This window comes from Neltuma alba, unplaced genomic scaffold (assembly GCF_004799145.2).
Source record: "Neltuma alba isolate B1F8T4 unplaced genomic scaffold, ASM479914v2 tig00012963_pilon, whole genome shotgun sequence".
In the NCBI taxonomy this organism is placed as follows: Eukaryota; Viridiplantae; Streptophyta; class Magnoliopsida; order Fabales; family Fabaceae; genus Neltuma; species Neltuma alba.
This window is the reverse complement of record NW_021637322.1, coordinates 92689-164777: the sequence shown is the minus strand read 5'-3', so window position 1 is coordinate 164777 and position 72089 is coordinate 92689. Positions and strand designations below refer to the sequence as shown.

The following is a 72089-nucleotide window of genomic DNA, read 5'->3' as shown; positions in this document are numbered from 1 at the left end:
CTGGATGTGGTAAGTATAAGACATCGGAAGGAGGATTTCTCTTTTTAGTCGAAAATATAAGATATTTGAGAGGTTTGTTTAATTTGGTGTATTAATTTTGTCTCAATTTTTATCCATATTACAAGCAATCCACAGAAAAAAAATAATTTTCAAAGCTTGACTTAATCATTTAACAGGGATGTTAAGATGGGCTAGAGAACTCAAGACAGAACTATCTGGACTTCATTGATAGTTTAGGCTAAAAGCCCATTGAATTACACACTTGACCGAACATATTTGGACCTCTATTTATAGACATTGGACCAACGGTCAAAAGTCTTACTTAACCTCCTAACAATCGAGATAATTACAATAATATACAGAACACATATCTTAACACTCCCCCTCAAGTTAGGGGGCAAATAAGTTCTTTGTCCCTAACTTGCTAAGTAACCTAACATGATCTTGTACTCCAAGTCCCTTTGTTAGTATGTCTGCCTGTTGCTCCTTGCTCTTCACGTGTTGGAGGCTTATGATTCCTTGCTGCAATTTTTCTCTTACAAAATGACAATCGATCTCTATGTGCTTAGTTCTTTCGTGGAAAACAGGATTGTTGGCAATGTGTATGGCAGATTTACTGTCACAGAATACATTGACAGGTTTCAGTCCATCTACATGGAGGTCTTCCAACAATCTAGTGACCCAAACCACTTCTGACACAGCATTCCCTAAGGCTCTATATTCTGCCTCAGCTGAAGATTTTGAAACGGTATTTTGCTTCTTGGATTTCCACGATATAGGAGATCCTCCAAACTTTACCACATATCTAGTGACTAATCTCCTAGTATCCGGGCATGTCCCCCAATCTGAATCAACATAACATTCCAGCTTGTTTGACTTAGATACAGCAATCATTATTCCCAATCCTGGACTTCCTTTCAGGTATCTTGCCACTTTGAGTGCAGCATTGTAATGAGATCTCCTTGGTGCATTCAGAAATTGGCTAAGGGTCTGCACAGAAAAACTAATGTTAGGTCTAGTAACTGTAAGATAGGAGAGCTTACCTATTAGTCGTCTATACATGGTTGGCTATAGAATCAAAGGATCATCAGTCTCCTTCTTGGGTTTACCATGTAATCTGATGTTCTGCTCCATAGGTACACTAAGCGGTTTAGCTGCAGTCAAGCCCATTTCAGACAAAATATCCAATGTATACTTACGTTGGTTAAGAATTATCCCATGCTTTGACCTAGCTACTTCTATTCCTAGAAAATATTTCAACTCTCCTAGATCTTTAATTTTAAATTTACTGTGCAGCAGTCGTTTTACCTCAGCAATACTATCTAAATTACTGCCTGTAATTATTAAATCATCTACATAAACCAGCACCAAAATAGTTTCAGAATCAGATTGTCTAACAAATAGATAATAGTCATAGAAACTTTGCCTAAAACCACCTTGTAAAAGAGTTTCAGTAAGCTTCTCGTTCCATTGCCGTGATGCTTGCTTAAGGCCATATAGGGACTTAGTTAATTTACAAATCTTGTTGTTTTCAAATTTACCAAGTCCCTGTGGAATTTGCATATATACCTCTTCCTTTAAATCACCTTGGAGGAAGGCATTATGCACATCCATCTGAAAAAGTTCCCAAGAATTCATTACAGCAATGCTGAGAACAATACGAATAGTTACCATCTTAATAACAGGTGAGAAAGTTTCAAAGTAATCTATCCCTTCTTGTTGGCTATACCCTTTAGCAACAAGTCCAGCTTTGAAGCGCTCAATGTTTCCATTTGAGTCATACTTAACCTTATAAACCCATTTGCACCCTATGGGTCTTTTACCTTTAGGCAAATCTACAATCTCCCATGTCTTATTATCCCCCAAAGCTTTTATTTCGGTTTGCATGGCATCAATCCAGCGTTGGTCCTTTATGGCCTCTTCATAGCTGCAAGGCTCAGTGACACTGTCAATGCTAGATAGAACATGCTTGTAATTAGTAGAAAGGTTAGAATAAGAAAGAACAGATTGCATAGGATATTTTACCTCCCTTTTACCTACTGTTTGTGGTGTTTGAGATGTACATGCATATCCTATCAGACCTTTGAAACATGTTCCAGTGCTGGATGTGTAATCTTTCATCCAGATAGGAGGTTTTCTGCATCTAACAGGTCTGTTCTGAGGTATTTCCCTTTCATTTGGAATGATGGGATCACCATGCTCATCTCCAACAGTGTCTTGGTGGTCAAAAGAGGAAGTATCTTGCCTGAAAGTAATAGGCAGAGGAGCTTCTTCATCATACTTGTGGCTGAACTGCTCTAAGGGATCAATCATATCATTATGAGGAGCTCCCCCTTGATTGAGACCTGCTGCATCTTGAAAGGGGAACCTAGTTTCATCAAAGATGACATGTCTACTAACACAAAAATTATGAGATTGGAGATTATAAAGCAAATAACCCTTTTGAGTGCCAGGATAACCCAAGAAAACACAGGGTTCAGATCGATTTTGAAACTTGTCTTGAATATTTAAATTAGTGGCAAAGGCCAAGCAACCAAAAACTCTTAAGAAAGACAAATCAGGTGGGTAACCATATAATAATTCAAAAGGAGTTTTATGACCTAAAGTAGAGGAGGGAGTACGATTGATCAAAAAAGTTGCAGTTTTAATAGCTTCCCCCCAAAACTTTAGGGGTATACCAGATTGGAATAGAAGGCTCCTAGCAACATCCAATAGATGGCGATGCTTACGTTCCACAACACCGTTTTGTTGTGGGGTATAGGGACAACTAGTCTCATGTATAATTCCTTTGCTTTGCAAATAATGTTGTAATTCAGCATTAACAAATTCTAAGCCATTGTCACTACGAATTTTCTTAACAGTAGAAGTAAACTGAGTATGGACATAGGCAAGAAAATTCTTTAAATGATAAACAGTATCACTTTTATTAACAAGCAGAAAAGTCCAAGTACAACGTGTGTAGTCATCGACAATAGTAAGAAAGTAACGATAGCCTTTGTAACTGGGCCTTTTATATGGTCCCCACACATCTACATGTATCAGATCAAAACAAGACTGAGATTTAGAAGTACTGAAAGGGAAAGGTAAGCGGGGTTGTTTAGAACGGGCACATATGATGCACTTATCAGTGTAAATTGTAGGAACTTCCTGTCTAATTTGATCTAGATGCTTGAGTTTATCTATTGGTGCATGGCCTAGACGTCTATGCCAAATATCCTGTGCATGCCTAGCAGAAATACTAAGTGTTGTATCTGCCCTTCTAATCCGTTCAATGATATAGAGTCCATCATGGAGTTTACCAATCTCCCTCGTCTGTCCACGAATGAGATCCTGCAATGTGCAAAAATCAGAATAGAAAGAAACGATAAACTCCTTCCCTGCTGTTAGACGAGATACTGAGATTAAATTATAACAGCACCCATGAGCATAATAAACATTGGTAAGAACAATATTATCTAAAATTTTGACTGTGCCAACGTGAGTGATGAGCATGCGACTTCCATTGGGTACTTCAATCATTTTTATAGGACCAGTGTATCTATCAACCGTATCAAACATATCAACACTATTGACTACATGACAGGTGGCTCCAGAATCAAGAATCCAATGAGATTCACAAAAGGATTTAGGAAGAGCAGCAACCAAACCTGAGAAAGTCTCATCAGGACAGTCAGTCACATTTACGGCAATATCATCTTGTTCCTTTCGAAGAAGTTTAAGAATCTGATCATACTGCTCTTGTGTGATGGATGCTTGTTCAGGTCGGAGGACAGAAGTAGAAGGAGAGGAATTAGAAGTATGAACGGTAGTAGATGCTTGGGTTTGCTTTGATCGGAAATTAGGAGGGAAGCCCACAAGATGATAACAATGATCCTTTGAATGTCCCTTTCGGTGACAATAAGTGCATTCCTCCTGTGACCGTCCTCTGCCCCTTCCTCGGCCTCTTCCTTGTCGACCGCCCCGTGCAGCCATGGTGGCATTATCAACCGGTGAGGGGACAGGATAAGACGAAAGTTGCTGTTGAGACTCATCTTGACAGATAATAGAGTATGCTTGATTAAGGGAAGGTAGAGGAGTTTGGAGTAGAATTTGTGTTCTGGCTTGATTATGAATCTCGTTGAGTCCGGTAAGAAACTGAATGAGGCGTTGCTGTTGAATCATTTGGGCATATTGCTGTGTCGTGGAACACTGACAAGTGGGTTGGGGGGCGATGGCGTCATACTCATCCCATAAATCTCTGAGCTTGGTGAAATATTCAGAAACATTCATGGCGCCCTGAGATAAGGAGATGGCGGCCTTGTGAATTGCAAAAATGCGCAAGCCATTAGCCTTATGAAAACGTTCCTTCAAGTCAAGCCATACGGAGCGAGCATTATCGGAAAAAATGATCCCAGGAGCGATCTGCTTGTCAACCGAGTTAAGGAGCCAAGAAAGGACAATAGCATTACATCGGTCCCAAATATCTTGGTGTGATGACTCTTGCTGGTGGCGGAGGCAAGATCCATCAACGAAACCAAGTTTATTCTTGGCAAACAATGCTAATCGCATGGATCTACTCCAAATTTCGTAATTCTCGGTCCCCTTTAGAAGCTGGGGAACCAGTGTGAGGGATTGGGTGTCGGAGGGATGTAAATATAAGGGATGTGTGAAATCAATAGTGGACTTGGTGGACGGATGGGTTGCTTCTTGATCTTTTCCCATGGTTGAAGAAAAGAAAAATAAGAGGGAGGAAGATAGCAGAAAGATGATGAAAAGGGATTAATCTTTACCAAAGAACCAATTAACTTCTGGACGATATCTTCAAGAAAATCCGTCGTGCAAAAAACTGACAGAGCAAGACGGCAGGATACCTTTTGAAAGAATGCTTCAAGATCGATCACGAACTCAAGCCATGAATTGAAACAAAACGGCGAGGGCGATCCTTCACGGATGGGACTCCAGTGCACAGCACGTTGCTGTGTATTCCTTTTCCACGACGAAGGCGTCGTGATTGACTAAACAGACTGATAGAGGATTACTCTGAATCAGGCTCTTGGACCTCTGGCCTGAACAACCTTGCTCTAGATACCATGTTAAGATGGGCTAGAGAACTCAAGACAGAACTATCTGGACTTCATTGATAGTTTAGGCTAAAAGCCCATTGAATTACACACTTGACCGAACATATTTGGACCTCTATTTATAGACATTGGACCAACGGTCAAAAGTCTTACTTAACCTCCTAACAATCGAGATAATTACAATAATATACAGAACACATATCTTAACAAGGGACAAACGTAATGAAGAAAACTAATTTTAACTCTCTTTTTTGGTCCAAAAATTTTAACTCAGTTTTTAGGATGCGTGTAACAATTAAGAACTGGAATATTGTGGATATAAAGATCAGGCACGGAAAGAAAAGAAGGGTGAGAGCATAATGCATCTTGATTTGGGTTATCCTTCATCTTCTTCTTTGTGCTCGACCAAGAGAATCCGGTCATCATCGTCTGCTGAACCGACAAATAAAATATTTTTTTAATCTCAAATACTATAAGACATCAATAGTTCAATACTTACCTCATACAAATTATGGAGTATTTTAAAAGGAGTCCACATTCTAGAAGATAAGTTATTTTGCAAAATGTTAGGAGTAATCTTTTGAAATTAAAAATGTCAACCTTGGAAAGATCGAAAATTTAATGGACCCATCGATAATTTGTCGATCGAGGCATCAATAAGTTTTGTTGCCAGTGAAAATTTAATGACAGGATATAAAATTAGAAGGTATTTTTATACATCCACTACCTCATTGAGACAGATCCGGCGTGCATTGTACAAGAGTGCACACCGATCCCCAACTACTGACGTGTGCTTCTTTGGTTGCAAATTTCTTGGTGCCCGCAGGTCCTGATAGTGTAATTGCCTTCACCACTACTTCATTCAACATTTTATTTAATTCTGCGTTTGGGTTTACATCGTCTGACTTTTCTGGACTTCTAATTGTGCATAATTTACATCTGCTGGTTGTAATAATCCCGTCAACTGTAGGCTGTTGGTGTTGGGTGGAGAAGAAAGAAAGATGCGAACAGCGGAGGAAGCACTGATCATACCAGATGATTGCCTCTTTATTGTAGGGACAATCTGAGGCTATTCTGTTTGTGAGAAGCGAAAAGAATGTTAGGGTTGAACTGGTAGGAGCTATTAGAACTGAAGCTTTTATTAATTGTTCAGTTGTGGTCATAGTAAGCCGGGATTTCTACTTGAGAAGAAGCCAGATTGAAGTGGTTGAGAAGGAGATACCAGAATGGCAGTTTCAGAAATGGCATATCCATCTTCCTGCCCAATGCTTCTTCTGCACGGGTTCCGGTAAATCAAGTGAACTAACTGGTAGGGATATATGTTTAGTTTTTAAAAATTTTCTTCAAGTTTTGGTTTGATCCCTTAAATTTACAAATATATTTTTAAGTTCCCTAACATTAATGCTATGAGTTTCATTTAACAGAACTGCTAACTTGGCAGATTTAAATGGTAATCTTATAATTAAATACTAACAAGGCATACTTTAAATTTTAATTTTCTTATCTGATTATTTTTATTTTAAAATAATTTTAAGTATTTAAAGAATTAGCTATCTGATAAAATTTTAAAATTTTAAACATCTATAAAAAATGATTATATTAAAAAAAAAAATTTAGAGCATGTTCTGTGAATATTGATCACAATATCACTATTTAAATTTATTAAGTCAACGTTATTCATTAAATGAGATTAACAATGATAATATTAAAAGACTAAAAATATATTTCTTAAACTTAAGGGGTTAAACTGAAATTTCAGGTAAACTTAAAAAACCAAATGTCTGTTTTAATCAATAATTATTTATCTGATTCTAAATGTAAAATTCATTTTGTAATATAAGTTTTATATTTAAAATTAGAGGATTATTAAAAAAAGTTGTGCTATTAAAAGGGAACAAATTAAAAGAAACGAGTCATTATAAAGAGCACAGGGGGAGTGGGGCATTCGAGTCCCCCACCCGGCTTTCACGAAACGTAAATTTCCCAGTGATTCCCGTTCTTCAAAGTAAGAGGAAGCTTTGATGATCTGGTCATCTCAATTTCATGAACTAGCAAATCAAAATTTCATGATTGTCAGGATCCCATGGGAGCCACTTTAGGCAACCTTCCCTTTATCCCCCTTTTCAACAACTAACCCGCTTTTAATTATTTTTATGATCTTATTTATAAAATAGAAAGAGAAAGTTTTTTTTTTACTTTATTTATAAGTTATTTTATTAAATTTATAACATAAATATACTATTTTGTCTTTTATTTATTATAGGTTAAATAATTATTTTTTAAAAAAGTGTATATATTAAATAGGGGTCGAAATAAAAAGTTGTTATATTTTAATACACAGTTAATGCAGTTTAAGATTTTTCTTAGTCTATGTGAAACATATTGAAAGTATCTTATAAATAAGAAAATAAGAGCATATAATTTCCCCTACTATGTATAACTTGCTTTTTAATAATATAATCTCCATAACTAACACGCTTCTATTTTGATAATTACTTTCCACGGCTAACATGCTTTTAATTTCCACCACCTCTAGTCTCTTTTAAAAGTGGAGTCATTCTTAACGGAGTCTCCGCACTGCGTACTTTTTTAATCCTTAAATATTTTTCCGGTCCGAAAAATCTTGAACATTTATTTTCCAATAGATATTTGAAAAAGTCTACGGAATGTGGAAAATATAGAAATTGAGTTCGCAAGCTCAATCCATTAAAAATAGTGGGTTGGATTGGCAAAATGAACTAATTTTGAGACAAATATTTTTAGCTTGCACATGCTAACCTCTTAAATTGCTATGAATTAGCTCACTTTTTTTTTTAAAAAAATCTAAAATAATATTTTTATTTTAATATAAATTTATTATTTTTATTTAATTTAAATGTGCCTTTGATTGTTGTTAAGAAGTTATTCTAAATTTGATTTCTCTCTTTCTTTATTGACTTATCATTTATATATTATAATAAAATAGTTATAAAAAATAGATTATATGCTTATATTCACAAGTTTTGGGGTTAATTTAATTATATAATTTTATTAGATAAAAAAATTTAAATTAAAGTTCATAATTTAATTTAAAGACTTCAAAACAAATATTTGAAAATGTAAAAAAGAATTTAAAAAACACGGGGTGGCAGGCTAACTCATGAATCCGCCCCATAAAGATGTGGATTTTGGAGCCCAGCCTATTAAAATTGTGACCCGCAGCGAGTCAACCTATATTATTGGTCCACACAGTACAAACACGTCTCGAGACAATTTTGACGGCCCTTTTTTCATGTTTTCTTCAAAAACCAATTTTATTTTTTCATAATGCTTTGATTTTTTGGGTCCAAACAGTTTTTCATAATCTAACAATATAAACATGTGAGTTTCTCAAAAATCAAGGCTATAGAAACCAACTCGCTTATACTTTTGTCTCGAAGAAGCTGGGGCCTTATTTCCAACCCTGACAGTTTTTCATAATACTATCTCCTGTATTTAATATAAAAACTAGTTAACTAATTTAAGTAGATTAAAAAATTTATTAAGTTAGTTATTGATAATAAATAGGTATTGTTCTTTCTAGAATACCTTTGCTAAGCAAGTGTATTAGCTAGAACTACCATTACTGCAATAATTATCTTGAAAAAAATAGATAAATATGAAAGATGAAGTAAATTGGGATCTTACATTTAGATTCAAAATAAAGATCAAACAAACTTTTATATTAAAAACTAGAAGTAGTATATGTGATTTAATTCGCGGGGCTTTCTACAAAAGTTCCTTGCTCTTCTTGTTGCATGAAATTAAACTTACTTATAATTATTATAATAAATTTAACAACATTATTAAATCAATAAGAAAAATAAAAATAATGCTGTACTTTTTTAGCCCCCAGCTTCATTCGTTATACAGATACGGCATCATCAGGAAAATTCCTAGCTGATCTTGATTATTTGCCTACCTCCCCTTTGTACAATAATATCAGCCCTAATTTTTTTCATTTAAATATAAAATTTGAGTAGTATTTTTTATGTATCTTGTGGGCATGAAACATGGTCAAAATTATTGTAATTAAATTAATTCAGTTATATGTGAACATTTTTCATAAAGTATTAAATGCATCAAAGAAGATGCTTGCATCTTCAGAACAAAAATTAAAGATAAAAAAGGCTAGGTAATGTAATATTTATATATCTCAGTAATAATTATTATTAATCTCACTTATTCTTTTTAAAAATACATATCACCCTCACTAAGCCTCACGTCAGATGTATATTTTAATTATTATACTATATTATAGAGAAAAACTTAACAGAGTATTTTATTTAACGAGGTTACTCAAATATGTCTGACATGAAATTATCATCATAAACAATAATATCTAACTTTTACAAATTTAAAACCCTTTGTAATAATATCTATTTTAATACAATAATTATCACAACACACAATTTAATTTGATTCGCTGGCAGATCTTATGGGTATGTCCGTATGTGAGCATCAGAGATTTCGTCTGTACAAGGTGCTTATCTATTTATTTAGAAATTTATGCACTAATGGGATTGAGTTTAGCTAAAAGAGCTAATCCCCATAATGTGATAAATCAAATTTTGAATCTCTTCTAGTAGATGTGTGCACATTTTAGTACTCGATAATATTTCAAATAAGATTATTTCTAATAAAAAAATATCAGTACCTCGGGAAAAAAAAAGAAATTTATGTATTTAGTCACAGGAATGATAAGATCAGATATAATGATATGTTAATCAGTTGCGACTGTAAATATAAATTATTGAATGCATATCTTAAAAAAATTAAAGGAACGAGATCTTTAAAATTTAAACAATCAAGTCAGATACAAACTTTAAATTTTAATTATTTTCAATAGCTTAAAGCACAAATAGCGTAAAAGGACTTTGTTTTTTTTTTTTTGGGAACAAGACAAAATGACATCAAATAAACAAGTTTACAGAGTAAAATGACTTTGCTGTCTCTAGAGAGAAACCGTGCACCACCGCGGTAGGTTTTTCCAATCTTTAAAAGAGTTTTGAGGTTCATTTTTCAACTGAAATGGAAAATTTTACAGAAACGATGGAACAGCTAAGGAAGCAAAGGTTGGTGGGAAACAATAAATAAAAGCAAATCTTGACTTGCTCTCCCCAGTTTCATTGACTTGCGTCGACGAGCTTCTCTTCGTCGATCCGCAAGCTTCTTTAGATCCGCCTTCCGTTTCGTCCCACCTCATTTCCTCCTTTGCATTGCATCTTGAGTGTTTTCCCCCAAATTCTGTATATTTGATATGTTTTACTATTGTATTTCCTCGCTTTGGTAAACGTTTGAGTTCGATATGAGATTTTGGATCTTCTTCGATCTCATTGGATTCCAACAACAAATTGAAAAGTCTCCGCAAACAAATTTAAATGCCTTGAGTCAACCTTCCCCATCATCAACCATCTCTTTCTTTGCCAGCCACTGCAATATCTTCTCTCCCTCATGAGATCAAAGATTCTCCCCCACTCGCCATTGAATTGAAATATACTGAATAAGAACTCCACAAACTATAGCTGATACCTCATTCCAACACCGCTAACACATCCTTCACCCTTACCATGACGCCCGTGGTCATGGCTTCCCACAAAATTTTGTTGCTCTTGTTTATCAGCTGCCTCTTTTCTCCGACAATTGAAGTACAGGTCACTTATCTTTACCACAACTGCTCTTCCAACAAAACCTTCGCTGTCAATAGTGCTTTTCAATCGGACCGAACCAAACTCTTCTCTTCCTTAGCTTCCGCCAACACCGACTTCTCCAACGCCACCGTCGTCGGTGGCGGCGACACCGTCTACGGCCTCTTCATGTGCCGGGGTGACGTCAACCTCTCCATGTGCCACCAATGCGTCGTCAACGCGACCCAACGATTATCTTCCGAGTGCAGAGTTTCGAAGGAGGCAATAATCTGGTACGACGAGTGCATGGTTCGCTATTCGAACCGTTCCTTCTTCTTCACCGTCGAAACAAGGCCTAGACTGAGCCTCTTGAACACCGGCGAAGTGTCCCAGCTGAGCTTCTTACAGATATTGTTGAGCACGCTTAACGTGACGGCGGACGAGGCAGCTAACGGCACTAAGAAATATGCCACAAGGGAAGCAAGCATATCTGGGTTCGGAACTATGTATTCTCTACTTCAGTGCACGCAGGACCTGTCATCCCAAGATTGCAGAACTTGTCTGACTGCTGTGATCGGAGACCTCTCAACATGGTGCTGTTTGGGGAAACAAGGAGGAAGAGTTCTATATCCCAGTTGCAACGTTCGCTATGAGTTATATCCTTTTTATAAGTCTGATGATCAGCCAGAAGCGACGGCGCCTCCACCGCCTGCACTCTCTCCTCCAACAAGTTCTTCAGATCCTCAAGGTAAAATTCAACTTATTAGTTAAAACATTTTTTTTGTTTGCTGAACGCTTTTCTGATTTTTATTTTAAAATGCACATTTGGGTAAATCTATTAAAGAAAAGAATTATGCTGATTTTGGCATCAAAATAAATTTTAAAAAAATAACATGACAGCTGAGGAAAATTGGATCTAATCAGAATGAGAATATGATCCACCGGTCTTACGGGATACAGATATGCAGTCAATTATCACATGATGTCAGGCAAAAAAAAAAAAATTATCACATGATGTCATCATTGAGACGTGGAAGTATATGATGTTTTTGACTTTTTGCAGTTAAAGCGAAAGGTCAGTCAACAAGGACTATTGTGATAGTTGTGGTTTCTTCTGTTGGTGGTCTGGGGATTTTTTTGTGTGTCGCCTACTATCTCTCAAAGAGTCTAATCAAGAAGAGACGCACCGCTCTTCTCAGACAAAAATACTGTAAGCAATTTTCGTTCTCGGACAAATTTTTATTTACTCATAAAATTTGACTTGTCCAGAGAGCTTTTGTATCGATGCTTTTACTATTTTCTGTGTCTCTAGTTGGAAATGAAAGCAATAATTTAGAGCCTCTACAATTTAGTTTGGCCACTATTGAAGCTGCAACAAATAAGTTTTCGCATGAAAAATGTTTAGGCCAAGGTGGATTTGGACAAGTTTACAAGGTAACACATGTCATCGATATAAATGTTAAAGATAGACACGCACGCACACTTGTATATATGTTTCTTAACTTTTAATCTAATCATCAATGGTTCTAGGGTGTTCTTTCAAATGGTCAAGAAATAGCCGTCAAGAGACTTTCAAAAAATTCTTGTCAAGGTGGAGAAGAATTCAAGAACGAGGTTGTATTGATTGCCAAACTACAGCACAGAAATTTGGTGGCCTTGCTTGGATTTTGCATAGAAGAACAAGAGAAAATCCTTGTTTATGAATATGTTCCGAACAAAAGCCTCGACTACTTTCTATTTGGTTTGACAATCTATACCTTCTTTAACTCTTATTGAAATTTGTAGTTCATGCTATCTAATGTATGTTGGAGTTAATTGTCTATACTTAGATTGCCTTTATTTTGTCTCTCTACATATAGTCACTCACAACAACTTAATGTCCAGGTTCCCAAAAAGGCAAAGTATTAAATTGGGTTGAGCGATGTAAAATCATTGGAGGAGTTGCTCGGGGAATTCTTTATCTCCATGAATATTCTCGTCTTAAAATTATACATCGTGATCTCAAACCAAGTAATATTTTATTAGATGATGAACTGAATCCAAAAATATCAGATTTTGGCTTAGCCAAAATGGTTGCTATCAACACAAATGAAGGAAGTACAAATAGAATAGTTGGGACATAGTAAGTTCGTTCTAAATCTTTTCTCTTTAAGCTCTACATCTATTTCGATATAGTTGAATTGAATAAAGAAAAATAAGTGTTCCTAAGTTGAGACTGAAAAATTTACATCTCAACTAATGTCCTTATTATGTATTGCATAGAAACTTTATTATTGATTTCTTTTTCTAGTGGTTATATGTCTCCAGAATATGCAATGTACGGACAATATTCTAAAAAATCAGATACTTTTAGCTTTGGAGTTATAATGTTAGAAATTATCAGTGGAAAGAAGAATGCAAGTGGTCTTAGTCAATCACAACATGCTGATGGCCTATTGAGCTATGTAAGTTATGAAAATGTTTCTATATATAAAAAGATTATTCGAACAATATTCTATAACTTTATAAAATGGTGATAATTAGCTTTACTTGATTGCCATAGGCCTGGAAGCAATGGAAGGAGGAAAAGTTGCTGGATATATTAGATTCGAATATAAAAGAATTTGGATCATATAATGAAGTGATCAAGTGCATCCAGATTGGTTTGTTATGTGTTCAAGAAGATCCAGATGCAAGACCTACAATTGCTGCGGTTGTTTCATATCTTAGCAATGATTCCATTCAACTGCCATTGCCACAGGAACCTGCCTTCTTTTTACACGGTGGAATGGGGCCTCGTACCAGTGGAAGTAAGGAATCAGGCTCGACCATTGAAGTGTCTATGAGTGAATTCTTTCCTCGTTAATTAGTACCCTGTTTTCATTTCTTCTTTTTCTTCAACACCCTACAAGAGACGAGCATTCTCATTTTACGCACAAAAATTGAGATTTACAATTTATACTGTACGTACGCTTATCCATACTATTTCATCGTAATTATTTAAAGGGACAAGTGATATTTTCCATGCATGACATTAGTTTTTATAATGTTATTCTAATCATTTTTTATTCGGTTTTTATTCTATTCGACAAAATAACAAAGTCCTAAGGCTCTCCATCTGGCACTTCGGAATCTTGACACACAGAATGGAATGGAACAACGATTCCTTGTTGAAGATGTTTGATACATGAATTAAATTCTCTAGAGAATCAGATTTAATTTCAGCTAGAAGTCTTGAAACCCAGCCAATTCCTCCCTTCCGACGATGGAATCAAGACCTAAATGTCCAGAACTCTAGCCAGGTGTTCTTGTTATGATTGGAAAAAGATTTATTAATAATATTAATTTGTTTTCATTCGTGGTTACGATTCAGAATATAAATGCAATGTTCGAATTCTGAAAATTCACAATATGGCCTCTTGAGCTATGTGAGTTGTAACAAAAAGTATTTCTTTCATATTGGTATTTCTTATGCAATCATCATTATATCCCAGCCTTCAGATACAAGAAAAGAATATTTATCAATATCGTAAGTTAATAAAGGAACTCCATCTATATAGTATAGCCGGTCCCAAACCCAAAATAAAAGAGAAGGGTTATGTTATGTAAAATCCTGTTTTACAAACATGGATTGTAAGTTAATAAAGGGATGACAACCGATGATTCAAGCATGTTGTTATGCAGGCTTGGAAGCAATGAAGAAAAGTTTTTCACGATTGGACTCAAATGAAAAAAGGTTTTGGATTATATAATGAAGTGACTAAGTGCATCCAAATTGGTTTTGTTGGGTTTAAGAAAATCCAGATGCAAGGCCTTGCGACGTAAGCTAGTGGGGACTTTCGGGTTGGTTTCTTAGAGACTAGCTCTTAGGGGTCCTTTTTTCTTTCTGGAAAACGATGATATAGAACCATTCAACAGCGCATAATTGAGAAAGTAGGCAAAAGGACATTAAACATATAGGTGCCGTAACTGACTTGTGATCGAGCTTGGAACTTCCCCACCACTGGGCCCCTATTCCTGTCAAAGCCAAGAAAATATCTGAGTCTCAGAGCAGTTGGTTATAGGTTAATTAGTTTTGCAGTTAGCAAAGTCCATTTTGATGGCTGAAGAGGGAATGTTACCACTGGGCCCCTATTTAATGTTTTTATGTGTTGTAGCTTTGAGTGATGGATACAAGTGACGTAACTCCTGTACTTGGTCTTGAATTTGATAGTCTAGAAGAGGCACACCAATATTGGGTTCGCTATGGTGGAAGAATAGGATTTGATGTTAGAAAACAAAATGTTAACAGAAGCAAGAAAGATAATTCTATTAACTATTACAAGTATGTTTGTTCAAAAGAGGGAGTTAGAAAGACGGACAAGAGAGATTTTAAAATTAGAAAGCCTTGGCAAGAAACAAGAACAATGTGTGAAGTGAGAATGATAGTTAAAAAAGTGAATGGAAGATATAAAGTTAGTGAACTTTTTTTGGACCATAATCATCCTTTAGAACCCAGAGAAACAGTTCACATGTTAGCATCACAAAGGAAATTACCAAAATCACAAGCCTATGCTTTGAATGCTGCTGAAGATGTTGGAATTATGCCAAAAGCATCTTTTAATTTAATGAGTAAATATGCAGGAGGGAAGGCTAATTTGGGGTATACCCAAAATGATGTAAAGAGTTATTTAAGATCAAGAAGGCAACGAGAAATGGAATATGGTGAAGCTGGGTGTCTGCTTCGTTATTTTCAACAACAATTAACAGAAAATCCTTCTTTTTTTCATGCTTATCAGATGGATTCTCATGAACAAATAACGAATGTTTTCTGGGCTGATGCATGTATGTTGATAGATTATGTTTGTTTTGGGGATGTCATTTCATTTGATACAACATATTCAACAAATCGTGAAAACAGACCACTTGCCATTTTCTCAGGTTTTAATCATTACAGAGAAGTTGTGATATTTGGTGCAGCTTTATTATATGATGAGACCATTGAGTCTTTTAAATGGCTTTTTGAAACCTTTTTACAGGCACATAAGAATAAAATGCCATTTACTGTATTTACTGATCAAGATGCTACAATGGCACGATTATTAGAAGAGGTAATGCCAAATGTAAAGCATAGTCTATGTACATTTCATATTAATAAAAATGCAGTGAAACATCTTGGGAACTTAATGAAGGATAACTCTCGTTTCTTGAGTAAGTTTAATTGGTGCATGTATCATTGTGAGGAAGAAACAATGTTTGAGGAATCTTGGAAAGCATTATTAGAAAAGCACAATGCAGTTGATAATACATGGTTGATGTCGATTTATAATTTAAAAGAGAAGTGGGCAGCATGTCATATGAAAAACTCGAAGACTCTTGGTATGAGAAGCACACAACTCAGTGAAAGCATTAATTCATTTATAAAAAAGTGCACAAAACCTGATATGAATATCAATAAATTTTTTAAAACTTTTGAACAAGTTGTTGTGGAAAAACGGTATAATGAATTGAAGAGTGATTTTAACTCACGACAGAAGTTTCCAAGGTTGATTTTGAAGAGTTCATCTATGCTTCAACAACTTTCTCAAGTCTACACTCCACCAATTTTTAACTTGTTCCAACAGGAGTATGACTTACGTGATGCTACATGTATTAAAGAGAAGAAAGAAAGAAAGAAGAATGAAGAGGCTGATGCTATTGTGTTTGATTATGTGATTACAAGGGTTGACAAAAATGGAGAGTGGAGATTGACATATGAGCCATCAAGAGAAGACAAGGAGCCTAACATTACTTGTAGTTGTAAAAAGTTTGAACAGTGGGGAATATTATGTTGTCATGCACTAAGAATATTGTATGATCAAGATGTCAAGCGACTTCCACAAAAATATATTTTAAAGAGGTGGACAAGAGAAGCAAGGTGTGGTGTGGTGTATGATTCTAAGGGAAAGGAAATTGAAGTTGATCCTAAACTAGAATGCTCAAATCGATACAGGCAATTGTGCCCAATGCTTATAAAATTAGCCAATGATGCATCTGAATGCCCAGAGGCATTCTCTATGGTTCATCAAATGGTTCTAGAACTTAGTAAGAAAGTGTCTGAACTTCTTATTAAACATTCGTCAGATGATGTTAGTAGTAAATGTGTTGTTGTTGATGATGATGGTAAGAATGAGGGTGAAGGAATTGGATTCAAGAAGAGGGAACGTAAAAAGATTGATAAAAGTTGGGTTGAGAAGCCTAATCAGAAAAGAAGAACTAGTAGAACTTCAAAAAAACCGACTAATAGGCCTTCACAATGTTCAAAGGTATAAATATTTTTTGCTGTCCTATTTCAATATGACATCATGTTTTTTAATGATACTTTTTTTTTATATTGTTACAGGAAACTGAAAATACATTAGGGGTAGTTAGCCTGTCAACCCCAGTGCAACATATTCCACCTATGTCAAATACACTGGTGCCAATGCAATATGGTCCTACTATGTCAAATGCACTGCTACCAATGCAATATGGCCCCTCTTTGTTAAATGCAACAATTCCTATGCAATATGGCCCTCCCATGTCAAATACAGTAGCTCCTACGCAGTATGGTCTTCCTATGTCAAATACTCTAGCATCAATGCAACATCATCCACCTATCTCAAATACATCAATGCCAATGCAACATGATTCATTAGTCTCAAAGACGCATGGACTAAGCCAAACCACATTCACAACATTAATGATGGTGAGAATGTTACATTTCTAGTTTCCAAGTAGTTTATTTGAAATTTCAAACATGTTATGTTATTGTCATTTTATTTTTGCTTGTAGGCTCAAATGGACCATGATGTGAAGTCACTTGAAGCACTGCAATTTAGTCAAGCATTTGTAAAAGGTAAATCATACCACCACATGAAAATATACCGGAAAGGTCAAGATAATTTTTCTCAATAAAAAAATTCAATTACATGAGAATTGCTTTACATTTCTACATATAACTATGTTGCAATATGTTACAGATACAAGCTCAGATATCAACACAAATCCCAAGATATGAAGTCCCCATGTCAACTCTACTTTAGCACTTCTTCTTCCAAGCTCAACTTTTCTGGTCAAGCTAGCTCATTAATTTGGTGTTCGTGTTTTGTTATAATGTTGCCTCTTTTTTTTTTTCCATACTTTGTTGCAATGCTGTCTTTTTTGCTCATTCTTCTGCATCACCTGCAAGTTTATAAGTAATATTGCGACAATATCTTTTAGGTGCTTAAAAACCTCCTGATGAGACAATTGGCTTTGAGAATTATCTAATTCTTTATTCTTTTCCTTAAAAAAGCCCATCTTCTAAAGAACTCACTATCCACCATTAATAATCAACACCACAGGCAATGGACAGAGTAACAGTTTTGTTGTCATATTACACACAACAAATTTGGGGGAATAAATCACCTCTATTTTCAAAATCTTCAGTTCCATTACCTAATCATTGCAAACAACTACTTAGCATGTCAATCGAGCTATGGACAATCCATCAACAAGAAATTCGCATTTTCTTTATTTCTTTAAACTATTTTCTTAAATAGGGGAGTTCTTATCATAAATCAGCAAATGAATCTCAATTGTCAATGGTAGAATATTCATCACTTCCTTTTCTATTTACAAATAGAAATCTGGCCTGTAAATAAAGTAATCACCACTCGAAATAAATGTATTCGAAAGGTATTCAAAAAATAAGATTATAAAATGTATTCAAAAAATAAGAGTTGAAGAGCTTTAAGTCAATACAATTCCGCCTGGGCTGAATCTTTCGAAAGGTATTTAAAAAATAAGATTATAAATGCATCCTCCATATGAGGCGGTGAGGGATCAAAATTGTAGAAGAGCAACATGTGGGTTCACGAGATTTGAAGCATTTCTAGTTCAACCTGATATCATATATTGCATGTGAAAGATGAGGTAACTAACCTATGGTTGGCATTCATCGACTCCACCGGAAAGTCGCCAGATTCAGCTGCTTTCCGCCGCGGTAAGGCAGGGTCAAGTGAAAGCCCCAAGCGCCGAAGTGCGTCTTCGCGAGTGAAAGAGAAAACCCACGTCCGAAGGCAAAACGCATAGTTGTGTTAAAGTGTGTGTTGTGTTTTTGGCCGTAGATGAAATAAACGGTTACGATTAGAGAAGAGGATGATAAGAGGATGGTAAAGAATAGGAGACGTTCCGCGCCGGCCATATCTCCATCGGTAATTAGAAGTAGAGTCATTCTCAATTAATGGGGCCTTCCCATTCACATGGAAAATTTAGAAAGCAAAGCGTCGACTTGCGTCAGCATTCGTCATCATCAGTCAACCAGGCAGAGGACGTTTATGCCTCGTTTGGTAACACTCAATTGGAGGGGGAGAGAAATGGAAGTGGGAGTAGAACCCCATTACTTTTGTGGGTTTTCGGGAGAAGTTGGTTCTTTAGATATACTCAGAATTGAGATAGTTCCATGAACGTAAGATTTTCTTACTATTTTATTTGTATCATCGGTTATGTTATCAATTGACAATTTTGCTCATCACGGACTATATGAGCCATATTTCATCTCTCTTCTCCCTTCAGACCCAACTTTAATTTGTACGTTAGTTAATCTTGGTAGCTGATGTTGAAAGTTAATTAGCAGGGAGTCCGTTAAATTATAAGCCACACTATATTTGCAAGACTTGTTAACATGGGATGCATAACAAATTCTAACGTATTGGCTTAAAGCTAATTCAATATATTGTCGGGAGCTTTTCTTCTGAACCAAATCCCAAGATCACTCGTCCAAGCCACCCAAATGATTGAGATACTTTCTCCCTGCAAACCATTGTTAACGCTGCTCCCCTTCTGTAAGTGCTGGCATCAACAGGGACAAGCACGAAGAAAGCAAGGCCTAGAACATCAATGGATCCCATGATAGAGAATGATATATAAATTTTCTAGATATATTTTTAACTATTCATTTTCCCTTTATGTGGAGCCTAGGCTCCCCTTCATCATAATTTGATGCGTGACTAACTGGCTCGATAGATCCAACACGTACGCGTTCTAGTCTCCAGGACACCGAGGAGGTACCATATATTTTGTAGGACCACAGTCACAATAATTGTTCGTAATTGACGTCCTTTTTCCCTTCGATCATGAAGGCAACATCTTCAATAAAAATAATTCAAAACTTTTCGACTAAGCCTATTATAATCCGTTTTCATATTGGCCAATATATTTTAGTCGATCGCACACGCTGCTGGGTCGAGGGACAGTACAAACACCAACGTTGAATCCATCTTCAAGACGTGTTTGATCATCTTAAGTAAAATTATGACTGAGTCATTGGTTTTTTATTTTTGGAATGTTTATCTGATGCGTCCGAAATTATTTGACTTAGAATAAATATCTTTGATTAGATTTTAACTTATAATAATCTTTCAAATAAAATTTACTTTATAATATCACGTACAGTTACTCTTATTATAACCAATACTCTTCTAGTTATATTTATAGAGTAGAGAGAAAAAACCATTTTTTGGATTCTATTTATATGGTGTTGAGAAAAATTTTTATATGGATATACAATATTAATTTTACTCTTCATTTATTATTATGTTGACTTTGTTTAATACATGATACATAATGTATATTAAATGTGGATCAAGTTAAAAAATTATTGAATTTTAAATGAGAATCAATGAAATTTAAGGTTTTTCTTAGTCTACGTGAAATATGTTGGAAGTGATTTATAAATAAGAGGAGAGAAAGATATAGCTGTTTAATCAATGTGTAAGTTGGCGAAGAAAAAGAAAAGGATAACTGTGCTGTGTGTATGTATATTTCTATTAAATGCCGCAATGTAATTAATTTAATGGAAAATGTTTATTGATAATGGGTGATTTCCATATATTTAACTAAACTAGATAGCATTAAATCAATATCAAATATCGTTAATATAAAAAAAATTTACTTTTTATGCGAAATTATGAATAGCACGGTTCATCTTTGCTGTCACAAAGGGGAAGACATACCTATTACCTTGTCTAATATGATCACAAGAAATCTTTGCGTTCTTCTTGGATGACACCTTGGCATGCGCCATTAATTATTGCTCATTATCTGTGATTGAAAACAACAATATTATTTAATTTCTCAAAATGAAAAAAATGAGGACGGACTGAAATTCCAAACTGTATTATTTGATTTATTTGATCACTTGCGGGTCAAGCTGGACTGGCTTTGGAGCATTCTCAAAAGATTTTTGAGGTCAACTGCGCTCTATGCGCGCTTTAATTAATGAAGTTGGTTGGGAAATTATTGTTCTATGTTTGAAAAACTTGCCAGATCAAAATGAACACATATTAATAAGACTATTTCAATATTATGAGCGGATATTAAATAATTATTTATGGAAAATCAACAAAAACAATTATAAATAGAGTACCTCTGAGCACATCGGAGTTCATAATTCATTTGAATGTGAGCAGGGGCTTTGTAAATTACATTTTGAAAAATATTACTAATAATGATTAAGATCTGAAAATATTCAGGGTTTAAATAAGTTAAATGCTATATAGTTGAATATAAAGTTCAACTATATAATTATCAGTTTTACACGATTGTCGTAGTCGTAGTCTCAATCTCGTGGCGCGACTTTAGGTAGCCTTCCTTCCTACTATCTCCATTGATAGTCCTTCATAGTACGGTCTCCGCATGATAAGCCTTGGCTAAATTTTATGAGAGAAATTTAATTGATCCAAGCAAGTTTAAATTTATCATTATCTTTTTTCCCGAAACAGTGGTTTTAACAATTAAGAGATAATTTTTATTTTAAATCTTATACACATTAAAATTTTAAACTGTTAAGAATATAAAATAAATGATCTTAATATGTGGCCTATTTAATTTTAATGGGAACCGTACATATTTCATGTCCATCACTTGGATTAGGATCACCTAAATTGAATTCCCCCCTTCACTTGTCATTGAATTCACTCAGTCATAAATCAAACTCTTCAAAACTATAAAGCATTCGCCTCGTCTAAAATAATACCACCAACACACCTTAACAATATGCCTTTCAACATCATAATTTTGTTACTCTTCTTCATCGGCTCCCTCCATTCTTCTTCTGCTCAGGTCATAGGTCGTAATTCTCTTCACCCTCAATGCTCCACCCACCACAATTTCACCGCCAATAGCACCTTCGACTTTAACCTCAACACCCTCTTTTCTTCCTTAACTTCCAACGAAACCGCCCACCTCGACTTCTACAACACCACCGTTGACGGCGGTGGCGAGACCATATACGGCCTCTTCATGTGCCGGGGCGACGTCAACCAAGACGCATGCCACCAGTGCGTCGTTGAGTCAACTGCAGAGTTAGCTTACTATTGCAGATTTTCGAAGGCGGCCTGTAAACTGGCTTGACCCGTGCTTGGTTCGCTATTCTCAGCACAACTTCTTCTCCACCGTCGATAGAAAGCCTAAACTCAAAATGTTGAACACTAACAATGTCTCGAACCAGGCAGGATTCATGAACGTATTGATGACTGTTATGAACCTGACGGCAGATGAAGCGGCGAAGCCTGCTTTGATGAAAAAGAAGTCGGCGACGAAAGCGGTGGTGGTAGATATTCAAACTCTGTATGTGATGGTTCAGTGCACGCCGGACCTTTCGCCGGGAGATTGCAGAACGTGTCTGAGTGGTGTGATCGGGAACCTTCCATGGTGTTGTGAGGGCAAGATCGGAGGAAGAGTGGCATATCCAAGTTGCTTCGCTCGCTATGAGCTGTATATGTTCTTTAATTCTTCTACGCCTCTCCGGCCAGTAAGGCTGCCCCCTCCGCCTCCGCCTCCTCCTCCGGCTCCATTAACTCCTCCAACTCCTTCAGATGGTAAGCTTAATTATGTGCTTTTCTGATTTCTGTTTTCTATGTAAATTAGAGTAAATCTATTGATGAAAATATTATGGATGCTGATTTTGGCATATACTCCCATTTAACTGTAAAATTCTGGTTTTGTGTGAACTAGCTAGCCAGGTTAATTAAAGTCTCATGCTCATGACCATTTCATAGTTTAGTTTCTCATCGATTTTTTTTGTATATGAAAGATATGTATATATAGATTGAGGACATATGTGGTCAAACACGTAAAAGAAATAATTTCAATTTTTGAAGGAAGTACGAGTTAGAAATTAAATAGTATATTATTATTATTTTATTCATACAATAATAAAGACCCGAAACGTATTCGAGAAGTTTAAATATTTTTTAATAATATTTTATTTTTTCAACTACCAATATAAGAGCATAATAAATTACCACCCCAACCAAAAAAAGAAAACAAAAAACAAAAATCAGAGCACAACACATATTCTGGAAAATATGTATTTGAGATTTTAAAATATCAAGGGAGAAAGATGAAACTTTATAGGTGGGGCATATATATGAAGCTTTTTATATCTGAAAATGATAATGTTCTCTTCTATTAAATTAACTAAATGATAATGTTCTCTTCTATTAAATTAACTAACTTGTATTTTTTGACCTCATAGCAAGGATGCATCGAGATCTTTAAGGAAGTCCTTTAAATCAATTTGGAATCATGTGTAAGAGAATCTGTAAAGTCGCTCCCTTCAAGTCAATTTGGAGTCATGTGTGAAGAGAATCTAACATGCTTCCCTGAATTATTTTTTAAAATCGCTTTCATATTAGATTTTCTTGACAATCTCAAAAGTTGACTTGCTTGGAGGTTGATATATAGTCTCTTATGGCTTTTAGCTCAAGATTCAATGTGCTGATTAATACTCCCTCCAGTCCTAAATATAAAACCCATTTTATAAGGAAAATTATACTATAAAATGAGTCTTATATTTATGACAAAAAAAGTAATTTAGGGAGAAAGTGATAATGAGTGACATTAAGACGTGGAAGTATCTGATGTTCATACAGTAAGAAGGAAAAGGAGATTAAGGACTATTGTGATAGCTGTGGCTTCTCCTGTTGGTGCTGTGATACTTCTATGTTTCTCCTTCTATTTGTCGAAGAATCAAATAAAGAAGATACGTATGGCTTTTCTCATGCAAAAATACTGTAAGTAATTTTCATTCTATCTCTTCACAGGAGTGGTGATACCTCTAGTATACTTTAATATTTAGGTTTATTTGTCTAGTTGGAAGCGAAAGCAACACTTTAGAGCCTCTGCAATTCAGTTTGGCTACGATTGAAGCCGCGACAAATAAGTTTTCACAGGAAAATTGTTTAGGTCAGGGTGGATTTGGACAAGTTTACAAGGTGAGAAAGCAGGCAGTGCCAATGGAAATACTGTAATATATAATTCAATATATGTACCGTTTTTACTATTTAATTTAACCATGATTTCAGGGCATTCTTTCAAATGGTCAAGAACTAGCTGTAAAAAGACTTTCAAAAAGTTCTGGCCAGGGAGTAGAAGAATTTAAGAACGAGGTTTTATTAATAGCCAGACTCCAGCATAGAAATTTGGTGGCCTTGCTAGGATTTTGCATAGAAGGGCAAGAGAAAATTCTCATTTATGAATATGTTCCCAACAAAAGTCTTGATTATTTTCTATTTGGTTAGACACTTCTAAACTCATTTTAATTCTTGATTGAAATTGATATACATGCGTGTTAATAATTATTTAACTTTCTCTATCTTATGAATATGCTCAAGTCAATTACTTATTTTCAACTATCTTTATTTGATTTGTGAGTTTAGTCATTAATGATAACTTTTTGTATAGGTTCTCAAAAAATCAAAGTACTAAATTGGGAGGAACGATGTAAAATTATAGGAGGAGTTGCTCGAGGAATTCTTTACCTTCATGATTATGCTCGAGTTAAGATTATACATCGTGATCTCAAGCCAAGCAATATTTTGTTAGATAATGAAATGAACCCAAAAATTTCAGATTTTGGCATGGCCAGGATGGTTGGAATCCATGAAATTGAGGAAAGTACGAGTAACATTGTTGGAACCTAGTAAGTTCTGAATCTCTCCTTCAAACTTTTTACAGCTATCATGATACGGTTGCATAAAGAAAAGTTGGCCTAAGTTGACATAAAAGTTCTACTACTACATATATTACAACTGTAGCACTTATTTTTTTCAAATCAGTATTATTTAGGAAACATTAAAAAAAAAAGCACTACAGCTTCCTTTTAAAAAAAAATTAACAAGTGTTGCGCTTGAAATGTCCACGCATGCTGCTTACTATCTACTGGAAAAAAGTCTATGATTGATATTTTGTTTTTTTTAGTGGTTATATGTCTCCGGAATATGCAATGTTTGGACAATATTCTGAAAAATCAGATGTTTTTAGCTTTGGAGTAATAGTATTAGAAATGATCAGTGGAAGGAAGATCACAAGCTCTCAAGATCAATCTCATGGCCTCCTAAACTATGTAAGTTAATTAATTATGATAATGTGTTTATCTCACTAGTATTTCATGGGTAATTGTCTTAAATTTGAGAGATTAATAATTAAAAGGCAGTGATTAAAATAGCTAAGCTTACTAAATTGGTGCAGGCTTGGAATCAATGGAAGGAAGAAAAGATATTAGATGTATTGGATTCAAGTCTAAATGAACCTGAATCGTTGAATGAAGTGGACAAGTGCATCCAAATCGGGTTGTTATGTGTTCAAGAAAATCCGGAAGCAAGGCCTTCTATGGCTACAGTTGTTTCATATCTTAGCAATGATTCAATTCAATTGCCATTTCCACAAGAACCTGCATTCTTTCTGGAGGGCCAAATGGAGCTTAATACCGACAGTAAAGAATCAATTAATGAAATGTCTATAAGTGAATTCTATCCTCGGTAGTACAAGGCTTTTATTGCATCTTGTGCTTGGCCACCGATGCTCAATTTGGTACCCTGTCAATTAGAGAAGAAGTATTTTTATGTTAATGCACCAAAATGAGGAGAGTCAACATATATAGTAATCATGATATTAGTATTATGCAATACTATATTTTCCATTTCTGTTATATTTAAGATGACGTATGATGTTTCTTATAACATCTCAGTTCCGCCACAGCCACCAAACGAAGGAGATCTGTATTTTCTCGCTGCAGCTAATTTAACCCTTGCTCCTTATATTTAAGGGAATCCTGCCTCAGATGCACGCAGAAGATTATTTTAATTTTGAACCATGTTATATAAGCTAATTAATAATGGAAGGGAGATGATTATAACAGTGAGTTTTACTTAATTGTTACAGGCTTGTAATCGACAGAGGGATGAAAAATTGTTAGAGAAGTTGGGTTCAAGGATAATTTATGAATTCAGATCATATAATGAAGTGATTAAGTGCATCCATTCGCCCAGGGTTGTTTTTTATTCAATATGAAATCCAAATGCAAAGCCTTTGTGCACGGCTGCAATTGTTTTATGTATATCTCAGCAATGATTCAATTCAGTTGCCACTTCCAGAGAAGCATGCCTCTTTGGGGCATTGCAAAATATGGAGCTTACCAATTGATTTGTAAGAAGAATCATGTTCTGGAATGAGGTGTCATTGAGTGAATTTTATTCTCACTAGGACAAGGATTTCATTTCTTCTTTTTCTTAAACACCAATGCTCTGTTTGGTATATATAAGATTGAAGTATTGCAGAGATACAAAGATAGAGCGTCTTAATGGACGGCAGATGAAAAAAAAAGGGCAAAAAACAAAAATTGAATCTGAAGTAGACAAATTCTTACTACACACATATTTCAAAAATAAAACCATGCTTATGCAATGAGAAAAGAAAAACAAAAGTTGGAGTCCCCTACGATATATCCAGCGAGGAGATATTATACCCTCCAACATTTCATTAATGGAATACTGATTGTGGTTGCCAAGTAGAGCCTCCATTGCTCTACTGGTTGCTGCGGGTTCCATTTGACTGTGGATGAAGAATGCTGGTTCTTGAGGAATTGGCAATGGCATTGAATCATTACTCAGATATTGAACAACTTTATTCATGGAAGGCTTTGCTCCTGGATTTCCCTGGACACACAACAAGCCGATATGGATGCATTTGATTATTTCACCATGTGACCCAGCTTCTGTCAAATTCGAATCCAATATCTCTATCAATCTTTCATCCCTCCAATGCTTCCAAGCCTGTCATTTTGCAAATAATTCATTTAAAACAGGGCTCTGCGACTGATTTGATTATAGAATATTGTTAACAAGCTCCAATGGCTAGTTGATGCTTATGATAATGACAATGACAATGATGACAGGTTTGAGATGATCCTTTGAGAAATATTAAAAGTTTGCTATACTTACATCACTTAAGAGTCTGTCAATATATTGAGATTCATGAGATTCACATTGAGAATGTATATTCTTTCCACTTATAATTTCTAAAACAATGACTCCAAAGCTGGAAACATCTAATTTCTCAAAAAATAGTCCAAACTTAATATATTCTGGAGACATGCAGCCCCTACAATAGATATATAAAATCACATATAAATGTGTCAATATATTTGTTGGAATCCTAGAGCCAGATAATTTGAGCTATATGTTGTACCAATATTTAAATTCAGTAGTAAAGTGCATACGCAATATACAAATAAACACATACACACATGCGCACAAGTAGGGAGATAGTTAGAAAGGGAGAGAAAGGGAGAGAAAAAACTCACAATGTTACAACAATTCTATCTGTGTTTCCTCTAGTTTCATTAATGCCAATCATTCTTGCCATGGCAAAATTTTTGGATTCATTTCATCATCTAGCAAAATATTACTAGGTTTGAGATCTTAATATATTACTTTTAGACGTGAATGTTCATGGAGATAAAGAATTCCTCGAGCAATTCCTTCTATAATTTTATAACGCTCTAACCAATTTAACACTCTTGACTTTTGTGAACCTGAATGCATAATTAAATAACTTTGTGAGTATGCAAATGAATGACAGATACGTCATATACATTTATGTCTAAATTAAAAACAAATTAGTGACTATACCAACAAAAATATGTTCACCTCAAAGTGCAATAAAAGAATGGATAGCACGTACATGAATAAAAAAATTGAAAAGAATGGATAGCATGTACATGAATGGGAAAAAAAAGTGGATAGCATGTACATGAATGGGGGAAAAAATGGGTAGCACGTACATGAATAAAAAAAATTAAAAAAGGGTAATATGAGCTTGGTCAGAAGGGACAGACCAAATAAAAAGTAATCGAGGCTCTTGTTGGGAACGTATTCATAAATAAGTATTTTCTCTTGATCTTTTAAGCAAAATCATAATAATGCCACCAAGTTTCTGTCTTGAAGTCTGGCAATTAGTAGAACCTCATTCTTGAATTCTAATAATCCCTGACCAGAATTTTCTGACAATCTCTTTGCTGCTATTTTGCTACCGTCGGGAAGAATGCCCTGAAATCATAATATAGCTAGATAATGAGGGGTTGGGATATACATGCAACATAATATATAAACACACCCATATGTTTGAACGCATAATCAAGTTACCATGTAGACTTCTCCAAATCCGCCTTTGCCTATTCTATTTTCAATCGAGAACTTATATGTTGCAGCTTCAATTGTTGCCAAATTGAACTGCAATGACTCTAATATGGTTCCTTCACTTCCAACTATAAACATAAGTACATTTCAAGGTAAGTACAATACAATAATATGATTTTTCTCACAGTTGACCGAGTTGTTTTTGTTTTTTAAAAAGGAAAAAAAACAGCACACGTACAATTTTTCTTCAGAATGTCTTATAAGTCTTGCTCTTCTTAATCTTCCAATAATAGAAGCCGAAACAAAAAAGCATGATTGAGACCGCAGTAGTGACGGACAGTGCTATTATGATTGTTTGTGAGTGGTCGTCATCTTTTCCCCCGTAAAGTAAATGTGTGTGTATTTGCATGCCATAGACAAGAAATGAAGAAGATTTGTAAGCACAAAATTGAGAGGGAATTAAGAATATCAAATTATATGTAGGCACGTATCTCCGTGACACAAATGATTTGATCCTCAATTAATTACCTGTATTCCCTGAAACTTTGGGAGTTTGGGGATAGGTAGGTGGCTCCAAAACACCACTATTATTTGGGGGATACGCAGGTGGAACCGAAGCAATACTTTTACTGTCATTATAAAATCGGTACGATTCAAACCTCAAGTTGCAGCTAGGATTAATGACTTGTCCTCCTTTCATTCCGAGACAACATGACGTGATATTTTGCAGAGCAACCCCTAGACATTTTTCGCAATCTTGGCTGGACAGGATCGGAGTACATGTGCAAGAGTATTGATAAACCTCTATTTTATGTTATTGTTTTATATCTTTTGGGGGGCTTTTATCAACTAAAATAAGTTAATTTCCATTCGTTATGATTAATTTCATTTAAAGAATGATTTTATTAAAATAGAGCAAAAAAAAAAGGATAATTTTGTCATATCTTTATATTTGTTCTTAAATAATTATTTTGGGGCTCCATGATATTGCATATTGTTAAATTATTTTTCAGATTAATGAGGACAAATTGAAATTAGAAGCTGAACAGACGGGAAAAAAAAAGATAAATCAATGAATAAAGGACCGGTGCACACCGTTTTGGAGATGGCAATTTGGAGGTCATTTGATTGGGTTAGAAAAAAGGGATGCCATCGTGCAGAAGGAGAGGGAGGGACGCCGCCACACAAGCCTTCTATTGGGACCTCTAAAGACTCTTCTTCCATCATCAATATGAGGACGCCGCCACGCAGACCTGGGAATTGGACCTCCGAAGACTTTTCTTCCATCATCAACCTTGACGCCGCCACACATTCACCCCCCTGAACCATCGACCTCTCCACAATCTTCATCATAACGCGACCATCTCTGTTCATTCACCTCACCTGTGTCTTCTTTTATCATCTGCCAGCATCACAGTCTTTTCTTAGCCGAATCAGAACCAGAGGGGCCGCGACTTCATTCTGCAGAATTCTTCAATGGCCGCGGTATCCTTGGAGCTCGTTACGGTTGTGTTCAAGACCATGAGTGACTGATCCTTTTTCCAGTGCTCTTTGGACTGAACCCAATGACTTGAGTTTGGGAGCTACAAAAAGGAGTTTAATTCTAATCCTTAGTTTAGACTATTTAATTGATGATTTTTGGTTTGAAATCTGTCGTGTAGTTTAAAACTTGGAATTGCTAGTTGTAATTCTTGGTTTGGATTGGAATTGTTGAGATTTGGATTGTTAATTTTAAGTTTGAGTACTTTGGTTTATAAATATATATTTAATTATATGTTGATGCCTTTGTTGATTTATTGTTAGTATGATTTTTATGCTAATTGTGTAGAGATTATACTTGAAGTGAATTTAACAAATAATTAGTGTTGTAGTTAAGCATCAATTTAAAAGGAATAACTTCTCTAAACCGATCCTTATCAATTGATTTACTCCCACATCATTAATCGAGCTAGGATAGTCATTGGTTCATTTCCAAAGAACATCTGATCATTAAATTCCTTAAAATCCAAATTAATATTTTCATTTATCATTTTATTAAAAAGCTCCAAAAAATAGTAATTAGGATTTATCTAATTTGCATTGTTTACAAAGTAGTTTTATTAAAGAAAATCAATTTTAAAACCCTGTCAATGTTTGTGGTACTTAGTTTAGCTTAGATTTTCAAATAAAAAAGCTCTGTGAGAGAGACGATCCAGATTGTGCATTATATTGCATTTATATTCGGTTTTATCTTGATTTAACCCGAGGTGACTAAAGAGGTTTAAATCAAGTATACAACGTTGTCAATTCTGAAGAGCTGAATTCTGTTTTTGTTGCAAAATTTCTCACTCCTGAATGCGGTGATGAGTTCGATGTTGCCGCCACTACACCAATCAGTGTATTCGCTAGTAGCCGATTGAAGCCCTCTGTTTGAGGTCCAAGCATATCCCAACCAGGTTTTGCATATATAGGTTGTGTGTCCAGGGTAGAGAAGAAAGAGCGATCGGAATATCGAAGCATGCACATATCGTACCAAATGATAGCCTCCTTAGAAGAGGGACGTGTTGTTTAGTTGCACAATTCCCTCCCTGACGCTGCTTAACGCTGTGTTTGGCTCGATGGAGGGAAGGGGAGGGGAGGGATTTTAATCAAGGGAAGGGGAGGGAGGAAAGGGGAGGGTAGCTACAAAGGGGAGGGGAGGGAGGGGGAAGGAAGGGGAGGGATTTTAATGATCTCTTGTTTGGATTGAATTGAGGGGAGGGGAGGAAACAGTTTTAATAATACCTTATTTTGTTCTAATAAAAAATTGACTATTTTAGCCTCATAAAATTTAAATGAATTTTCTCACTTTTTTATTTTGTTAAGATATAACTATATATATAATACAATTCACCAATTTTGATTTACAAGACATAGTCACACACTTATAGAATATCAAGATAAAAAGTCACAAGTGATAGATTTCAATCAGAGAAAAGACCTTGAAGGTAAAAGAAAATACCAACAACCTCGGAATTAGGAGAAGAGAAAAAAAAAGTTTACAAATGCTCACTAATTTTGGAGACAATTATCTTAATAACCTCTTGTTAGATGCTCAAAAAAACTCTCTTATGTAGAAATGTTTACGACTGATTAGAGATTAACAAATCAAAAAGGTATATAAGGAATTGAAATATTATCTCTCATCTCCCCTCCAAAAAACCCCACTTTTGGAGGGGAGGCTAGAAGGGAAGGGGAGGGGAGAAGAATCCCTCCTCTCTTTAAAAAACATCTTAACCAAACGAGGGAAGGGGAGGGGCTCCCCTCCCCTCCTAAAAAATTACACCAACCAAACAAGGGGAGGGAAGCAACTCCCCTCCCCTCCCCTCCAAAAATCCCGTACCAAACATAGCGTAAGGGGCACATCACCCCGACACATGAAGAGGCCGTAGACGGTATCGGACTTGTTTCCGACGCTGATTGTGTGGAATCCATTGCTTTTGGTATCGTTGGACAACTTGGAGAGTTGGCGGGTGAGACTTTTGAGGTTGTTTGGGTGGGGGATTTTTGGCACTCCAAGTTTCAGTGGGCGAGCAGTCCCAATCTGTAAGAGTAGGACTCCCAAGCCCTATTGAACAAAAGAAACAAAATGTTTATGATTATGGATAATTATTTCAACAAATTTTTTTCTTTTTCAAAATTACTTTAATCGGATGATTAGTTCTTAAAAATTCAATCATGTCTTCAATTTTAAAAAACAGGCAAAATCAGCTAAAAATACATCAGTATGTACAAAAACATAAGATGCATAAATCTAAAATCCTGAAAAGATCAAATATGTGGACGATGCAGGGAATCTCCTCGTCGTCGTCTTCTCTTCTCGGTTTTTCTCATCAAGCTGTGCAAACAAGGGAAAAGAAAAAAAAAATGGTGACACTACGTACCTTGAGTGGGAGAAACATCGGAGGGAGGCGGGTTGCCCTTATAATAAAATTACACTGGTTCGAGTCTCAAATTGCAGCTCGGATTCAGGATTCTTCCCAGCATTCCAGTGTACTGGATTGGAATAAGTTCGATCATGCCATTGAGACACTCACTACAGAGTTGTGAAGGCAGATCCGGTGTGTACTGGACAAGAGTGTACACGGATCCCCAACTGCTGGCGTCTGCTTCTTTGGTTGCAAATTTCTTGAGCTGCCTCCACCGCTGCTTCTTTCAACATCGTATTTAATTCTTCATTTGAGTTTGCATTGTCTGAGTTGGCAATGTGTGACTTGCCTAGATCCAGGGTATCGCACTTATTACATTCGGGATCCTGCTCTTCGCAATTTCTACATTCCGGAGGGGGAGGGGTTGGATATCGTATCCCGATGACTGTAGGCTGTTGGTTGAGGATGGAGAAGAAAGAACGGTTGGAATAGCGGAGGAAGCACTGGTCGTACCAGATGATTGCCTCTTTGTTGTAGGGACACTCTGAGACTATTCTGCTTGTGGCGTCCTGGACGCAATCTCGACAGACCTGACTTGGGACGTCTCCTTGGCACATGTACTCTCCATATACAGTTTCGTTCGTGTTTGGGGTGCCAACGGTGGTGTTGAAGAATTCAGGAGTCGTCGGATCAATGCCGTCGGCCTCGTTGTAGAAGGAAGCCAAAAGAGTGTTGAGCTTGAACTGGTAGGGGCCATTGGAAGTGAAGTTTTTATTAATTGGGCAGTTATGGTCATAGTAAGCCGGGATGTCTACTTGAGAAGAAGCGAGATTGAAGGAGGTAAGAAGGAGATGATAGAATAGCAGTTTCAAAAATGGCATATCCATCTTTCTGCCCAATGCTGCTTCTGTACGGGTTCTAGTAAATCAAGTCATAACTAATTACTCGTACAACACTTTTTCACACACGCCTTTAATTAACCCCACTTTCTAATTTTCTAATATACTGGTATTTTGTAATGCTCAAAACCCCTGATTATTATTCTTTTTTCATTATTTCCTTCTAACTAAAATAAGAAAACATTAAAAATATATGTTTATTTTTTTAAATTTATCTCAAATTTCAGTTTGATGCCTTATATTTAAAAAGTATATTTTCAATCCTTTAATTTTAATACCATTAGTCTCATTTAATGGAATTGCTAACTTGGCAAATTTAAATGGTGATCTTGTAATTAAATGTTAGCGTATAAGACATATTCTAAATTTTAATGCTTCAATATAATTATTGTTATATTTTAAAAATTTAAAGAATTAGATATATGATAAAATATTAAAAAATTAATCATCTATAAAAATGATTATATTAAAAAAAAATTTAGAGCATGTTTTGTCAACGTTGCTTGCAAGATGACTATTTAAATTTATTAGATCAACATTATCCATCGAATGAGTAACGGTGTTAAGGTTAAAAGATTAAAAATATATTTTTTAAACTTAAAGGACTAAATTGAAATTGAAATTCAAGATAAACTTAAGGTTAAAGTATATTTTTAGTCTTTTAACTTTATACAATCTTTTAATTTAAATTTTTTAACTTTAAAAAGTATATTTTTAATCCTTTAATCCTAAAATTATTAACAAAAAATGATAATATTAAAATCTTGAATGTTGATAAAATATTCTTAAATGCTCATATATTAAGTTTAATTTTCAAAACAATCATGATTATTACAGAAAAATATCATTTAAGACTAATGATTTCAAAATTAAAATGCTATAATTATTTTTTTTAAAGTTAATGAACCAAATAAAAATTTTATACAAAATTTTTAACCTAAACTTAAAGAACCAAATCTATATTTTAGCCAAAAAAATTTATCAAAGAAAAACACAAAATTGTACCATTAAAAGGAATAAAAAAACAAAATAGCAAGATAAGGCATTAATTATATAAAGTATTGGGGGGCGCCGGGCATTAGGGTCCCCCACCCGGCTTTCACGAAACGTAAATTTCCAAACGACTTCCATTCTACGAAGTAGGAGGAAGCTTTAATGATTTGATCATCTCAATTTCATTGACTAGCAAGTCAAAAGTTCATGATTGTGTTGTCAGGATCCGATAGGAGCCACTTTATCAGGCAACTTTTTTTTTAGCCCCTTTCCACAACAAACGCGCTTTTAATAAGATAATTTCGACGACCATAATAGGCGTGTTTGGTAATAGGAAAAGTGTTTTTTTTTAAATATTTTTCTATAAAATGAGATAAACTACTCTATATATTTATTTTGTAAAATTATTTTTAAAACTATAATTTTGATTCCATCTAAACACTCTCATAATCTCCATAACTAACATGCTTTTATTTTAATAATATACTTTCCACCACTAACACGCTTCTAACTTTCACCATTTATTGTCACTTTCAAAAGAGAGTAATAGCAATGTGTATGTTTTAATCCTTAAAACATTTTTCCAGTCCGGGAAAATAAAAACTTCGAACGTTTATTTTCCACTAGATAGTTGAAAAGGTCTACGATATGTGGGAAATTTAGAAAGCAAAGAATTGGAAATAATGATATAGATTGGGTTTGCGAGCTCAGTATGACAATATGTCAAATAGTAGTAAGTTCGATTTGTAGAGTGAAAACTTGTTTTGAGACAAATATTTTTAGCCTGCACATGCTGAAAATAATTTTTTTTTTTGCTAGAACAATTAGCTCACTTTTTTCTCTAGAATAATTTTTTAATTTTAATAAAAAAATTATTATTCTCGCTTAATTTAAATATAGCCCTGATTTTTGTGAAGAAGATGATTCTAAATTTGATTTCTCTTTTTAATTTATTTATTGATTTATAATCTATATATTAATAAAATAATTATGAAAAATACATTAGATGTTTATTCACAAGTTTTGAGTTAATTTAATTATATAATTTTATTAAATAAAAAATAATTTAAATTTAATCTGTAAAATTTTATAATTTAATTCAAAAACCTTAGAACATATATTTGAAAAATATAAACATATGAGATTTGAATCTCTACTGGGAGAGTTACCCCAAATTAATGCCCGATAGAATAGAATTATCATCAATATAGAAGGATACTTATATGTAACTAAAAAAAAACATAAAACTGACAGTTTTTCATAATATATGTGATTTTAATTTAATTCGGACGACTTTACTACCAAATTTCCTTACTCTTTTTTTTTTTGGTGAAAAAAGAATTACTTGCTCTATTCTTTCCTTGAAAAAAAAGCTTATATTTTTTTGCTAAGTATTGTCAATCATCAAATGTAGACACTTCTCCGAGTGAGAATTCAAACATTGCTTTGTCATATTGTCAACGATTAGTTCCTGTAGCTAGACCCAACTCTTGTTGCTAAACTTATTTATGATTATTATAATAAATTTAACATGATTAAATCAATAAAACAAATAAAAATAATGTTGATCTTGATACGCATTCCTTAGCCCCCATGTTCATTCGTTATACGGATTGGGCATCATCAGGAAAATCCCTATTTGATCTTGATTATGTGACTACATCCCCTTTTGACAATAATAACAAATCTAATTGTTTCTTTTAAATATAAAATTTGAATAGTGTTTTTATGTATTTTGTTGGTATGAAACATGGTCAAAATGATTATAATTAAATTAATTCAGTTGTATGTAAACATTTTTCATAATTAAATGTATCAAAGAAGATGCTTGCATTATAAATACTGTTAAGGTTAATATGGAATGCTTTACGTTTCAACTCCGGGGATAGCAAGATCTTTTTAAAATAATAATTATTCAGTATAAATTCTTCTTATTATTTTTTTTTGCCACACAATGGCTAGCTAGACTTCAGCATAGAAATTTGGCGGCCTTCCTAGGATTTTGCATAGAGGAGCAGGAGAAAATTCTCATTTATGAACATGTTCCCAACAAAAGTCTTGACTACTTTCGACTTGGTTAGACTCTTCTAAACTCATTTTAACTCTTCGTCGAAATTTATATACATGCCTGTTATTAATCATTTGACATTTGCCGCCTCATATATGCTGAAGTTAATTACTTGTTTTCAATTATCTTTATTTCATTTGTCAGTCTGGTCATTAACCATAGCTTTATATATGTACAGGTTCTCAGTGAAGCAAAGTGTTAAATTGGGAGGAACGTTACAAAATTATCAGAGGAGTTGCTAGAGGAATTCTTTACCCTCATGATTATTCTCCAGTTAAAATTATACATGGTGATATGGAACCTAACAATATTTTATTAGATGATGGAATGAATTCAAAATTTTCAGATTTTGCCATGGCTAGGATGGTTGGAATCAACGAAATTGAAGGAAGTACGAATAAAATTGTTGGAACATAGTAATTTATAAGATTTTCCCTTCAAACTATCTATATCTATCATGATATGGTTAAATGAAAAAAAGTTTTTGCCTCAGCTGACATATAAAACTTCGCCTTCCATTTTTTTTCATTTGAAATGTCCAAGCGTGTTGCTTGTTATCTATTGGAAAGAAGATATAATTGATATTTTTATTTTTTTCAGGGGTTTTATGTTTTTAGAGTATGCAATGTTTGGACAACACTCAGAAAAATTAGATGTTTTTAGTTTTGGAGTAATAGTATTAGAAATTTTTAGTGGAACGAAGATCACAAGTTCTCCCAGTCAATCTCATGGTCTCCTAAACAATGTAAGTTAATTTTATTACCCTGAAATAATATTACCTATGTAATTGTCTTAAATATGAGAGAGATTATCTGAACAATATTGTGTGAAATAATAAAAGGGTGATGATTAAAATAGCTAAGTTTACTAAATTGTTGCGGGCTTGAAATCAATGGAAGGAAGAAAAGATATTAGAGATTTTGGATTCAAATCTAAATGAATGTGAATTGTTGAACGAAGTGAACAAGTGCATCCAAATTGGGTTGTTATGTGTTCAAGAAAATCCAGAAGCAAGGCCTTCTGCGGCTACAGTTGTTTCATGTCTTGGCAATGATTCAGGGAATGTTTGGAAACACACATATTTATTTCGTAGACTGTAAAATCATTTTTAAAACCATAGTTGGGTTGTTACCCAAACACCCCGTCAACTCAATTGCCATTTCCACAAGAACCTTCTTTCTCTCTAGAGGGCCACAAGAAGCATGGTACCAAAAGTCCAAGGATCTATTAATCAAATAATCTGTCGGTTCTTGATATAAAACCCATTTAACTAATTTGATTAAATTAAAGAAGTTAGATAAGTTAGTTAATTATAAGAAAAATGACACATTTTTTTTAAAATACCATAATCATCTTTTTTAATACCACTCTCCCTCTTCTACTTGATTATGGTTGAGGAAGTATCCATAGGGGTCATTTAGAAAAAATTGACAAATATAAGAAATGGATATTATATTTAAAATCAAAACCAATTCAAGACTTGGGTCTTATATTAAAAACCGGAAGAGTATCTATAAGTGAATTCTATCTGTAGTTGATAACTCATTATTTTAAATATCTTAAATGAATATTTTGAGTGATTTTTGAAAAGTTATCAATAGGATTTTGGATGATTTAAAAGAGATTTGAAAAGAAATTAATTGTGAGCATTATTTGGGGGATTTTATTATAAATATCTTAGTTTGAAATAAATAAAAATGAATAATTTTAGGTTTAAGATTTAGTTGATTTTATCTTATCGTATTTCAATTTCTTGTAAGTTATTCCCTTTTTTCTTTTATTTTTCAGCTTTTTCTCTTTTACTTGTTTTATTTTATTTTCTCTCTTCCATCAGCTTTCACGTGCTGCACAAGAGGTTCATGAAGAAGACATCAACGCACCGTTTGGAGAAATAAAGATTGGAATTTGGCTTTGGGAATTGAAGGAGGGACGACAGCGTTTCTGAGAAAGGTCGGACGCAGCGTTTTGGGGCGACCATTTTTGGATACCTAAGGACACCGTTCATCATCGTCTGGGAGGCGGGTTGTGTGAAGACGGCGCCGAACTGGCTTGGAGAGAAAACTGGAAGTGAGAGGAGGCTCCCTTTCGGACTGTGGAATATCTCCTGGGATCTTCATCTTCTAATCTGCGTTTTGAGGAGGACGTTGACGCTCTGCTTCTCAAGTTTTGGGGCTCGGTCGACAGGTTCAGCAGAGGAGGTCAAAGACGAGAGGAGGTCGCCAATGCTGGTTCTGGACTAGAGGGATCCAGTAGCAGAGATCGGAGCTGAGGAGGACGAGTTCGACGGAGCCGGAGAGGAGAGACTAGGCACGGTGATTTTCTGATCTGAAAACAGAGAGATGCCGTCAGTTAACAGTTGAGGAAGAAGAGCAACTGTTCATCATCTTCAAGCTGGAACACTCGAGCTATACCTGAGCAATATTTTGATTCCCTGTTTCTCTGTTCCGGTTCCTGCTTCCTTTACTTTTGATTTTCACTATGGGTTTCGCAATTGAGATTGTTGCTTTAGAGTTGGGACTGGTTATATTCATGTTTAGCTAATTTTCTTTTCAACATAGAGGAACTATGAACTTGCTAATGCATTAAATTTTGTTTTTACTGAGTTCAGAATGCTTAATGTTAAATTTTGGTTACTTAATCTTGTTCTTTATTGTCGATTTGATGATTAGCCACCATTAAGTGTAAATTTGAGAATTAAAATTATCTTTAACAAAAGGGATTTCAAAATATGGGATTAGATGAGAATCTAATTTGTGATTAGGAAAGAAATATACCTAATTGCCCTATATAACTTTGATGAGTGAGACTGAATTGTTTAGCCTCTTAAGTAATTGTGAGAGATTACAAAATTAATTTAAAAGAAAGTTATAAGTGGACCAACAGCCACTTATAACTAATTAAACTCTAAATCAATAAAATTGACATTAAAACTAATCAATTCAGTGAAATGAGATTTAAGAAGCCAATAAGGGGTTAGTGACTCTAGGTTGGTTTTTTTAATATTTGCTCTAGTAATTTGAAAAAGCTCTGTTTTATTTAATTTAATTTCTTTTCACTCAATTTCATGAAACTTTGATTTATCAATTTAAATGAAAAGAGGATTTTTATTGCCTAATCACTGTTACTTGAGTTTTTTGTATGATCGACCTTGATTTGTTACTATATATTTTTGTGACCCGTACATTTGTGATACATCTTAATATTTGGTAGCATCAGTGGTACAAAGCTTTTATTTTATCTTGCCCTTGCCCACCAAGACTCAATTTGGTACCTTGTTAATTAGAGCACAAGTATTTTTACGCACTGTACCAAAACGAGGCAACATGCTCTGAAATGAAGTGTCGTCAAGGCTCTTATTATTTCTTCTTTTTCATAAACACACCAATGCTCTGTTTGGTATCTACAACATTGAAGTTTTGCGTAAATACAAAGATAGAGCCTCTTATAATGGATGGCAGACGAATAGGGAAGGGGCCAATAAAGACAAAAACCGAATTGTTATTGCACATATATTTTAAAAATAAGACCATGCTTATGCAATGAGAAAATAAAAACAAGAGTTGAAGCCTCCTATAATATATCTAGCGAGGAGATATTATACTCTCTGACATTTTGTTGATGGAATATTGATTGTGGTTGCCAGGTGGAGCCTCCATTTCTCTACTGGTTGCTGCTGGTTCCATTTGACTGTGGATGAAGAATGCTGGTTCTTGAGGAATTGGCAATTGCATTGAATCATTATTCAGATATTGAATAACTTTATTCATGGAAGGCCTTGCTCCCGGATTTCCCTGGACACACAACAAGCCGATATGGATGCATTTGATTATTTCACCATGTGACCCAGCTTCTGTCAGATTCGAATCCAATATAGCTGTCAATCTTTCATCCCTCCAATGCTTCCAAGCCTGCCATGATGCAAATCATTCACTTGAAAAAAAGGCTCTGCTACCAATTTGATTATAGAATATTATTAACATAAGCTTCAATGGTTGGTTGATGCTTATGATAATGACAATGATGACAGGTTTGAGATGATCATTTGAGAAATAGTATAAGTTTGCTATACTTACATCACTTAAGAGTCTGCCAGTATATTGAGATTCATGAGATTCACATTGCGAGTGTATATTCTTTCCACTTATAATTTCTAAGACAATGACTCCAAAACTGTAAACATCTGATTTCTCAGAAAATAGTCCAAACTTAATGTATTCTGGAGACATGTAGCCCCTACAATAGATATATAAAATCACACATGAATATGTCAATATATTTGTTGGAATCTTAGAACCAGATAATTTGACTATATGTTGTACCAATGTTTAAATTCAATAGTAAAGTGCATACGCAATATACAAATAAACACATCCACACATGCGCACAAGTAGGGAGATAGTTAGAAAAGGAGAGAGAACTCACAATGTTCCAACAATTCTATTTGTGTTTCCTCTAGTTTCATTAATACCAACCATTCTTGCCATGCCAAAGTCAGAAATTTTTGGATTCATTTCATCATCTAGCAAAATATTGCTAGGTTTGAGATCTCGATGTATTACTTTTAGACGTGAATGTTCATGGAGATAAAGAATTCCTCGAGCAATTCCTTCTATAATTTTATAACGCTCCAACCAATTTAACACTCTTGACTTTTGTGAACCTGAATGTATAATTAAATAACTTTGTGAGTATACAAATGAATGATAGATACGTCGCATACATTTATGTCTAAATTAAAAACAAATTAATGACTATACCAACAAAAATATGTTCACCTCAAAGAGTAATAAAAAAATGGATAGCACGTACATGAATAAAAAAATTGAAAAATGGTAAGATGAGCTTGGTTAGAAAGGACAAACCAAATAAAAAGTAATCAAGGCTCTTGTTGGGAACGTATTCATAAATAAGTATTTTCTCTTGATCTTTTAAGCAAAATCCTAATAATGCCACCAGGTTTCTATGTTGAAGTCTGGCAATTAGTAGAACCTCATTCTTGAATTCTAATAATCCCTGACTAGAATTTTCTGACAATCTCTTTACTGCTATTTTGCAACCGTCAGGAAGAATGCCCTGAAATCATGATGTAGTTAGATATGAGGGGTTAGGATATACATGCAACATATATATAAACACACCCATATGCTTGAACGCATAATCAAGTTACCATGTAGACTTCTCCAAATCCACCTTTGCCTATTCTATTTTCAATCGAGAACTTATCTGTTGCAGCTTCAATTGTTGCCAAATTGAACTGCAATGACTCTAATGTGGCTCCTTCGCTTCCAACTACAAACATAAGTATATTTCAGGGTAAGTACACTACAATAATATGATTTTTCTCACAGTTGACTGAGTTGTTTTTGTTTTTTAAAAAGAAATTAAAAAAAAACAGCATACATACAGTTTTTCTTCAAAATCTCCTTATAAGTCTTGCTCTTCTTAATCTTCCAGTAACAGAAGCCGAAACAAAAAGCATGATTGAGACCACAGTAGTGACGGACACCGCTATTATGATTGTTCGTGAGTGGTCGTTATCTTTTCCCGCGTAAAGTAAATGAGTGTGTATTTGCATGCCATACACAAGAAATGGAGAAGATTTGTAAGCACAAAATTGAGAGGGAATTAAGAATATCAATTTATATGTAGCGACGTATCTCTGTGACACAAATGATTAGATCCTCAATTACATTACCTGTATTTCCTAAAACTTTGGGAGTTTGGGGATAGGCAGGTGGCTCCAAAACACCACTATTATTTGGGGGATGCGCAGATGGAACCGAAGCATCACTTTTGCTGTCATTATAAAATCGGTACGATTCAAACCTCAAGTTGCAGCTAGGATTAATGACTTGTCCTCCTTTCATTCCAAGACAACATAACGTGATATTTTGCAGAGCAACCCCTAGACATTTTTTGCAATCTTGGCTAGACAGGATCGGAGTACATTGTGCAAGAGTATACAACGTTATCAAATCTGAAGGGCTGAATTCTGTTTTTGTTGCAAAATTTTTCACTCCTACATGCGGTGATGAGTTCAACGTCGCCGCCACTAAACTGTTTAGTGTATTCGCTAATAGCCGATTGAAGCCCTCTGTTTGGGTTCCAAGCGTATACACACCACGTACTGCATATATAGGTTGTGTGTCTAGGGTAGAGAAGAAAGAGCGATTGGAATAGCGAAGCATGCACTTATCATACCAAATGATAGCCTCCTTAGAAGTGGGACATGTGTCGTTTAGTTTCGCGATTCCCTCCTTGACGCATTCATTGCAAAGCTTAGGGGGCGCATCACCCCGACACATGAAGAGGCCATAGACGGTGTCGGACTTGTTTCCGACGCTGATTCTATAGAATCCATTGTTTTTGGTGTTGTTGGACAACTTGGAGAGTTGGCGGGTGAGACTTTTGAGGTTGTTTGGGTAGGGATCTTTGGCACTCCAGGTTTCGATGGGCGAGCAGTTCCAATCTATAAGAGTAGGACTCCCAAGCCCTGTTTAACAAAAGAAACAAAATGTTTATGATTATGGATAATTATTTCAACAAAATTTTTTTTCTTTTTCAAAATTACTTTCATCAGATAATAAGTTCTTAAAAATTCAATCATGTCTTCAATTTAAAAAAATAGGCAAAATCAGTTAAAAATACATCAGCATGTGCAAAAACATAAGATGCATAAATCTTAAATCCTGAAAAGATTAAATATGTGGACGATACAGGGAATCTCCTCGTCGTCGTCGTCGTCTCCTCCTCTCGGGTTTTCTCATCAAGCTGTGCAAACAAGGGACAAGGGAAAAAAAAATGGTGACACTACGTACCTTGAGTGGGAGAAACATCAGAGGGAGGCTGGTTGCCCTTATAATAAAATCGCTCTGTGTCGAATCTCAAATTGCAACTCGGATTCAGAATTCTTCCAGATCTTTCAATGTAGAGGATTGGAATAAGTTCGATCATGCCATTGAGACACTCACTACAGAGTTGTGAAGGCAGATCCGGCGTGCACTGGACAAGAGTGTACACGCGTACCCAACTACTGATGTTTGCTTCTTTGGTTGCAAATTTCTTGGTACCTGATGATGTAGCTGCCTCCACCGCTGCTTCTTTCAACATCTTTTTTAATTCTGCGTTTGGGTTTGCATCGTCTGAGTTTGCATTAATATTGTAATTGCCTCGATCGTGGTCTTCGCACTTTCTACATTTCGGGGCTCGATATCGTATCCCGATAACTGTAGGCTGTTGGTTGAGGATGGAGAAGAAAGAACGGTTGGAATAGCGGAGCAAGCACTGGTCGTACCAGATGATTGCCTCTTTGTTGTAGGGACACTCTGAGACTATTCTGCTTGTGGCGTCCCGGACGCAATCTCGACAGACCTGACTTGGGACGTCTCCTCGGCACATGTACTCTCCATATACAGTTTCGTCCGTGTTTGGGGTGCCAACGGTGGTGTTGAAGAATTCAGGAGTAGTCGGATCAATGCCGTCGGCCTTGGCGTACAAGGAAGCCAAAAGAGTGTTGAGGTTGAACTCGTAGGGGCCATTGGAAGAGAAGTTTTTATTAATGGTGCAGTTGTGGTCATAGTAAGCCGGGATGTCTACTTGAGAAGAAGCGAGATTGAAGGAGGTAAGAAGGAGATGATAGAATAGCAGTTTCAGAAATGGCATATCCATCTTTCTGCCCAATGCTGCTTCTGCACGGGTTCTAGTAAATCAAGTCATAACTAATTACGACACGTTTTCACACACGCCTCTAATTAACCCACTTTCTTTCTAATATATTTTGTAATGCTCAAAACCCTTGATTATTATTCTTTTTTCATTATTTCCATTCTACAAAGTAGGAGGAAGCTTTAATGATTTGGTCATCTCAATTTCATTGACTAGCAAGTCAAAATTTCATGATTGTGTTGTCAGGATCCGATAGGAGCCACTTTATTAGGCAACCTTTTTTTCTTTTTCGCCCCTTTCCGCAACAAACGCGCTTTTAATAAGATAATTTCCACGACCGTAACTTGCTTTTAATAATGGGCGTGTTTGGTAACAGGAAAAGTGCCCTTCAAAAGTTTATTATAGTTTTCTGGAAATTTTTTTAAAAAATATTTTTTTATCGTTATTTTATTTTTTAGTAATTTTTTTTTTTTTGTTTTTCTAGTGGATCTGGACAAAATAAAGTGTTTACAGAAGTAGCTTTGGATTGGCGGTGGAGAAGTAGCTTTTTTTTCAATCTGACTTTTCCAGAAGTCAGATTGAGTAAAAGTCAGATTGGGTAATGTGATTTATGTTTGGATTGGGTTTCAGAAAAAAGTCAGTTTGAGAAGCTGAAACTTGTTTGGATGATAAATGTAAAAGTAAGTTTGAATGTAAAATGACATAAAAGGACATGAATTCTATTAAATAGCACATATCTAATATTAGATATTTAATTATTAAAAGTGAAGAAGTAAGGAAAATAAAAATTGGTGGGGCGTAAAGAAATTTAATTTAGTATTATAAAAAAATTATATATATAATGTGACTATTTGTCATAAATAAAGTAATGAAAAATAAAATTATTAAAAATAAGGAAATTTAATTTATTGTTATAAAGAAATTATATATATAATGTGACCATTTTAAAAGAAGTATTGGAAAAAAATTTATTAAAAAAAAAAAAAATTAAGTTATTACTAGAAGGAAATTGAAAAATAATAAAAAACTTAATTAAATATATGTAATGGATAAATATGTAAATTAGAGGTCATACATACGTAGCATTTTTAAACTAAATACATCAAATAACTAATTGGATGCCATGCTCAATACAATTTGGTCTCTGATTGTGTCACGCACATGATTCATTTGTCTTGATCTAGGTAAATTTGAAGAGGATGTCTCACCAGCTTCATCATGATTGTCTTCGTCAATTGTACCTTCAGATTGAGCTTCTATGAAATCTTTATCAGTTTCAGAATTTCTTCGGAGGAAATTATGTATAGCCATTGTAGCACAAACTACTTGGACTTGAGTTTTATACTTGTAACTTGGCATCTTCTCTAAGATGCGAAACTTATTCTTCCACACCCCAAAAGTCCTTTCTATAGTGCACCTCAAACTTGAATGGTAGTAATTGAAGACTTCGTTATAATTTTCAAATCCCGGTTGTCGCCTGAAGTCTGGAAGGTGATAGCGCTCACATCTGTATGGACCAAGATATCCTGGTGGAGTTGGATAGCCAGCATCGACCAAATAATACTTCCCTAATAAATCATGAAATTATGTTGACATTGTGAAATTAATGAAAATATCAAATGAATTTGATATAATTAAAATTGAAGTTACTGAAAATATACCTGGAGGTGGATGAGGGAAATCCAAGGCTGGAGTTGAGACAGCAGTGTTAAACACACGAGCATCATGTGCAGTACCTTCCCATCCCGCTAACACAAAAGTGAAGCACATGTCCCAATCACATACAGCCATAACATTCTGTGTCGGATATCCCTTTCTCCCGATATATTTGTCTTGCTTCGAAAGACTCACCACACATCGTACATGAGTGCCATCAATTGCTCCTATTGCATCATTGAAATATGGCGAATATCGTTTATCGTTTTTTATTTTTGGGTGAGTTACAGAAAACGTAGGATCGAGTGGTTTGATATATTCCCTGGAAAGACTAAGGCAAGCCTGTAATACTCTATGAAAATGCCTGCTTACAGTTTCTCCTGAATGTTGAAACCTTTCTTGAATCATCCTATTACATTGGCCATGACCAACCGTGTTCAAAAACATACCAACAATTTCTTCCACTCCCAGATACTTGGAATTTTTTAAACCATGTTCGACCAGTTTAGAGCATAATCGCATGAACATTTCTTTTTCCATTCGAAACATGTCATAACACCGAATTTCATGATCTCGCAAAATTTCTTGCACCCATAAATTACCTGTTTGCTGACTAGTTCTTCGTGGCTCTTTGCACACATAAGGCATCACATATTGACTCACCAATACAGCTACCTCTTCATATTGTGTTATCTCTTCATCTAAAAGGGAAATCAATTGAGACTGTTCATCTTCCTCTGACTCCTCTTCAGACTGTTCATCTTCCTCCATCCAGTCAAACGTAAATTGATTGTTCCAATTTGCCATAGATAATGTCACCTGTGAGTGTGGTTAAATTCAACTGTAAGAATTTTTTTAAACGACAAAGAAATATTTTTACGTATGTGCAAATAAATATTTCTTTCTGTTAAACATGCAAAGACATAAAAATTAGTCCAAAACTTTTCATACTGGGCAATTACCATTATAAATAACACATGTAACTTAAAAACATTTAAAACATTCATAGTCAGTTAACAAGTTACATAATTTCATAGTTCCACAAACATTAACTGAAAAACATATAATAACAACTCTGGTCCGAGTTAGACAAAATAAAATCATAACATTCGTCCTAAAATATAGTTCAAGCAGGCGGGGGTTTCAGCCATGATGGTGGATTGTATGCCATATCCTGTAGCCATGCAACCAAGTATTCTGGCTGTCCTTTTAGTGAAACAACCATTTCCCGAACACTCTTGTGCAACAGAAGTCTTAAGCACCGGTTCCGGAAATCAGAGTCACTTGTAATTTCCTCAAGGCAGAGCACTTCGGCCGTAACCTCAGAAATTGATACCTCTTTTATTTTCTTAAGAGTTGCAGCTCTATCCTTAGATGCAGTAGCTATTTCACTAACTGAATCCGCTATTTGTCTTGAGGCTGGAAGTTTTTGCTTTGTTTGCCTGCTAGACCCTTCACCTCTCTTCCTCTTCCCATGGCTTCCTGAACCACTAGGTGCAGTATTTGCTGTTAAGTTTACGCCTGCCATCTCATCCGTAACTCCTATACTAGCACCTCCAAGATCTTCTTCGCTATCCCCCGATCCTTCAAGGAGATCTGTATTAACTCTATACACATTCTCTTCATCATCCTCTTGTATCTGAGGTTGGGTTAAAGACGGTGCCAACATATCCTCTCCAGATGCTATCACACCCTTGAATATCGTGTTTAATTCATGAGCAAACTTTAACCCCTGGTACCTAAACTTTTCATACTGGGGATTCTCCTGCAAGAATACAATCAACAAAAATAAAAAGCCTATAACAAGTAATAACACAGTTCATAACTCAAGATCAACAATTATATACCAGTTTTTTCTTCTCCCACCACTCATTTGTTGCCACCACTGTATTGTTTATAGGGTCCCAACCTACACCAGTTTCTTTGTTCAAATCAACCCATGTCCTCCACTCCTTCCTCAAGCTATCAAGCCTATTTTTCAATTGCTTCCTCTCATATGATTTTCCTGTTTTTGCATTGAATGCAGAATGAATGTTGTTCCACCCAGTCTTTGAAAAGATGTTCCTTGACGATTTTTCCGGTAGATTTGCTCCATGCATTCTTTAAGTAACACCTCTGTGGTGCTTGTATCCCATGTTGCCTTACCTTTATCTTTGTTCATAATTCTATTGAAAAATGTCAATCAAGAATGCAAAAGGGAGTTACAGTGAACCAGAGCACTTTTCTTCCAACAATGCAGAAATATTATACAAATTCAACAATCTTAAATTAGAGGCACTTTACAAACAACTTCCCGAGAGGCAGACACCTAAAAAATATCAGATATTTATGTTTCAAAATTCTTTTTATGTTTCTCTTGTAAATAAATATGAGAGGAAATATCTAATATATATAATATTTATGAATTATAACCTTCACATTTTCGGACTAAAAATAAGCGCCACATTAATTGAAACACTGATCTTCACATTTTCAAACTAAAAAAACGCCAACTTTTCGGAGCTTGTCACAAATATTTAACAGGAAAGGGGTACTCAGAACTACAAATCATCATCAGAAGAATCAAAGACCAGCGGTTCTGCCTCCTACGATACTACCAGGTCATACTACCATCAGTTTTTCCTACTACACTACTACCATTCGACAGCCAGGCCACATTAATTGCAAGAGCATCAGATCAAGAGCAAGAACATCAGATCAACACTTTTAAAATTAATAACGCTATGGGTCCGACTTATCTACCAATGGCAGCCAACAACATGAATCGAACACCAGCAGATCTAGGACCAAAAACATGTATCTCTTACCAGCTGAACGAACGAGACTTGTGGATTAGGAGCAACACGGTCGGCGGCGGATCAAACGGACGGACTACCCTGCAACCGAAGAGAGGAAGAAATGATCAAACGAACAACCCAGCAGTGTTTCTTCGGAGCTGAACGAACGGCCACAGTCCAAAAGAACCAGAACAGAGGAGACGGTGGAACACGGCGGAGACACGGCGGGAGACGGCGGTGACAACGGACGGCGACCCTGGAATGCAACCGAACAGAGGGAGAAGAGCGACAACCGAACGATCTATGGAGGATCTGAACGAACGGCCACAAGCCACCCACTCCCACACAAGAACCGGAGATGACACGGCAGGAGGCGGTGGCGACAATGGACGGCGACGCTGGCTTCAACCGGGCAGAGGAAGAGGAAGAATGACCGAACGAGCTGGAAGAACTGACCAAACGACCGAACGACCGAACGACCCACTCCCACACAAGAACCGGAACTGATGAGACGGCGGAGACACGACGGTAGACGGCGAATGCACGGCGGGGATATGGCAGAAGACGACGAGCTCCCTTTTTCAGCTTCAGATCGGGTTTGAAAATCAGAGTGCCGAGTGCGTGTGTGGGGTATTTTCTTTTAGCTAATAAACATGCAGAGGGTAGGTAGGTAAAAATATTTAACATGCTACCAACGGTTTCTCAAACGCACCGGCCTCCAAAAAAAAGCTCCACAGATCAACTTCTCCATAAGTCCATTTGAGCCTCCAGAAGTCAGATTGGGCCACTGTGAATCCAAACACCTCAAAACGCAGCCACATCAGAAGCCCGATGGAAACGCACGTTTGGGCCCCCAAACGTGATGCCAAACGGGCCCGTAATTATATAGGTCGGAACCCAGCGTTCACGGAAGGGGAATTTCCCGTGTGAAAAGCTTCGGCACGTATGGGAAGACTTTTCTTGAAAGAGGCCTCTGTACGTGTGTGAATTTCTAATCCATGACAAGAATGATATATATTGTCCCATAAAATAAAGAGCAATTAGCTGGACGAATCATAGTCGCTCTGCACCATCAATATTAGGACATGCACTCTCAGAACCCCCCCCCCCAAAAAAAACATTAAAAAGAAAAAAGAAAAAAAGAGGGAAAAATATCCATCACAAACCGAATAAAATTAAGAGGCAAATTTAAAACAATCAATTTCTTATCATACACGTGTTTTGAAGGGAGAATTTCATTCAAAGACTACTGTTGGGAGAAATTTTCAGGAAAGACTAACAATTTTGAAATACATCTCTACAGCATCAAGGGGTTGAATCGAACTTAGGTTTTGTTGATTAATTATCAAAATACCCTTGACCTTTCTTTTTTTTTATGTTCTTTAAAACTGGAAGTATGTTTTTTTTCCCCCGGCGAACTGATCATGTGACATTTTCAAAATCGTATATTTCTTCGAATAATCTTTTCTTTTATATTTGCTCATCTCAATCTCATTGACGAACAAGTCGATCATGTCAAGACTTTAGAAAGCCTTCTTTTATTTTCCACAACTAACTTTCAATTTTCCGCCATCTCACTTTAGCTCACGTTCTCACTGGCGTCTCCACGCATTGCGCATTTTTCAATCATTGCCAGTTACCACGCGGTTCATGGAACGAGTTTAGGAGCTAATCCTATAGATAAGCACTCTGCAGAGCTAATTCTAGACCGTGTAGATGAGATTTAGATGGTTCAAATTTAATTTTTTTTAAATAATTATTTTAATAGATATAGAATATAAAATAAAAAAAATTTCTTAATTATTACTTCTTTAAAAAATGATTCTTGTTATATAAAAGTATTTTTCTTTTGTATCATTTGAGACTTATTTTCCAAATTACAAGTTTAGACTTATTTTTCTTTCCCTGATTTCATTGACTTAACGGCGTCCTTCTCAATCGTCTATCAGAACTGAAACTGAACCTGCATACAAATTCACAATAAAAATCGGTCGGACACCACCAACACAGTCTTCGCCCTGACGTTCATAAGTATGGCTTCCTACAAAATTTTGTCGCTCTTGCTTATTCTCTTCCTCGTTTCTCCTACAACTGAAGCACAGCCTACTTATCTTTACCACAATTGCAGCAAAGATACCTTCCCTGGAGATTTCTTGCCGTATGACCTGGTCTCTTTCTTCACTTCCTCCAACTCTGACTTCAACGAGACCACCGTATCCATCGCCGGCTACACTGTCCACGGCCTCTTCATGTGCCTGGGTGACGTCACTCTCCGCGCATGCCATCAATGCCTCCATTTAGCAACCCAACTACTATACTCATCAGATTGTGAACGGTCGGAGGAGGCCCTAATCTGGTACGACGCGTGCATGCTTTGCTATTCTAACCGTTCCTTCTTCTCCACCGTCTCCACAAAGCCAAGGCTCGGCCTAGTGAACACCGGAAATGTCTCAAACCCGACAAGCTTCATGAGAACATTGTACGATACTATGAACAAGACGGCAGATGAGGCGGCTAAACCTGCTGTGGGGAAAAAGAAATATGCGACCGGAACAGCAAATTTTTCAGCGTTTCAAAATGTGTATTGTCTAGCTCAGTGCACGCCGGACCTTTCGCCGTCCGATTGCAGAAGGTGCCTGAGTGGTGTGATTGGGAACCTCGACTGGTGTTGTGATGGGAAGCAAGGAGGAAGAGTTCTGTACCCTAGCTGTAACGTTCGCTATGAATTGTACCCTTTCAATAAATCTGATGATCAAACAGAGGCGGCAGCGACTCCTACACCGGCTCCACTCTCTCCTCCGACAAATTCTTCAGATCCTCATCAAGGTAAAGTTCAACTTAATTAAACATTTCTTTTTGTTTGTTGAGCAATCAATACGCTTCCCCGATTCTTTTCGGGGTCTCTCCCCCTTATTTCCTTTCACTCCTATCCACTTCTCATTTCAATCATAATTAAAAGTTAAACATTTCAAATTTTACTTTTTACTCCTCCGATCCTTAATGTAAGACCTATTTAACTAATTTGATTGGATTAAAGAAGTTAAGTAAGTTGGTTAATTATAAAAAATATGATATGTTTTTTCTAAAACATCATAATCATCTTTCTTAATATCCCCCTTCCTCTTCTACTTGACCATGATTGAGGGTATTTCTATAGGGGTAATTTAGAAAAAATTGATAAATATGATAATTAAATATGATATTTAGGACCAAAATCAACTCAACAATTAGATCCTATATAAGAACTGGAAGAGTATAAAATTATTAATAAAATGTTAAATTTTTTTAAAAAATAAATATATAAAGTTAAAGTGCTGAATTTTAGTCATGATAACTTAAACCAATAATAAAAAATATTTAATCAAATTATTTTATAAAATACAAAATATAAATTGTTTAAATTTCAATTTTAATAGTTGAGATAGGATGGAGGTGGAGGGAAATCCACTTCTTATCTTACAGGATATAGTCAATTATTATATGATGTCATTACATTGAGACGTGGGAATATATATGAATTCGTGATGTTTGTTGTGCAGGAAAAGCGAAAGGTCTGTCAACAAGGACCATCGCAATTGTTGTGGTTTTTTCTTTTAGTGTTTTGGGGATATTTATTTGTCTCACCTACTATCTCTTAACTAGTTTAATAAAGAAGAGACGCAACGCCGTTCTCAGACAAAAATACTGTGAGTAATTTCATTCTCAGACAAATTTTAACTTACTTCATATAATTTGGCTTGTCCAACTTCTTGTGGCGATGCTTTTATTGCCTTTAGTGTATCCTTTAATATTTTGTATTTGTCTAGTTGGAAATGAAAGCAACAACTTAGAACCTCTGCAATTTAGTTTGGTCACTATTGAAGCTGCCACAGATAATTTTTCAGATGAGAAGTGTTTATTAGGACGAGGTGGATTTGGAAGAGTTTACAAGGTAAGATCAACATAAATGTCAATAGAGATACGCAAAAATGCATGCGTGTTTCTTAATTTTTAATCTAATCATCTATGATTTTAGGGCATCCTTTCAAATGGCCAAGAAATAGCTGTCAAGAGACTTTCAAAATATTCAGGTCAAGGCGCAGAAGAATTCAAGAACGAGATTTTATTAATTGCCAAACTCCAGCACAGAAATTTGGTAGCTTTGCTTGGATTTTGCATAGAAGAACAGGAGAAAATTCTTATCTATGAATATGTTCCGAACAAAAGCCTTGATTACTTTCTATTTGGTTCGAATCTTCTCAGCCCGCTTTAGCTAATAATTGAAATTCATAGTACATGTGTTACATGCATGTTATTAATTATTTGTTTCATGCTATTTGGTGTATGTTAAGAGCTATAATTGTCCATACTTAGATTATCTTTATTTTGTCTCTATAGTCACTTACAACAAATTTACGTACAGGTTCCCAAAAAGGAAGAGTATTAAGTTGGATGGAGCGTTGTAAAATTATTGGAGGAGTAGCTCGAGGAATTCTTTATCTCCATGAGTATTCCCGTCTTAAAATTATACATCGTGATTTAAAACCAAGCAATATTTTATTAGATGATGAAATGAATCCAAAAGTTTCTGATTTTGGATTAGCTAAAATGGTTGCCATCAACTCACAAGAGGGAAGTACAAATAGAATTGTTGGAACATAGTAAGTTTTACTTGTCTCCACTCTAAGCTTTGCATCTATCTTGATATGGTTGAATGGAGAGAAATAAGTGTGCCTAAGTGGACATTGAAAAGTTTACATCTCACTTATATAATGCCCCTGTTATAATGTTCTTATTATTGATATTTTCTTTTTTCAGTGGTTATATGTCTCCAGAATATGCGATGTATGGACAATATTCTGAAAAATCAGATGTTTTTAGTTTTGGAGTTATAATTTTAGAAATCATTAGTGGAAAGAAGAATACAAGTCGTCAAAATGAATCGCAATATGTTGATGGCCTATTGAGCTATGTAAGTTGTGATAATGTGTTTCTCTTGTCTTGTTATTTCTTGTGCAATTACTTCAACATTATTTAAGTTGGAGAAATAATTATTTTAACAATATTCTGTAAGATTATAAAAGGGCGTTAATTGGTGTTCACTAATTGTCATAGGCTTGGAAGCAATGGAAGGAGGAAAAGTTGCTGGAGATATTAGATTTAACTATAAAAGAATTTGGGTCCTCTAATGAAGTGATCAGATGCATCCATATTGGTTTGTTATGTGTTCAAGAAAATCCAGATTCAAAACCCACAATGGCAACGGTTGTTTCATATCTTAGTAATGATTCCATTCAACTGCCATTGCCACGGGAACCTGCATTCTTTCTGCACGATGGAATGGAGCCCAGTACCAGTGGAAGTAAGGAACCAGGCTCCACTGTTGAAGTGTCTATAAGTGAATTCTTTCCTCGTTAGTACCGTGCTTTATTTATTCTATTTCTTTGACCCCCTTTACGAGACAAGCGTTCTTATTTAACAGTACAAAAATCCAGATATACAATTATGCTGCACTCTTATTAATATTATTTGATCGCAATTATTTAAAGGGACAGATGATATTTTCCAACACTGACATTAGTTTTTAGTGTTATTCTATTCATTTTTTATTCGGGTTTTACTCTATTCGACACAATAACAAAGAGAATGGAATTTATCAACGATTCCTCGTTGAACCCAATTCCTCCTTGTCTACGATGGAATCAACACCTAAATGTCTAGAACTCCAGATATTCTTGTTATATATCTATTGGATAAAATTTTATTAATATTTTTCAGTGGTTACAATTTAGAGTACATATGCAATGTTCGAATTCTGAAAATTCACAATATGGCCTCTTGAGTTGTGTAACTTGTAACAAAAAGTATTTCTTTCATATTAGTATCTCTTATGCAATCGATCATCATTGTATCCCAGCCTTCAGATACGAGAAAAGATTATTTACAATTATCGTGAGTTAACAAAGGGATGACAACTGATGATTCAAGCATATTGTTCTGAAGGCTTGGACGCTGGACTCAAATAAAAAAGGGAGTTGGATCATATAATGGAGTGATTAAGTGCATCCAAATTGGTTTTGTTGGGTTTAAGAAAATCCAGATGCAAAACCTTGCGACGTAAGCTAGTGGGGACTTTCGGGTTGGTTTCTTAGAGACTACTTCTCTGGTCCTATTTATAAGGCACTTCCAGCATGTTTCACACAGACTAAGGAAAAGATTAAACTTTATTAACTCTCATTTAAAATTTAATGACTTTCTAACTTTATCCCTATTTAATATTCATTATACCTCATATAAACAAAGTCAACACAATAATAAATGAGGGGTAAAATTGTACATCCATACAAAAAATTTCTCTCAGTGTCCTATAAATAGGATAAAAAAATACCTTCTCTTTCTATCTTATAAATGGACCAGAGGATGATATACAACCATTCAATGCATATTTGAGAAAGCGAGCAAAAGGGCATTAAATATATGGGTGTCGTAAATGACTTGTGATCGAGAGCTGGGAACTTCCCCACCACTGTGCCCCTGTTCCTGTCAAAGCTCAGAAAATATCTGAGTCTCAAAGCAGTTACTTATAAGTCAATTAGTTTTGCAATTAGCAGAGTCCATTTTGATGGCTGAAGAGGAATGTGAGTACTTGGGGTCGCGTTTGTTAATTGATCTTTGAAAGTTCTTCATCATATTATCGACAAGGGACGTCGGGGCACCAACGCAAGACAAAATCCCTTTCTTTCTTTTTTTTTTTCCTTTCCAAATTTGTATGGATGTACTCCTCTAGTCCTATTTATGGGGTAAAGAGAGAAGTTTTTTTAATCCTATTTATAAGTTATTTCAGTAAATTTTCAGTGTGAATATACTATTTTGTCTTTCATTTATTATGGTGTAAGTAGTTATCTTTTTTGAAATATGTATATATTAAATATGGATAAAGTTGAAAAATTGTTATATTTTAATAGAAAGTTAATACATTTTAAGATTTTTTTGTCTGTGTGAAATATATTAGAAGTGCCTTATAAATAGGATCAGAGAAGTAATAATTAATGGTAAGACAAAATCCTTTTTTTTTTCTTTTCCAAATTTGTATGGATGTAACAATTAATGGTTGAAAATATATGTTGTTAAATATGTTGTTAAGTGGGATAAATGGAAAGTATAAATGTGAGATTGAAAAACTAAAATACCTTCCTAACCCTAATTTTAAGGGAAAATGTAACTTTTAATCTCTAAATAAAGAAACTTTCTCTTAATTATTGATCAAGTCTATGGACTTTGACTCGAAACAGCTCTCGATTTTTGCAGTTTATTAAGTGGCAGAATTATGAATATTTGAGTTCTTTCGAATTAAAAAAACAGAAGGACTAAATTTTTTATTATAAAAATGTGATATTTCAGTTATTCCTAATTTTTTTTCTTGAAAAAAATTGTGAAGTTTAGGTACCAAACTTGACTTTGATTAGTAAATTTGAAAGTGGGAGTTAAAAATTTTGGATGGGAGACTTCTAAATTCTTTGAACAAAATTTAAGGATCTCTTTTTCTATTTAAAATTCTTTTACTCCATGATTTGCATTGCAACTGTCGTCGCAATTAATGAAAAAAGTTGAAAATAAAATTGAAACGAAATGCCAAGGGTCGCTGGGTCGGGACTTGTCAACAGTACTGACATTTGGGCCCAAGGACTCTTGACCCTCAATGCAAAGTTGACGTTCTGTGTTTGCTAGAAAGAAAATGGAGATGAAAAAAATGTTAACGAGTTTAATTTTAAAAAAATTGAGAAAAAATGTGGTTATAAAATTTTAATAAAAATGATATAATATAAAAGAGTAGAAAAAATTAAAAATTTTTAATCACACTTCTTCAATTTTTTTAATTTAGACTCATTTAAAATTTTAGTCTCCTCCTTTTTTTTTCAATTTTTCTTGTACCAAACAGAGTTTTTAAAAATTGACCAAACAGTAAATTTAAGCAAATTTACATAACATGACTTTTCTGAAAATCCTGGCCGTGATAGTTTAGTCTCAAAATTTCATTTTTAGAGTGAGGTCCAAAAAATTTGGAAGTTGTGGATAACGAATAGAAGTTGCAAAACCTATATCAATTGGTCTTAGTTACAAATCATGAAAATAATATACAAAATTTAAATGTCTTGCTTCAAAGTTCAAACTGAGATTCTCGCGTACTTACATGTATTTAATTTAATTTGATATTTGCTGCTCTTTTTTTTTTTTTTTAAATTAACCACCATTAAATAGATTTTCTGGGGCCTAACTATAATTCTCTCAAGAAATTCTGTAATTCACGGAGTATTTTCAATATTGACGTTGAAGCAAACCGTTGTATCTGAAAGTAAAGAATGATGGTCTACTAATGAAGTGTCGACGAGTATCCCCCGGGGGCAGTACAAGACTTTCCCTTGATATATTATTTTGTCCTAATTGATTAATTTAAAAAGATTGAAAAAATTAAATAAATTATTTTAATTTTTAAGAGTTGATTTTTCTGACTTATGAATTGATATGTCGTATAATGATACACAAGATTAGAGGTAGTATATCACTATATTGTACGCCCGATTATATCCCCAAAAATAAATGTTTTGAGTTGAGTGTGGCGATAATTGTGAATGCTCTCACAAATGTGCATGTCAATGGCTGCCATGAATTCTAAACAGATCACACTTGCAGGGCCTTATGTCTGCTTCAGAAAGCCCACACAAAACGAGCCCCCAAGCTGCCCAGTGAGGCGACCTTTCGTACTCGGACCGCAACTGCTCTCTTTCACCAACACGGCTTCTCCGAGAATTTTCATGTGTTATTTCCTCCGATTTCAGATATAAGAGCTAGTTTTTTGCGGTAGAATTCGAAATACAAATTATATCTTATATTTATGATTAAAGTTAGTATTAGGGTTTGTGTTGAGTCTTAGCAACTAATAGTGGAACCTCATTCTTGAATTTAATAAACCCTGACGAGAATTTTTACCCGAATTATTCTGTTAACATCTCGGGGAAGATTGCCTTGAAATCATAAATAGTCAGATAATGAGGGTGTGGGAAATACATGCAATGATATCCACAAATACAAGCATTGATTTGATCACATAAATGACAAATTAAATCGTCTTTTTCTTCATGGAATTAGTTTTTTGTATAATTTATTGTATTAACATGTGGTTAGAGTTTGTATTTCCCTACAATACGCAATTATTAGGACTCACTTTCTTTTCAAAATATTTGTACAGCACACTTCTGAAATAAGTGGCTAAAGGCTAATTACAAGAAAAAAGCACAGAATTAGACGATAATGACTAACTAATAAGTAAGCACAGCTGAAGCAATTTTGAAGTAATCGATTATTGTCCAATGTGGCTAGTGGGTGATTAGCTTTCAGGTCTCAAGTTGGTACTATAAGACCAACGTGCATTGTGCATATTAGTGCGTCTTTGTGTTTTCTTGAAAATGACCGTACAGAATCAAGACGTGATTGAGAAAGTAGGCAAGAGGATATTCATATGTGAGTGTCGTAAGTGACATGTGAGCTGGGAGCTTCCCACCACTGGACCGCTAGTTCTGTCAAAGCAAAGAAAAATATCTGATGCCTCAAGATCAGTTAGTTATACATTAATTAATCGGTTTGCATGCAGTTAGCTCGAGTCCATTTTGATGGCTGAGGATAGAATAATGTTATGGTAACTCTAGTTCTTAATATAAGAGTTCATTTGATTTTTATTTTGATCTTAAATATAAGACCCAAATCTATTTTGTCTCTTATTTATCCATTTTTCTTAAGATACTTCTTGTAATGATGATAGTTCTAGTCAATACACTTGATTAGCAAAGATATTTTAAGAAAGGTAACATCTATTTATTACAAATAATTAACTTAATTAGCTTTTTTAATCTACTTAAATTAGTTAACTAACACTTATCTTAAAGACCGGTGGTACTTGGGTTGCATTTGTTAGAATATGTCTCGCCCCGTTGCGTTTTGATGTATCTAAATGCAAAATTACCCCTATTACATTAGAATATGTATACGTGTTCTGTTTAATTGATATTTGAAAGTTCATCTTATTTTCAAAGTAGATCAAAACACAAAATCACCCTTATTGGATCAGAAGACGTATCCTAATTAATTATTGATATTTGAAAGTTTATCTTATTCTCAAAGTATATCAAAACGCAAAATCACCTATTGGATCAGAAGACGTAACCTAGTTTAAAATTTGAAAAGTTCATCTTATCCTCGCAGTAGATTAAAATACAAAATCACTCCTGTTAAATCAAAAGACGTACCCTAGTTGTTGATCTTTGAAAGTTCTTCATCTTATCTTCAAAGTATGGGCACCAACGTAGGACAAAAATCCCCTTCGTTTTTTCTTTTCTGGGATGGAATCTAACAATAAAAGTTGATCAAGTAGCTATGATGAAGCATTTGGAAGCATGTCAAATATCATTCTGATCCACAAAATAAGTTTTATTTTTCTCAGATTATTTTAGTCCAAAATAAAAGTTTAACTCTCTAAAATCCAGAGTATATGATGCTCCTCTGGTGATATTTACAGGGTAAAAAGAGCTTCTTTCCTTAATAGAAGCACATTACTAAATTATTATATGAATGTATAGTTTTATCTCTAATTTATAATTTTTTAAGTATAGTTGATAGGTTGTGATTTTTTTCCAATGAAAAATGTTGAAAATACCTTATAAATATAATTAGATGAGTTTTTCTTCTTCTTTTTTTTTCCTTTTGATGGAAAGAGTTTTTTTTCTTCTTATTTTACCCTTTTATACAATTAATGACCCAACTTCGTCTAATGTAGTTAATTTTTAGGTGGGGTAGATTTGGAAAGCACTAGAATACTTTATATCTTTAGGTGTAGCAATTACCTTTTTTGGCATTTTCCCCATATGCGCGTCTGACTCTGGACTATATTGTAGACTGAAGTAGTGTAGCATCTTACACAATCAGTAAATGTGAAACCAGAAAGTAGAATACCTTCTTAGAGTTATTTTAAATTAGGAAAATCAACGTTACAGGCCATGAAGTAACATATAGTTGAAAAAATCTCAAGAAAATATCTTTTAAATCTTAAAATTTTAAATTAGTATTGTTTACTACACTTTAATAAGTTAATAAGAAATGACTATACTTGAAATGTAAGTGACAAAACATTTTTATAATAATTAGTTATATGAGATTTTAAAATGCAAGAATTTTTTTTTTTTTTGAGATTTTGTTCTATTATAGTTTGAAACACAAAAATGGGACGGACTTTGAAAAAACATGGGACCCACAAATCGGGATTTTGATCAGCTAATAAATTTGAGTGGAAGTTTCACGTCCCAGCCATATATAACTCAGTGACTCCTAAATATTTTTTGTGAACAAAATTGTGAAATTTTAGGTCCCAACAGATCTTGATTTTGATTAGTAAATTTGAGAGGGCCTGGGAAGTTAAAAATTTTCTGGAGAGACTTCTAAGTTTTTAATTCGAACAAAATTGAAGTTTTTTACCGTACTGAATAAAATTCCCGTATGGTCCGCAACCGTCAATTACCCACCAGATTTCACTATCAAAGAACTGCGTAGGTTATGCCAGTTTGGCTGTTTTGCATTCACTTGTCTGTTTCACGAGTCATGGCTGAGTCAGTATGGTTTGTCTTCTATTTTGTAGGAATCGATCAATCATCAATATTATTAAAAAATAAATTACCAAAAAAAAAATATTCTTCGGAAATAAAACCCGAAGTGTGGGGCACATCAATTAATAGTACTAGCATGTTGTGATGGTAAGTTGGCATTTACGAAGGTTTGTCCTTAATTAATTATTAAATAACATGACTATTTCTTATGCTGGAGAAAATCGGGCCCTTATTTCTTTTCTTTTTTTTTGGTACGGTGCAAAATGCTTATGGAGAGTTAATTTCACAAGGCATTCAATCTTTTCGTAATTTCTACGCCCCCCACGAGGGACAATATAAAAACTCGATTATTTTGTGAAAGATCAGAGGGAAGAGACATTTCATCTAAAGTGGGGCTTAGTCATTAAAGTATTGTACTATTGTCTATCAAAATATCTGGATTTCGGTTATTATGAGATTTTCTGAATATATTCAATGGCTCCAAAAAAAATTGCTTCCTTTTTTTCACCTGAATGGGTTCGAAACTTTCAAGTCGAGTTTACAATACGTTTAATGTAAAATTAACAAAAAATATTCTCTCTAATCCTATATATCATTAGGTGTTTTCGATTATCTCACATGTATCAAACAAATTTGTTATATTATTAAAATGGTCAATGGTTATTAAGCTCCCGCCTCCTTCCAACCCTTACGAGTGGTACGATTCGCAAACTATCACATGATATTACACGACCTTTTCAAATACTCCGACCCTGGAAAATAATATTTTTTTATGTTATTGATATTAGTAAATTTCTTATATATGAATGATCAATTTTACTTTTTATTTATTATTATTATACGGACTGTTGCTTTCTTAAAAAGTACATATATTAAATAAAAATAAAATTAAAAAGTGATTAATTTTTAAGATAGAATTACACTTATTTTTTAAATTTTAGTTTAATATGTTGAAAATAACTTGTGAAAAAACAAAGAAGGACAAAATGCTTCAACTTTGATTTTAAACGATGTTACTTCAGACATTCCATACTAAAAGTCTTCCGAAAAAATATCTAAAGCGAGGCTGGGTGGGCCAGGCAGTTACAGAATGGTGGGGTCTGCAGGGGCAAATTGGGAATTAGGTTGACTTTGGGGGCGCGCGTTCTAAGACGTCAGGATAAGGCCCCATCAACGCAACGACGTTGATATATGGCCCACCACGCAAATAATAGGGACCGTATTAACCTTTTAGAAGTAAGAATACGCGGGAATAGTTTTTAGTTTTATTTGGACTTATATAAAAATATTTTTTTACAAGTAATTATAAGGGATTGCCAAACTTGTATTTTATGCAATTTCATGCCCTTAATTTTTTAATAAAAATATTCTTAATTTTTTTCAGCAGCGTAGGTACTTTTTAAGGCTAATTCTGAATCAATATACGAATTATTGACAAATTTATTAGTGTTACTACCTATATAAGACCGGATGTGGTAAGTATAAGACATCGGAAGGAGTATTTCTTAGTGTTACTACCTATATACTACCCTGTTCTAATTATAAGATTTAATTTGCAATAAAAATTATACTACAAACTAGAACTTTTAATTAGAAAATGAGGTAGTGTATTCTTATTTTTTTAAAAATATTTGATTGAGAGATTCGTGATTTCTTGAATTATATGTTGGCAAAAAAATTTCTTGAATTTTAAGTTCAAAAATTTCAAAATGAATGAAATTGAATTATTGGTGGTAACAGACGAAAATTCGAAATGTATACATTTTTTTTTTTTTGCCAAAAAGATGTATACATTAGTTTATTTATTTACATGTGTCATTTTAGACTTATTTTGGAAATCCAAAATTAATCACTAGACGTCCAGTCCCCTGCTCCCCTTCGTCGCAGCTGCTGAAACAATGAAAGGCTTGACTTGCCTGCCTTTTTTATTGTGATTGACTAGAGTGCGGCACAACAATGAATTCTCTCATAAAACTCATTGGTAAACTAACAGTATAAATTATAAATAAATAGTAAATAATTTTCGTTTAATAAAATAATAAAATTAAATAAAAAGATTTAATAATAGCAGTAATATTAAAAAAATTTAATATGTAAGATATAAGTACTAATATCACATATTAAATTATATATATTTATCTGTGTTGTTTGTGACTGTGTGGTTTAATGTTATATAAGCATGATGCCTCACTTTTCTCTTGCAGACCATAAATGAGCCCCAGGATTAGAATCTGAATATCGCAGTGGTGGGGAATGGTTGCAGCGATCAATGAAAGAACTTGGTGGCCCTGAAATCATCGTGTTGAAGGTCCGGAGGAGACTAAGAATGTCGTAAAAACGAAGGCTGTCAATGACAAACCAACAGTATAGAGTGTTCTATATATATCATAAATAAATTGAAGGGATCAAATTATAAATTTTGATTTAGTTCATGACATATGGGATTGATACGTACGCACCTCGGGACCATTTGGACGTCTTTTACTTTCCTTTCATAAACTTAATCTCGGTTTTCTGCTCTGTTCAAATGTTATTGACTAGAGAAGATGAATAATGTCTTGGGCGTGTGAGCTTCGTTTCTATGTGAAGACATGCCTATTTGAAGCCCATTATGCGTGTCACTCACTAAAGAGGATATATAAGGGTCAGATTGGAGTTGGAGAATGAGATCTTATTCAAGATGAGGGAGCAGTCATTGAAGAGAAAAGAAAGAGGGCCATTTTTGCATATTCACATAGTTTGTATTTGCAAATTATTCGCTAGGCATTGGATCAGGCTGAAATTACGTCAAAAAGTTTGGAACACACACACACACACACACATATATATAGTTCTTCATTATGGATTCATTGTCCAGTGCACTTGTTCGCACTGAATTTCATTTGATCTTCATGTTTACTACTTCATCCCTCGTTATAAGATCCTTTTAATTAAATTGCACGGTTTAAAAAAACAGTTAAAATTAGTTAAAAGCAATTAATATGTAACAAATGCACTTTTTTCCAAATATACATTTATATATAAATAGATAAATGTGAGAGAGTAATAGTGAGATAAATAAAGAGAATATATTAAATATATTAAATTAGGGTTAAATAGGTAATACTGCATTAAATGCTTAGACAAACTTAAGAAGGATCTTATAAAATGAGACAAACCTATTCAAAAAATTGGATCGATAGAGGGATACACTGCAATTCTCGTTCAAATTTAATGATGTGTCATGGGTCAGGACCCTCTTATTGGGGGGCCTTAGGCAAAAATTTCTACGACTAACACACAACTTTTCTTCATTTTGGATGCTTCCGTTCATTTTCAAACAATTTCGCCTCCATTTCATTGACCGGCGTTAGCCTTCCATCACCATCATCAGTCAACACCTTCACGGCCATTGCAATACTTCTAATACAAAACCGTCGAGCTTCTCCATCATCCATCCGAACTGAAACTGAACCTGCCGTAGAAATACACAATAAAAATCGATCACACACGACCAACACAATCTTCATCCTAATTACCACGGCGTCCGTGATTATGGCTTCCTCCAAAATTTTGTTGCTTCTGTTCATTAGCCCCATCTTTTCTCCTGCAACTGAAGCACAGGATGGAAATCCTCTTTTCCACTACTGCAGTTCCAACCAAACCTTCAGTGCAAATAATGCCTTCCAGTCGGACCGCACCACCCTCCTCTCTTCCTTAGCTTCCGCCAACACTGAGTTCTTCAACTTCACCGTTGCCAGTGGCGGCGACACTGTCTACGGCCTCTTCATGTGCCGGGGCGATGTCAACCTACAGCTGTGCCATCAGTACGTCGTTAACGCAACCCAACGATTAACCTCGGGATGCCCATTTTCGAAGGAACCATAATCTGGTACGAAGAGTGCATGCTTCGCTATTCCAACCGCTCCTTCTTCTCCACCGTCGAGATATTACCTCGATTATTCATGTGGAACGTCGGCAATATGTCCCGAGAGGAAAGCTTCTCAGTGATATTGCCGGTTACGCTTCGCTTGAAGGTACACGAGTTAGCCGAGGGCCCTTTGGGCGCTAAGAAATTCAAAGTAACAGAAACTAATATGACTGGTTTTGGATCTCTGTATGTTCTGCTTCAGTGCACGCCAGACCTGTCAACCCAACAATGCCAAGACTGTCTGAAAGATGTTATCTCGCAGATTCATTTTTGTTGTGAGGGAAAGAGAGGAGGAAGAGTTATAACTCCTAGTTGCAATCTTCGTTATGAATCATATCCCTTCTTTAATCGGCCAGGACCTCCGGCTCCACCTCTTCCTCCGCCAAATTCTTCCGGTAAGGTTAAACTTAGTACGAGTATTTGCTTTTCTGACGTATTTTTTCTATACATATTTAACGTGATGAGAAAAGCTACGCTGAGGTTGGCGTCAAAATAACTTCTTCTTCTTTTTTCAAAACAGAGAGAATTTAATATCTCTGTGACAGTTATGACTGGCGGGATAACAATCCATTATTCTCTTTAATATATTAAAAGATTGTTAGAGATGTGATTTAAAATCAATCTTGATGGATTAAAATATATTAATTGTTTGTTATCATTTTGAAATTTAATATAAGTACCTGAAATCGATCGACTCACACGAATTCTTTGCACCTTGCCCCAAAATTGCTTGGAAGGAAGTATCTGAGGAATGATGACTGATGTTTAGTACAGTAATAGCAAAGACCATTGGGATAGTTGTGGTTTCTGTTGTTGGTTCGGGGATCCTTCTTTTGCTCGCCTACCATCTCTTAAAGAGTCTAATAAAGAAGAGACGCATGGTTATTCTCAGACAGAAATATTGTAAGAAATTTTCACTCTCTCTCTTTATTCCTACGATTTGCTGATAGCTAGATGGCAATGCTTCTAGTATAATTTTTTTCCCTTTTCTTTAAATTGTCTAGTTGGAAATGAGAGCAACACTTTGGAGCCTTTACAATTTAGTTTGGCTGCTATTGACGCTGCAACAAATAAGTTTTCACACGACAACTATTTAGGCCAAGGTGGATTTGGACAAGTTTACAAGGTGAGAAATTAAATGCTATCATGTTAATGTTTTAGTTAGTACGTGGTTCTTTTTTTTTTTTTTTTTTTTACTTTTTAATCTAATCAACTATAATTTCCGGGTACTCTGACAAGTGGCCAAGAAGTAGCTATCAAGAGACTTTTAAAAGGTTCTGGTCAAGTGCAGAGGAATTAAGAACGAAGTCCTATTAATTGCTAGACTCCAACACAGAAATTTGGTGGCCTTGTTAGGATTTTGCATAGAAGATCGAGAGAAAATTCTTATTTATGAATTTGTTCCCAACAAAAGCCTTGATCATTTTCTATTTGGTTTGTATCTTCTAAACCCATTTTAACTCTTAATTAATATTTATGATTCACACGTGTCATGTCATCAGTTGCTTAAATTTAAGTTATCTTTATCTACCATATCAAGAATCTGATAACAAATTTATGTGCAGGTTCCCAGAAAAGAAGAGTATTAAATTGGGTGGAGCGTTGTAAAATTATTGGAGGAGTTGCTCGAGGAGTATTATATCTTCATGAATATTCCCGTCTTAAAATTATACATCGTGATCTTAAACCAAATAATATTTTATTAGATGATGAAATGAATCCAAAAATTTCATATTTTGGTTTAGCTAAGATGGTTGCCATCAACACAAATGAGGGAAGTACAAATAGAATAGTTGGCACATAGTAAGTTCTAAATTTTTCCCTTTAAGCTCTACATCTATCTTGATATGGTTGAATAAAAACGAAGGGTACCCAAGTTGACTTTGAAAACTTTACTCATCTCAAGTAATCATTGAATGTCCGCGTTAATGTTATTATCATGTATTGAAGAAGCACTTTCTATACTTAATATTCTTTTTTTTGTCCAGTGGTTACATGTCTCCAGAATATGCAATGTACGGGCAATATTCTGAAAAATCAGATGTTTTTAGTTTTGAAGTTATAATCTTGGAAATTATTAGTGAAAAGAAGAATACAAACCGTCATGGCCAAACCCAATATTCTGAGGGCCTATTGAGCTATGTAAGTTATGATAATACGTTTCTCTTATATTAATATTTCTTATACAATTATCTCAACCAACAAGTTGGAGAAAAGATTATTTTAACTATATCCTAAAAGGTGATAATTAGTTTTACTTGATTGTCATAGGCTTGGAAGCAATGGAAGGAGGAAAAGTTGCTGGAGATATTAGATTCGAATATAAAAGAATTTGGATCATATAATGAAGTGATCAAAGTGCATCCAGATTGGTTTGTTATGTGTTCAAGAAGATCCAGATGCAAGACCTACAATGGCTGCAGTTGTTTCATATCTTAGCAATGATTCCATTCAACTGCCATTGCCACAGGAGCCTGCCTTCTTTTTACGCGGTGGAATGGGGCCTTGTACCAGTGGAACTGAGGAATCAAGCTCGCCCATTATCGAAGTGTCTATGAGTGAATTCTTTCCTCGTTAATGCGATGGTTTCATTTCTTCTATTTCTTGAACACCCTACAAGGAGACAAGCATTCTTATTTAACTGCACAAAACTTGAGCTATGCAATTTATACTGTACGTATATTTAAAGGGACAAGTGATACTTTCCATGCATGACATTGGTTTTTATAATGTTATTCTAATAATTTTTTATTCGGTTTTTATTCTATTCGACCCAATAACAAAGTCTTGAGGCTTCATTTGGGAATCTTGACAATAAGAGGATGGAATTGGACAACAATTCCTTGTTGAAGTATGTTTTTTAGACTGGAATGAAGTGATCTCTAGAGAATCATACTACCTTTGGTCTATAAACAAGATATTATAATTAGAACTGAAGTTAATTAACTTCACCTGGAAGGCTTGATCCCAATTCCTCCTTGCCTACAATGGAATCAAGACCTAAATATCCAGAACTCTAGCTAGATGTTCTTGTTATGATTGGATAAAAATTTATTAACATTATTACTACCTTCGATCTTGATTATAAGATCTCATTTATAGACTACAAATGAAGTCTTATAATTAGGATCGGATGAGATCTGAGAAATAGGATCAGAGATAGTAATATTTTTCAGCCGTGGTTATAATTTAGAATATAAATGCAATGTTCGAATTCTGAAAGTTCACAATATGGCCTCTTGGACTGTGTAAGTGGTAACAAAAAGTATTTCTTTCATATTAGTATTTCTTATGCAATCATCATTATATCCCAGCCTTCAGATACGGGAAAAGATTATTTACCAATATCGTTAGTTAATAAAGGGATGACAACTGATGATTCAAGCATATTTTTATGCAGGCTTGGAAGCATTGAAGAAAAGTTTTTCATAATTGGACTCAAATAAAAAAGGGATTTGGATCATATAACGAAGTGATTAAGTGCATCCAAATTGACTTAGTAGGGTCTAAGAAAATCCACATGCAAAGCCTTGCGACGTAAGCTGGTGGGGACTTCGGGTTGGTTTCTTAGAGACTAGCTCTTAGGGGTCCTTTTTTCTTCCTGGAAAACGATGATAGGGTGTTTGGCAAAACCAAAACCAAGGTTTCAGAATCACTTTTCTGCAAAACGAGATAACCTCCTCCACATATTTACTTCGTAATCCGTAAAAGCACTTCTGAAACCATGGTTTGGTTTCTATCCAAACACCCCCTGAACCATTCAACAACGCATAATTGAGAAAGTTGGCAAAGGGACATTAAATATATAGGTGCCGTAAATGACTTGTGATCGAGCTTGGAACTTCCCCACCACTGGGCCCCTATTCCTGTCAAAGCCAAGAAAATATCTGAGTCTCAGAGCAGTTAGTTATAAGTTACTCCTTCTATCTTTGATATAAGACCTAATTATTAAGTTAATTTTGATCCTAAATACAAGACATATTTCTCATATTTATTAATTTTTTCTAAATTATCCCCATAGATCTTCTCCAACCATAATCAAGTAGAAGAGAGATAAAGGATATTAAGGAAGATGAGTATGATATTTAAAAAAAACATGTCATATTTCTTATAATTAACTAACTTACATGACTTCCTTAATCTAATTAAATTAATTAAATAGGTCTTATATTAAAGATCGGATGAGTAATTAGTTTTGCAGTTAGCAGGAGTCCGTTTTGATGGCTGAAGAGGAGATGTTAATACTTGGGGTTGCGTTTGTTAATTGATCTTTGAAAGTTCTTCATCTTATCATCGTCAAGGTACGTCGGGGCACCAACGTAAGGCAAAATCCGTTGTTTTTTTCCAATGGTTGAAAATATATGTTGTTAAGTGGCATAAATGGAAAATATAAATGTGAGACTGAAAGACTAAAATGCCTTCCTGACCTAAATTTTACGAGAATGTGACTTTTAATCTCTAAATAAAGAAACTTCCTCTTAATTATTGATAGTCTATGGACTGACTCGAAACAGCTCTCGATTTTTGTAGTTTATCAGGTGGCAGAATTATAAAGTTTGAGTTGTTTCGAATTAAAAAGTAGAAGGACTAAATTTTTCATTACAAAAATGTGATCTTTGAGTTATTCCTATTTTTTTTTCCTTCTTATTTCGGTTATAATCTTTTGAAATAGTGATCCACTGATATTGGATTTTTTTTTTTGGTGAACGTGATATTGGATATTTGGTATGCATAAAAGGCCCATTGCAATCGCAAGTAATGAAAAAAGTTGAAAATATAGTTGGAACGAAATGCCAAACGTGCTGACATGTTGTTGGCCCAAGGACTCTTCCCTCGCTATGTAAAGTTGACATTCTATGCGTTTGGTAGAAAGAAAATGGAGATGGAAAAATGTTAATGAGTTTAATTTTAAAAAATTGAGAAATGTGGTTATACAATTTTAACAAAAAGATATAAAATAAAAGAGTTAAAAAAATAGAAAGTTTTAATCTCGTTTTTTTAATTTTTTTTAATTCAGACTCATTTAAATTTTTCTTCTTCTCCTTTTTCTCCCCCATTTTTCTTGTGCCAAACAGATTTTTTAAAATTGACCAAACAGTAGATTTAAGCACATTTAAATAACATGACTTTTCCTATTCCAAAGAAAATCCGGGCCAAAATAGTTTAGTCTTAAAATATCATTTTTAGAGTGAGGTCCAAAAAATTATTTATTACACAATAAGTTGTGAATAACGAATAGAAGTTGCAAAACAAACATCAATTGGTTTTAGTTACAAATCATTGAAAATAATATACGAAATTTAAATGTCTCGCTTCAAATTCAAACTGAGATTCTCGCATACTTACATGCATTTAATTTAATTTGATATTTGCTACTCATTTTCTTAGTTTTTTTTTTTAATTTAACTACCATTGAATGGATTTTCTGGGGCCTGACTATGAATTCTCTTAAGAAAATCTATAATTCACGGAGTATTTTCAATATCGAAGCTGAAGCAAACCGTTCTATCTGAGAGTAAAGAATGATGCTCTGCTACTGAAGTGTCGACGAGCATCCCTCCCGGGGGGCAGCACAAGACTTTCCCTGGATATATTATTTTTTTCTAATTAATTAATTTGAAAAGATTGAAAAAATAAATAAATTATTTTAATTTTTTAAAAATTAATTTTTCTGACTTATAAATTGATATGTCGTCTAATGATACACAAGATCAGAGGCAGTATATCACTATATTGTACGCCTGATTATATTCCCCAAAAAATAAATGTTTTGAGTTGAGTGCGTCGGTAATTGTGAATGCTCATCACGAATGTGCATATCAATGGCTGCCATGAATTCCAAACAGGTCACACTTGCAGGGCCGTATGTCTGCCTCAGAAAGCCCACAAAATGACCCCCCGGCAGCCCAATGAGGCAACCTTTCGTGCTTTGGACCGCAACTGCTTTCTTCCCCCAGCACGGCTTCTCCAAGAAATTTTCATGTAATATTTCCTCCGATTTCAAATATAAGGGCTAGTTTTTTGCAGTAGAATTCGAAGTACAAATTATATCTTACATCTAGGATTAAAGTTAGTATTAGGGTTTGTGTTGAGGCTTGGCAACTAATAGTGGAACCTCGTTCTTGAATTTTAATAAACCCTGACGAGAATTTTTACTGAATTATTTTGTTAACATCCCGGGGAATATTGCCCTCAAATCCTAAATAGTCGGATAATGAGGGTATGGGAAACACATGCAATGATATCCACAAATACAAGCGTTGATTTGGTCACATAAAATGACAAATTAAATCATCTTTTTCATTCATGGCATTGGTTTTTATATAATTTATTCTATTAACATGTGGTTAGAGTTTGTATTTCCCCTACAATACGCAATTATTATGACTCACTTTCTTTTCAAAATGTTTGTACAGCACACATTCTGAAACAAGTGGCAAAAGGCTAATTACAAGAAAAAGGCACAGAATTAGACGATAATGACTAATTATTGAGTACGTACATCTGAAGCAATTTGTCCAATGTGGCTAGTGGGTGATTAGCTTTCAAGTCTCAAGTTGGTACTATAAGACCAACGTGCATGAGTGCGCCTTTGTGTGTTCTTGAAAACGACCATACAGAATCAGGACGTGATTGAGAAAGTAGGCAAGACGACATTCATATGTGGCTGTCGTAAGTGACATGTGAGCTGGGAACTTCCCCACCACGAACCACTGGTTCTGTCAAAGCTGACAAAATATCTGGCGCCTCAAGATCAGTTAGTTATACATTAATCGCTTTGCGTGCAGCTAGCTCGAGTCCATTTTGATGGCTGAAGAGAGAATAAATGAATAATGTTATGGTAACTACATGATATATATAGTATCATGTACGACACTACTTAATATAAAAACTTATTTGATTTTAACTAATTTAAAAATATTATAAATAAAATATAAATTATAAATTATATCAAAAACAAATAATAATTAAACAATTAAGTAATTTAAATGAAAAAATATTTTTACTCAACTAAATTTAAAATTATTATAAGTAATAAATTAATGAAATCAATAACAAATTATTTTCATTTAACTACTTTTAAATAATTTAAATAAAAAATATATATATTCATTTAACTACTTTTAAAAATATTATAAATAACAAACAAATTAAATAAATAAAAATTATAATCAAACAATTAAATTATTTGAAAACAAAATATATAATCATTTATTTAAATTAAAAAAAATTATAAATAATAATTTTATATTACCTTCATCATTTCCTAACCTTGCTGCTTCTTCTCTGAGGTGATCTTCTTCCAGTCCTGCACGTAGATGGGGAACAGCGTCCACTGCTGACCAAGGAGGCGCACGTACTTGTTGTACAACTGGCCACCTTTCTTCGTCAGTTGGCCCAACTCATTGAGCGGCACAACCACTCGTCCGCTCGTCATCATAGACAGCTATCTGGCTGTCAGCCTCCTATAGGACTTGTTCCCCTCAGTGTCTGCGAAATTTAATTAAGAAATAAATTATATATCAATGAATTAATACAATTTCTATATAAATTAAATACTTATCAAAATTTAAAAAATTTAAATAAATACTTACCGATAAATTCCACCTCAAAACCAGCCTGACGTCTGGGAGCAGGACGCTACGCAGCCTGGGGATTCTCATTCCCCTGATCCTGCTCCTCTTCCTCCTCCTCGTCAGCGGTATCAGCATCAACATGGGGTTGCTCATCCCCAATAAAATGAGCCTCCTCAGTCCGCTCAATATCATCCTCCTCCATAAAACTGAGGATATCCTCCTCGCTGAGATCGTAGTCATGGATGCTAGGGAATGGCTCACCAGCATCATGATGATCCTCACTGGGTCCAACTCTCTCAGGATCAAATGGCTCCTTCCCTGGCCGACGACTCATCCTAATAACAACAAATAGTAATTATTTATAAATAAAATAAAAAAATTATTTATAAGCCACAACATAATAAATTAAATAAAATAAAACATAAAAATAAAAATTATCTATCAATAAATTACTACTTTTACCTGAAAATAAGGATCTGCAATTGAACCAAAACTCGGATATATTTTGTGGAGAAAATTCAGCAGAGCTTCGCTTCCTGAACGATTGAAGAAGTGAAAGTGAAGGAGGGGTATATATAGGCCGAGAATTTCTAGCGGTTTATGTAAAAACCACTAGAATTTTGTAGCGGTTCTGGACAAAACCGCTACGAAAGGCTAACAGTCACAGCACCTCGGGAATTTACAGAAATTTCTAGCGGTTGATGTAAAAACCGCTAGAAATTTCTCTCAGTTTCTCTACATTGCAACGGTCACATAAAAACTCCTCGGGAAATTAAAAAGTTTCTAGCGGTTCATGTGTCAACCGCTAGAAATTTTCCGTATCTAGCAGTTTATTGGCCTGAACCGCTAGAAAATAAACGCTAAAATTTTGGCGCCAAGTT

At 34.8% G+C, this 72089-nt stretch overlaps 4 protein-coding genes and 1 pseudogene across 4 annotated transcripts; 2 read left to right on the top strand and 3 right to left on the bottom strand.

Annotated features, from left to right (window-relative positions):
* Positions 1-10285: 10285 nt before the first annotated feature.
* LOC114733027 (uncharacterized) lies at positions 10286-25492 on the top strand. Its single transcript, XM_028920438.1, has 20 exons — positions 10286-11453; positions 11769-11915; positions 12018-12139; positions 12236-12446; positions 12590-12827; positions 12996-13149; positions 13248-13520; positions 15703-15774; positions 16288-16968; positions 17046-17390; positions 17477-17540; positions 18594-18718; positions 21788-22064; positions 22222-22545; positions 23602-23742; positions 23822-23943; positions 24034-24244; positions 24413-24650; positions 24929-25073; positions 25199-25492. The coding sequence occupies exons 1-20, from the start codon at positions 10649-10651 to the stop codon at positions 25490-25492; spliced, it is 4989 nt and encodes a 1662-aa protein (XP_028776271.1). The 5' UTR covers positions 10286-10648.
* A 14082-nt stretch (positions 25493-39574) lies between these two features.
* On the bottom strand, positions 39575-41461 carry LOC114733026 (putative cysteine-rich receptor-like protein kinase 32; the record flags this gene model as incomplete). The annotated part of the gene is made up of 6 exons (XM_028920437.1): positions 39575-39901; positions 40067-40226; positions 40416-40653; positions 40856-41066; positions 41161-41282; positions 41398-41461. Coding segments are annotated over 6 exons (1122 nt in total), but the record flags the coding sequence as incomplete, so codon positions are not given.
* A 460-nt stretch (positions 41462-41921) lies between these two features.
* Positions 41922-43661, bottom strand: LOC114733025 (cysteine-rich receptor-like protein kinase 10). The gene is made up of 3 exons (XM_028920436.1): positions 42812-43661; positions 42195-42486; positions 41922-42120 (listed from the first exon to the last, which is right to left on the bottom strand). The coding sequence occupies exons 1-3, from the start codon at positions 43659-43661 to the stop codon at positions 41922-41924; spliced, it is 1341 nt and encodes a 446-aa protein (XP_028776269.1).
* A 2779-nt stretch (positions 43662-46440) lies between these two features.
* Positions 46441-47413, bottom strand: LOC114733024 (L10-interacting MYB domain-containing protein-like). Its single transcript, XM_028920435.1, has 2 exons — positions 47162-47413; positions 46441-47079 (listed from the first exon to the last, which is right to left on the bottom strand). Exons 1-2 carry the CDS (start codon positions 47411-47413, stop codon positions 46441-46443), a joined length of 891 nt encoding a protein of 296 aa, XP_028776268.1.
* Positions 47414-48922: 1509 nt separating this feature from the next.
* On the top strand, positions 48923-66209 carry LOC114733023 (cysteine-rich receptor-like protein kinase 25; annotated as a pseudogene).
* The last annotated feature ends 5880 nt before the right edge of the window (positions 66210-72089 follow it).

Excerpts from the sequence above, each read along its gene's own strand:
- LOC114733027 (XM_028920438.1), top strand. The coding sequence starts at position 10,649 with ATGACGCCCGTGGTCATGGCTTCCCACAAAATTTTGTTGCTCTTGTTT. Across the intron at positions 17,541-18,593 it reads TAGTCAAGCATTTGTAAAAG|ATGAGGTAACTAACCTATGG; the intron begins GTAAATCATACC and ends TGCATGTGAAAG. Across the intron at positions 18,719-21,787 it reads GCCGAAGTGCGTCTTCGCGA|GTCATAGGTCGTAATTCTCT; the intron begins GTGAAAGAGAAA and ends TCTTCTGCTCAG.
- LOC114733025 (XM_028920436.1), bottom strand. The coding sequence starts at position 43,661 with ATGGATATGCCATTTCTGAAACTGCTATTCTATCATCTCCTTCTTACC. Across the intron at positions 42,487-42,811 it reads TGATGTTTCTCCCACTCAAG|GGCTTGGGAGTCCTACTCTT; the intron begins GTACGTAGTGTC and ends TTTGTTAAACAG. Across the intron at positions 42,121-42,194 it reads TCTAAGGAGGCTATCATTTG|TACGTGGTGTGTATACGCTT; the intron begins GTATGATAAGTG and ends CTATATATGCAG.
- LOC114733024 (XM_028920435.1), bottom strand. The coding sequence starts at position 47,413 with ATGCATGGAGCAAATCTACCGGAAAAATCGTCAAGGAACATCTTTTCA. Across the intron at positions 47,080-47,161 it reads GGTGGGAGAAGAAAAAACTG|GAGAATCCCCAGTATGAAAA; the intron begins GTATATAATTGT and ends GTATTCTTGCAG.